Source organism: Caretta caretta, chromosome 6 (genome assembly GCF_965140235.1).
Source record: "Caretta caretta isolate rCarCar2 chromosome 6, rCarCar1.hap1, whole genome shotgun sequence".
NCBI lineage: Eukaryota > Metazoa > Chordata > Testudines > Cheloniidae > Caretta > Caretta caretta.
The window spans coordinates 149178-215242 of NC_134211.1; the positions used below are offsets into that span (position 1 = coordinate 149178).

The 66065-nt window shown below is 60.5% G+C and overlaps 6 protein-coding genes and 1 long non-coding RNA gene across 14 annotated transcripts in view; 5 read left to right on the plus strand and 2 right to left on the minus strand.

Annotated features, from left to right (window-relative positions):
* Positions 1-2536, minus strand: part of RABEP2 (rabaptin, RAB GTPase binding effector protein 2) — an 11608-nt gene extending 9072 nt beyond the window's left edge. For all 3 annotated transcript variants that reach the window (XM_075129093.1, XM_075129094.1, XM_048855436.2), the window contains exons 1-2: positions 2279-2536; positions 1078-1342 (exon numbers count right to left, since the gene is read on the minus strand). In XM_075129093.1, the coding sequence (XP_074985194.1) occupies positions 1078-1342; positions 2279-2521 (508 nt within the window). In that variant the 5' untranslated portion in view covers positions 2522-2536. The remainder of the gene's footprint in view (positions 1-1077; positions 1343-2278) is intronic.
* A 2269-nt stretch (positions 2537-4805) lies between these two features.
* Positions 4806-23899, plus strand: CD19 (CD19 molecule). Of its 3 annotated transcripts, XM_048853058.2 has the most exons (17): positions 4810-5040; positions 5439-5717; positions 11951-12202; positions 13059-13355; positions 14304-14396; positions 14914-14962; positions 15286-15356; positions 16579-16686; positions 18364-18414; positions 18607-18672; positions 19212-19271; positions 19655-19714; positions 20078-20149; positions 21916-21996; positions 22075-22161; positions 22887-22970; positions 23090-23899. In XM_048853058.2, exons 1-17 carry the CDS (start codon positions 4926-4928, stop codon positions 23167-23169), a joined length of 1905 nt encoding a protein of 634 aa, XP_048709015.1. In that variant the 5' UTR covers positions 4810-4925; the 3' UTR covers positions 23170-23899. The 3 variants fall into 3 exon arrangements, with proteins under 3 accessions (XP_048709017.1, XP_048709016.1, XP_048709015.1); XM_048853060.2 differs by lacking the exon at positions 16579-16686 and having other exon boundaries at positions 4806-5040; XM_048853059.2 differs by lacking the exon at positions 22887-22970 and having other exon boundaries at positions 4809-5040.
* Positions 23900-28593: 4694 nt separating this feature from the next.
* LOC142072432 (natural cytotoxicity triggering receptor 3-like) lies at positions 28594-30775 on the plus strand. Its single transcript, XM_075129095.1, has 2 exons — positions 28594-29014; positions 29247-30775. The coding sequence occupies exons 1-2, from the start codon at positions 28711-28713 to the stop codon at positions 29336-29338; spliced, it is 396 nt and encodes a 131-aa protein (XP_074985196.1). The 5' UTR covers positions 28594-28710; the 3' UTR covers positions 29339-30775.
* A 5226-nt stretch (positions 30776-36001) lies between these two features.
* On the plus strand, positions 36002-41542 carry LOC142072387 (uncharacterized). Its single transcript, XM_075129041.1, has 3 exons — positions 36002-36371; positions 36664-37017; positions 41025-41542. Exons 1-3 carry the CDS (start codon positions 36134-36136, stop codon positions 41540-41542), a joined length of 1110 nt encoding a protein of 369 aa, XP_074985142.1. The 5' UTR covers positions 36002-36133.
* A 1946-nt stretch (positions 41543-43488) lies between these two features.
* Positions 43489-49657, plus strand: LOC125637963 (tapasin-related protein). 2 transcript variants are annotated; one of them, XM_048853065.2, is made up of 6 exons: positions 43489-43857; positions 44642-44752; positions 46154-46492; positions 46899-47201; positions 48792-48922; positions 49187-49657. In XM_048853065.2, exons 1-6 carry the CDS (start codon positions 43815-43817, stop codon positions 49373-49375), a joined length of 1116 nt encoding a protein of 371 aa, XP_048709022.2. In that variant the 5' UTR covers positions 43489-43814; the 3' UTR covers positions 49376-49657. The 2 variants fall into 2 exon arrangements, with proteins under 2 accessions (XP_048709022.2, XP_048709023.2); XM_048853066.2 differs by having other exon boundaries at positions 43489-43738.
* A 1802-nt stretch (positions 49658-51459) lies between these two features.
* Positions 51460-65283, minus strand: LOC142072433 (uncharacterized). The gene is made up of 2 exons (XR_012668781.1): positions 65195-65283; positions 51460-51587 (listed from the first exon to the last, which is right to left on the minus strand). It is a non-coding gene; the product is annotated as an uncharacterized LOC142072433 (long non-coding RNA).
* The window catches only part of LOC125637968 (sulfotransferase 1C1), a 6403-nt gene continuing 5401 nt past the window's right edge, over positions 65064-66065 (plus strand). For 2 of the 3 annotated variants that reach the window (XM_048853078.2, XM_048853076.2), the window contains exons 1-2: positions 65064-65080; positions 65405-65810. In XM_048853078.2, the coding sequence (XP_048709035.2) occupies positions 65630-65810 (181 nt within the window). In that variant the 5' untranslated portion in view covers positions 65064-65080; positions 65405-65629. Of the gene's footprint in view, positions 65081-65285; positions 65376-65404; positions 65811-66065 lie in introns of those variants that run through there. The other variant, XM_048853079.2, reaches the window with a different exon arrangement.

Sequence of the window (66065 nt, forward strand, 5' to 3'; positions counted from 1 at the left end):
CATCTGAAGACAGCTGTAAGAGTATGGCGGGGTGTGGGGAGTGGCAGTAGGCTTGGCAGGGGGTTGTATGGAGGCAGTGGGGTAGCATAGGGGGCTGCGTGGGGCGGTGTGTATGGGAGCTATGGGGAAGTGGGGTAGCGTGGGGGGTGTATGGGGGCAGTGGGGAAGCACAGGGGACAGCGGGGGGTGTATGGAGGCAGTGGGGAAGCACGGGGGGCAGTGGGGAAGCAGGGGGGGCTGAGTGGGGCGATGTGTATGGGGGCTATGGGGAAGCATGGGAGGCAGCGGGGGGGAAGCACGGGGGGGCTGCGTGGGGCGGTGTGTATGGGGGCTATGGGGAAGTGGGGTAGCGTGGGGGGTGTATGGGGGCAGTGGGGAAGCACGGGGAGGCCGTGGGGAAACACGGGGGGGCTGGGCGGGGCGATGTCTATGGGGGCTATGGGGAAGTGGGGTAGCGTGGGGGGTGTATGGGGGCAGTGGGGAAGCACAGGGGGGCCATGGGGAAGCACGGGGGGCTGCGTGGGGCAGTGTGTATGGGGGCTATGGGGAAGTGGGGCAGCGGGGGGTGTATGGGGGCAGTGGGGAAGCACGGGGAGGCAGTGGGGAAGCACGGGGGGCTGCGTGGGGCGGTGTGTATGGGGGCTATGGGGAAGCACAGGGGGCAGTGGGGAAGCATGGGAGGCAGTGGGGGGGAAGCACGGGGGGGCTGCGTGGGGCGGTGTGTATGGGGGCTATGGGGAAGTGGGGTAGCGTGGGGGGTGTATGGGGCCTATGGGGAAGCACAGGGGGCAGCGGGAGGTGTATGGGGCAGTGGGGAAGCACGGGGGGGCAGCGGGGAAGCACGGGGGGGCAGCGGGGAAGCACGGGGGGGCAGCGGGGGGTGTATGGGGCAGCGGGGAAGCACGGGGGGGCAGCGGGGAAGCACGGGGGGGCAGCGGGGGGTGTATGGGGCAGCGGGGAAGCACGGGGGGGCAGCGGGGAAGCACGGGGGGGCAGCGGGGGGTGTATGGGGCAGTGGGGAAGCACGGGAGGCAGCGGGGGGGAAGCAGGGGGGGTTGCCGGGGGGGGGGGTCTCACCTTTGAGGATGGCCTGCAGCGAGGCCACCTCCTCCTGGCAGTGGCGGCGCACGGTGGCCACGGCCTCCTGCTTGGTGCCCTCGCTCACGGTGGCCACGGCTCGCAGCGTCTCCACCTCGGCCAGCGCGGCCGCCAGCTCCCCCCGCAGCGCCTGGATCCTTCCCCCGGGGTCGGGGCCCGGCTCCGCGCCCACCACTGCCACCGGCAGACCGGGCTCCTGCAGGGCTGCGGGGCCCCCCCCCCAGCCCATCCGCCCCACACGGCTCTGGGGGCAGAGATGGGGGGGTCACAGACCCAGCCTGCCGGGGTCACCCCCTAACCCCCCACCCGGGACACCAGAGCCCCTCCCTCAGGGGTCACTCCCCCCCCCCCCCGCACCCTGAGCCCCTCCCCCCGGGGGCACCCCCCACCAGAGCCCCTCCCCCCGGGGTCACTCCCCTCACCTCTGCGCCCCTCCCCCCGGGGTCACCCCCCCTCCGCCCCTCCCCCCAGGGTCACTCCCCCCCCCGTACCCTGAGCCCCTCCCCCCGGGGGCACCCTGAGCCCCTCCACCCAGGGTCACTCCCCTCACCTCTGCACCCTGCGCCCCTCCCCCCGGGGTCACCCCCCCTCCGCCCCTCCCCCCGGGGTCACTCCCCCCCCCGTACCCTGAGCCCCTCCCCCCGGGGGCACTCCCCCACCAGAGCCCCTCCCCCCGGGGGCACCCTGAGCCCCTCCACCCAGGGTCACTCCCCCTCCGCCCCTCCCCCCGGGGTCACTCCCCCCCCGTACCCTGAGACCCTCCCCCCGGGGTCACCCCCCCACCAGAGCCCCTCCGCACCCTGCGCCCCTCCCCCCGGGGTCACTCCCCCCCCCGTACCCTGAGACCCTCCCCCCGGGGTCACCCCCCCACCAGAGCCCCTCCCCCCGGGGGTCACTCCCCCCCCCGCACCCTGAGCCCCTCCCCCCGGGGGCACTCCCCCACCAGAGCCCCTCCCCCCGGGGGCACCCTGAGCCCCTCCACCCAGGGTCACTCCCCCTCCGCCCCTCCCCCCGGGGTCACCCCCCCCCGTACCCTGAGACCCTCCCCCCGGGGTCACCCCCCCACCAGAGCCCCTCCGCACCCTGCGCCCCTCCCCCCGGGGTCACTCCCCCCCCCGGGGGTCACTCCCCCCCCCCGCACCCTGAGCCCCTCCCCCCGGGGGCACCCCCCGCCTCGCACCCTCCATGCTCGGCTCGCGGCTCCCCCCGCCGCAGGCTCCGCACTTCCGCGTTCGGGGCCAGCGGGGGGCGGGGCCAGCCGGGTGGTTCCGGAAAGAGCCGAGCGGATCCGGAGGGAGCCGAAAGCCCGAGCCCGGCCGAGGGGTCTCGGGAGGCAGCGGAGAGGCCCGAAGGGGCGGGGCGGGGTCTGTCTGCGGGGCCGCCAGCCCAGGCCTACGGGCAACCCCGCCCCCCGCAACCGCATCGCCCCTGGCAACCGGTCCTGGCAACAGCCTCGCCCTGGCAACCACCTGGCAACCGCAGCCCCCTGGCAACCAGCACTTGCAACGGCCTCTCCCTGGCAACCCCCTCTCCATGGCACCCCCCCGCGACCACCCCTGGCTATCTCCTCTCCCTGGCAACCACCCCAACAACCACCTCTCCCTAGCTACCACCCTGGCAACCGCATCTCCCCTGGCAACCACCCTGGCAACTGCCTCTCCCTAGCTACCAACCCCAGCAACCACATACCCCTTTTCTTTTTGTAAATCTCTCTGGTAACCACCCCGGCATCTGCCCTTGGCAACTGCATCCCCCTGGCAACTGTGTACAGAGTCACTGGATCAGTGCTCTGGAACTACTTCGAATGAAGCCAGTCAGGAGTCACCAAGGCGAGAAGCCCACATGGCTTCTGCTTCCTGGGTCTGACCTCAGAGCATTCAGCATCCTCTTCCACACAGTGCGCTTCCCGCAGGGAGTCTGCCCAGGCCGGACCCCTGGGGTAGCCAGAGAGCCCTGCACTCCAACTCTGCAGCCAATCGGGACACTGAGCCAGCGTGTGACACAGACGGGTTATTAGTCGACAGGAACACAGCATAGGACAGAGCTTGTTAGCACAGACATCAGGAACATTCAGTAAAGTCCATTGTAGTGGGAAGGAAGCCCAGAGCCAGGGTCCTGACCCTCCCCCTGAGGCCCAAGCCAGCAGAGACTGACTGACTTCCATCTGCCTGGCCTCTGACACCCCCATTGCCCCTCCTCTGGTCTTTGTCTCGCTTCCTGGGCAAAGTGTGACCTGGTTGCATCCCCCTCCTGGGTCTCAGGTTATGAAGGGCACCGTCCATCACCTATGTTCAGGCAGCTGGAGCCACCTCACCTGCCCCAAGGGTCTCAGCAAAAGTCACACACCCTTATTCCCACCACCTAGGCACTGGTGCAGTACACAGAGAAACTGAGGCACACACAGTATTCATGCAAAACAGTGAGACTCACATAGGCTCACATATAACATAATAAGGAGGAAAAAACCCACTTTGTCACAACCGCTCTTTGGTGATGAGCTCCTCTTTCTACTCACTGCCAGCAACCACATCCTCTTGGCAACCGCCCCCACCCCCCACCCCCCCACAATCACCCCCAGCAACCAAGTTCCTCTGACAACCACTGCCTTAGGGACCCTGGCAACCACCTCCCCCGTCCGTCCATCCCCACACACACACACTAGCATCTCTCCCCTCTTCTGTGGGGTTGGGCCTGAAAATCACAGATCAGGCCTAGGAATCACAGGCTGTTCTTAAAAAGAAAAGGAGTACTTGTGGCACCTTAGAGACTAACCAATTTATTTGAGCATGAGCTTTCATGAGCTACAGCTCACTTCATCCGATAGTTAGTCTCTAAGGTACCACAAGTACTCCTTTTCTTTTTGCGAATACAGACTAAGACGGCTGTTACTCTAAAGGCTGTTCTTACTCCTTGCACCACACACACACACGAATGAACAATGTGGATTCGCTGCCTCACTGAACCTTCAGCGGCATCATTTCCAGCCCCCCACCACCACCACCTGCACACACACACACACGCCCTGTCTATGCCAGTGAGAGCTGGGATTCCCCTGCCAATCCCTGACTCTAGGAGCTGAGGATTTAGGGATAACTTGGGACATGGTGAGACCATCAGGCCTGACCCCCAGGCAGAAAGCAGCCCCCTCCCTGTCCCATCTCCCCCCCCCGCCCCCGTGCTCCTAGTGCACCTGCAAGGGTGTTTACACCACCCAGAGTCCCCCAGGGACATACCAGGAAATGTGGAGGCCGGGTAGAGAGAGACACTCGCAGACACAGGGCCTGCACTGGGGCGGACAGGGAGCATGGCGGGGATGCAGGGTGGGAAGGACACAGGTGGGGGTTCCATGGGGTGAAGGGGACACACTAGGGAAGATGGGGTGGAGCTACCCACGAGAAGGGACACAGGATGTGGGGCAGCAAGATAGGGTGGGTGGTCACAAGTTGGGGGATGTGTGTGGGGGGGAGATGGGGTCAGGGGATGTGGTCTGCCCCCATCTCCTTTCCCCTTCAGTCGATGCCTTGTCACAGGCAGAAAATCCCAGGGGCGTTCAGGCCTCGTCCCTCCAAGCAGAGAACTCACCCCCAATCTATGGGGTGCACCCCCTCTTGGCACCCTTCTGCTGTAGAGCCCCATGACCCTTCTCCACCAGCTGCAGGGCCCCTGGCTACCCCCTGGGACCCTCTGCTGAGAATGTCATGGTCCAGGGCCCCGCCCGCCACAACCACAAGGCCCTGCTGGAAATAGCAGCCCTAGCTCTGGGCCCGCCCACCCCCGGGGCCCTCCCCTCGCCAGGCGCCGCGGGGCCATTGCACTGGGCACAGGGGATGGCGCCTGAGCTGCACGGCCTCCTGCTGCTGACGCTGCTGGTCTGGGTGGTAGCGGCCAGGATCGGGGCCCCCCCGAGGCAGGGGGAAATGGCCAGACGGGTCAACACCACAGGTGGGAGGTTCTGGGGGAAGCAGTGGCCCAGGGAGACCCTGGGGGGAAGCCAGGGTGCATGTGGGGAAGGTTGGGCCCTGGGGACTGGCAGGAGGCTAAAGGGGGAGCAGGGGAGTGTCTGGGCCAGGGCTGGGCCCAGGTGATGTCTCAGGGCTGGGGGAGCCAGGGGGCGTGTGGGAGAGGCCGGCGAGCTGTGACAGGTGGAGGATGGGCCAGGCAGTGGCTGGACCGGGCTGGGATCGTAGGGTCGTGGTGCGGAGGCTGCTCTGCGGGATCAGGCCACGGCAGGGCTGGGGAAAGGCGGGGGGCTGTGACTGAGGGGGGAGGCTGGGAGGTCATGGCTGGGGAGGAGGCTGGTTCCCCATTTATGTGTCTCTTCTTCCACCCCTCCCCCCCAGAGTTGAAGGCTGCAGTCCTGCCCTGTGGGGGGTCCGGGGCTGTGTATGGGGACCCCCCCACTCAGTTGTCACTCTCCTGGCTGTGGAGGGGCCCGTGGGGCCAGGAGCTGCTGAGCCTGAACGCAAGCCTGGGGGAGCCGCCCCCCCGCACCAGGATGGGCATCGGGGTCTGGGGGTCACTGGTGCTGCCCAATGTCTCCACCTCAGACGCAGGCGTCTACAGCTGCGAGTGGGACGGGGACAGCGGGGGAAACGTGCTGCTCAATGTGCCAGGGAGCCGTGAGTCCGGGAGGATCAAAGGGCTGATGTGGGGGGCAGGGCCGTGGGGCAAGGTCTGGATGGAGGAGATGACTGGGGGGAAGGTGGTGGTTGGAGGGCGGGATGGGGAGTTGGGGGGCAGGCAGCAGTGGAGGGCAGGCACTGAAGGGGTGGGGCTGGCCTGGCCCAGGGGGCTAAGCAATGGCAGGCAGTGGGGTGGGAGGCAGAGTGCAGATGTGGGAGGCTGGTCCAGGAGGGTGATAGTGTTTTGGGGAATGTTAGGGGGCTGATCCAGTGAGGGGAGGGGGGCAGATCCAGGGGGGCAGTGTCAGGGATTCAAAGTTCTCAGCTCTGTACGGCCCTGGGAGGAACCCCCCTTCGGTGTGACAGCCCCCCATGAAGGTTGCACTCTCTCTCGGGGATAGGCCCTCTGCCCCCGCTGCCTCCTGGAACTGCATCTCTGAGCTTTAAGCACACCTGTCTCTGCCCTGGGCCCCTCGGGGAGTCCACTCGCTCGGGACCCCCCGGGGCCCCACCCCCAGAGGGAGCGATGCCCCCTGATCTCTAGCCTGCAGTGACTCAGCCAGTGTAACACAGGAGGTTTATTGAGCGTCCAAACCCAGCACAGGAAACTCTCCGGCCCCTCAGGCCTGGCCTCCCTCAGCACTGTACATCTAGGTCTCTGCTCCATCCAGGTGGGCTCTGACTGCTCTCCCTCTCCAGTACAGCTGCCCCCTCCTTCCAGCTGAGCCCCCAAGATCATCTCCCCCCTTGGCCCCTCCTCGACCTTTGTCTTCGGTCCCAGGTGTCACAGAGTGTGAGGGAGTCCGGGGCCTGCACCCCTCTTCCTGGGATTCACCGTAACTCTCAGCCAGCCAGTAAAACAGAAGGTTTATTGGACAATAGCAACACAGTCTAAAACAGCTTGTGGGTACACCCAGGACCCCTCAGTCAAGTCCTTCTGGGGGGCAGGGAGCTCAGACCCCAGCCCTGGGGTTCCCTGCATTCGACCACCCAGCCCCAGACTGAAACTCCGTCCAGCCCCTCCTCCTCTGCGCTTTGTCCATTTCCCGGGCCAGGAGGGCACCAGATTCCTTTGTTCTCCCACCCTTTAGCTCTCACCTTGCAGGGGGGAAGGGCCCAGGCCATCAGCTGCCAGGAAAGAGGGTGTCTGTGTCCAGACCCCTGCACACACCTGCCCTCTAGGGCTCTGCAACGATCATACGCCCTTATCCCACCCCCTAGATACTTAAGAACTGCCTAGGGGAAACTGAGGTACCCCCACAATATTCAGAGGAAACATTAAGAACAGCCCCACTTCATCACACCAGGTAAACAGGTTGCTGGGTCCCTCTCTCTTCTGTCCTTTGTTCCCTTCTGGCTGGAACCGGTTGGTCAGGTCACTGGGGTCCTCTCTTCGCAGCCCATTGTCCTCCCATGGCCAGAACCAGCTGCCTTCCAAGGTGGGCTGAGCATCTTGGTCACCAGTCTGCTAGGGTCCCACATTTCCAGGCCTCCCCCATCTCCAGGCTATTGTCCGGGGTCCTGGCAGGAAGGTAAGGTCACACTTGGTCCCCTGCAACAACAAACCCCATCCCACCGCCAGGTGCCATAGGACCCAGCACACTGTCGCACCAGCCCCACTGCTTCCCTTGGGCCCTGGCTAGATTCTCCCCGGCCAAATCCATGAGCTTCGTGAGCCTTCTGCAGAATTTTCCTTTCGTCTTCCCCTCCCAGTTGTCCCTCATCAAGCTCTGGGAACCCCTCACTATCTTTCCAGACACCAACTTGAAAGGGTGGACCCCTGTGCATTTCTTGGGTTGTAAAAGTTGTGCAGCAGCCTTCGCCCAGTGTGCTGGCCCCCCTGATCTCTAGAGAGAGGTACCTCACAGCCAGGTACAACCACCGGAGATACTGCTGGTGGACCACCAGCTGCCTCCTGATCCCCCAAAGTTTTGTTTTCCCTCTGGAAGCCCTTTCCCGGTACCGGGTCCCTTCTCTCACATGAATCTTTCTCTGCGATCCTCCCCCAGGATCTTGCAACACCGTTGCTCTCAGCTTCTTCTGGGCAGGACCCTTCTGCTGCTAGGTCTGGAATTCAGCTGGTGGGGTTGGGGCCCAGCCCCCGTTACTGTGTCTGTTTCCCCACCAGGGGACAAAGCCTTGGTCTCAGCCCTGTTAAGCCCTGTCCCTGGTAACTCACACCCCTGTTGGAGGTGTTACCTCCCCTGATAGGTAGTTTGCTGGTGTCAGACCAGGTCTCCGACCCATCCCCCCATCAGCACCGCCTCTGGAAGTGGATTGGGCACCCCAACCTCTTTGGGGCCCCCCATTTTAGATGTACCCTTGTTACAGGCACCTTAACCTGGAGGGTCCAACGACCCCCCTCAGGGTTAGGTTTGCACTGGGCACTACCTCATCCGGGCCCACCACATCGGCTGTGCCTGCATCACCTCAGCGCCTGGACCCCACTGCCCCCAGACCTCCCTCCCATCTACTTTGATGGGGACGAGGTGGCGACTGCCCACTGGGCTCTGCCCTGTGCTTCACTGCGGACTGAGCCCTCTCCTGGCCCCTGTCTGGAGGAGCGAGATCCGGGCTCTCTCGCTTTACTCTTCTGGGGTTACAGACACCTGGTCCAGATCCTGTCTCAGAGACACAGTCACTTCCCAAGAGTACATCAAAGCTGATGTGCTGAAGGACCCCAGCTACCAGTCCCCCCGACCCCCTCCAAGCCTTCCTGTGTCTGCACGGGATCTGAGCTATCGGCAGGTGAATGGCTTCAGCTGGGGAGCCTTCCCCCCAAATTACACAGCCCCTTGGCTGCCAGTGGAGTCTCTTGGTCCCAGAATCTCTCCATCCCATGAATGCTCCCCATTGACCCCCACCTTCCGCTCCCACTGGGGAGCCAAGATGTCTTCTTGTGCACCCCTGGGCTCAGGTATCTGCTGGGCTCGGAGTAGAAGCCCGTCTGCCTCCTCCCCTCCCCTGCCCCAGAAGCTGGCTGGTTGGGATAGACACAGCTGACTCTCTGAGCCTGCATTACAGGCTGTCCTCCCTTCACCACGTTAGCCCTTCGCGGGTCTCTTGGGCCAAGACTTTCTTTATCTTTGGGTATTGCACCACCTGGTGTCTTTTTGCAGCACAATAATTACAGCTCAGGTCTCTTGGGACCCATGGAGGGAGTCTGCCTTCTTCAGCATTAGTGGGCAGCCCTGCATTGGGGTGGACAAGCTTGGGGTGGAGTCCCACCTCTGAGAGGTCTCTGTGTGACTCCCCTTCCGAGTCACCAATGTGGGTTCCTTCCCCCCTCTGCTGCCCATACACTTATCTGCTAGAGTACCTGCACTTCTCAGGTCTTTGGGCTTTGAGGACAGACGTCCTACAGCTGCTCCAATCCCACCCGATTATACCCATCTTCTGCAGGGGTGGCCCTGCACCCTTTTCCCCCTTGCAGAGATATTCCCCCAGCAAGGTGGTGACCTCCTTGTATGAGACACCTGGAGTTTCTCGTACACCCTTGAATCTTTTCCTATCTGCCTCAGTGGTCCACTCAAACTTAAGCAGCAAAGCCTGTTTGAACCGTTCATCGTCCCCAGTCCCTACACCAGCCATTTGACTGAACGCTTCTATCGCCTTGAGGCCAAGCAAGGGGGTGTAACGGGGTCAGCACGCACCTCTTGCGAGCGCCCCCTCTGGTTGGGCATGCCTGCGTTCTTTAGTTCTGGTGACCCCTTTCGGTGGTTCTCAGATGATTTTTTCAGCGACTCAGCTCTCCGGCCGAGTCACACACTGTCTGCATGTGAATCAGAACAGACCCCTGCCGGTGTATAGGTCCCAGTGGACTGTATCTAGTGCCACTCTGGTGGTGACTCTGTAGCCCTCCCTGGGCTTTGGATTTTAAGTAGTCCAGCGCTGGTATGGGGCCACATCCCCAGGGCTTCTTCCCTGGAGATACTATCTTCCTGCAGCCCTCCCCAGGCTCAGTTCTTACTCAGTTCCCGCAGCCAGCCAGGAGCTTCTTCATTGCTCCCCTGGTCCCTGCTAGCAAACTGTTTTCAGCTCAGTCCTAGCCTCCAGCCAGGAGCCTCTCACTCCCCCCAGGTCCCTGCCAGCAGACTGTCTTTGGTCCTGCTGCTCGTCCAGCCAGGCACACAGTCCTTCTTCTCCAGCGCCACCCAGCAACTAATGACTGCACTGTTCTGCAGCTCCTTTTATAGGGCCCTCCTGGCCCTGGATTGGCCGTTCCAGCAGCCCCTCTGATTAATTGCGTCCTCACCGCGCTAAGCCTCTTGGAGGACCTCTCCACTGCGCCTTTCGTGGGATGGGTGAGGCAGAATCCTGAGGCCTCCAGCAGGGAGCTGTTGGGCCTTGTCCACCCCATCGCAGGGGGTTAGACAGCCGTGCCCACCCGCCTGGTCAGCCGGATTCAAATCACAAACGTCCTCACCGGCAGTGAGGGAGGAACCGATATCTCCCGCCCCCCCATTACACCGGGTCACACTTTGGAATCTAAGCTTCCTTACCCCCTGGCAGGTCCTCTTGGCCCGCCTCTCCTCCAACTCATGTTTTCACTGCTCCGAGCTGTCAGCTATAACCTCTGCTCCTCCAGCTCCAGCTCCTGCCCTCTCAGCTCCAGTTTCCATCTCTTCACATCCACTGGGGGGAACCCAGGTTGGGAAGCCCCCCTCCTGGCTGGGGAACTGGGTCTGGCCCCCTGCTGCTACTCCGACTGCCCCCTGCTACTCCCAGGCTCTCCGGGCATCCCGAAAGCCCGCTGGAACTGGAACTTGCTCCTCGAACCGCTCACTCTCTCCCAGCCAGGCAATCAGCTGCTTCTGGGTGAGCCTCCCCACGCTCAGCCCTCTCTCCCTCTCTCCCAGCCATGCCAGGTCCCTCGTACAGAGCTGGTTCTAGACCCTTTCCTCGCTGGTTCCTTCAACTCCCTAGTTTTATCGCTGGCAGCCACTCACTGCAAAGCACCTGCGCTCGCAGCCAATTGTCTGTAGGGTGCATCCGCCAACCATCCTCTGCTACCACGTTGTCACGGACTCACAGGTCGTGCCTACTCTTGGCCCCGTGCAGTCCCTGGGGAGAACCCCCTTCAGTGAGACAGCCCTCTTTGGGGGTCCACTCTCTCTCGGGGGTTAAGCCCCTCCGCCTCCTGGAACCACACCTCTCTGAGCCTTAGCATGCCTGTCTCTGCCGTGGGCCCCTCAGGGAGTCCCCTCGCTCTGGACCCCCAGGACCCACATGCCGAGAGGGAGCGATGCCCCCTGATCTGCAGCCTCCAGTGACTCTCAGCCAGCGTAACACAGGAGGGTTTATTGAGCATCTGAACCCAGCACAGGCAGGTCTCAGGGCCCTCGGGCCTGGCCAGTCTCAGCACCTTATGTCTAGGTCTGTCCTGCATCTAGGTGGGCTCTGGTTGTTCTCTCTCTCCTGAGTCCAGCAGCCCCCTCCTTCCAGCCCAGCGTCCTATATCCACTCCCCTCTCGGCCCCTCCTCTGTCCTTTGTGTTCGGTCTCAGGTAAACAGGTCACTGGGGCCCTCTCTTCTCCGTCCTCTGTTCCCCTCTGGCTGGAACTGGTTGTTCAGGTCACCAGGGTCCTCTCTCCTCAGCCCATTGTCCTCCCACTGGCCAGAACTGGCTGACTGCCAAGCTGGGGTGGGCCTCCTAGTCACCAGGTCATTGGTTGCTAGGGTCCCCCATCTCTAGGCTGCTGTCTGGGGTCCCAACTGCTAGGCAAGATCACACCTGGTCCTCTGTAACAACAAACCCTCTCCCACCACCTCATTAAACATGCAGCACACAGGGAAACTGAGGCACACACTGTTCATGCAAAACACTAAGAAACCCCCCCACTTCATCACAAGCAGGCAGTGGGGGTCCTGGGAGCTGATCCAGGGGGGAAGGTGGTGAGGGGAGAGGGGCTGATCCGGGGTTGAGGCGGTGTGGGGAGGGTGACTGACCCGTGGGAAAGGCAGCAGGGGGCTGACTTTGGAGACAACGGGAGGCCTGGGGGCTCACCCAGGGGGGCAGGTGGTGCGGGGAGGAGGCCTGATCTGGTGGACAGGTGTTTGGAGGTTATAAGGGGGAAGGCAGTGGGGGGCTGATTTGGGGGCAGGCAGTGGGGGTAGGAGGGCTGATTTGGGGGGCAGGTGGCAGGAGACCTGGGAGCTGATCCAGAGAGCAGAGACTGGGGTGGACAGGGGGCTGGGCTGTGGTCTGAGCCTGCTCTCATCCCTGCCAGGGGAGCTCTACATCTCTGGGACCCAGGGGGGGCAGGTCGTGCTCCCCTGCGCTGCGGGAAATGCCCGCGAGACCCCCGCTGTGGACTGGTTCAGGGATACAGACAACAGGACCCACCAGTTTGACCGCGCTGGCCCACGGCACTGGCCCAACGGCAACACCCTGCGCATCAAGGGGCTGGAATCAGGGGACGCTGGGCGGTACTGGTGCCGGGCCAGGAACCAGAGCTGGACCGTGCACCTGCACCTGGGAGGTGAGGGACCCTGCTGTGCCCCCTGCTAGAGTTACCAACTTTCTGATTGCAGAAAACTGAACACCCTTGTCCCGCCCCCTGCCCCTTCTCTGAGACTCACTCCTTCCCCCCTCCCTCGGTCGCTCGCTCTCCCCCATCCTCGCTCACTAGCTCATTTTCACTGGGCTGGGGCAGGGGGTTGGGGTGCGGGAGGGGGTGAGAGCTCCAGCTGGGGCTGGGGATGAGGGGTTTGGGCTGCAGGAGGGGGGCTTCGGTCTGGGGCTGAGGGGTTCAGAGTGCGGGAGGGGGTGTGGGGTGTGGGCTCTGGGAGGGAGTTTGGGTGCGGGAGGGGGCTCAGGGCTGGGGCAGGGGGTTAGAGCACAGGACGGGGGTCAGGGTGCAGGCTCGGGGTGGTGCTGACCTCAGCATGTTCCTCTGGCTCCTAGGCGTAGGGGACAGGGGGCCTGCGTGCTGCCCGCGCCCACAGGCACCGTCCCCACAGCTCCCATTGGCCGCAGTTCCTGGCCAATGGGAGCTGCAGAGCCGGCGCTCGGGGTGGAGGCAGTGCGCGGAGCCCCCTTGGCTATCCCTTCACCTAGGAGCCGAGGGACATGTTACCGCTTCCCGGGAGCTGCATGAAGCCGGGCACGGGGCCTGCCAGCCCCACGCCAACCGGACTGTTAATGGCCAGATCAGTGGTGCTGACCGGAGCTGCCGGGGTCCCTTTTTGTCCAGTCGAAAACTGGATGCCTGGCAACCCTAGTTCCTGCTGATACCCCGGCACCCCGATTGCCTCCTGCCCTCTGCTCCTGCCTCCCTGCCCTACAACTCCCCAGATCTTTCCCGTCCCACCCCTGACTGTCCCTGTCCCCCGCAGGGGAGCTGACATTCTCGGTGCTGGCTGGGGACACGGCCTGGCTCCCCTGCAATGGCTCCATGCCAGACGCCTGGGTCCAAGGCTCCTTGGCCTGGAAGCGGCTGGGCCCGGGGGTCTCGTGGAAGCAGCTGGTGGAGCTGGCGGCTCGGCGCTACGGAGCCTACATGTTTCAGCTCTCCCTGGGCACTGGCCCAGCCCTGGTGCTGCCGGCCGTGACGCTCGACCAGGCCGGGACCTACCGCTGTGTCCGGGGCAACCACAGCCACGCTGTGGAGCTGGAGGTCACGGCCCACACAGGTAGGGGGCAGAGTGATGTGGGGGTCATGGGCCACACAGGTAGGGGGCAGAGTGACCATGGGGAGTAGGGTGGGTTATGGGGCAGGAGGGTGATGATGGCTCTGCCCAAGGGGTGGGGGAACTAGTGGGCGTGGGTACAGGGGGGCAGTAGCGGGGGGTGTTACGGAGTCCCCGGGCGATGCTCTGGAACTGCTCCCCATGAAGCCAGGCAGGACTCTGGGGCAGTCGCCTTTCTGTGAGCAGCCTGTCTTCTGGACACACAGCTCACCCAGCTTCCACCTTCCTGGGTCTGACCTCGGAGCATTCAGCCTCCTCTGCCCCTCCGTGCACTTCCCCCAGCGAGTCCGCCCAGGCGGGGTCCTGGGGAAGCCAGAGGGTTCTGCCCCCCAACTTCGCAGTCAGACGGGACTCTCAGCCAGCCAGTAAAACAGAGGTTTATTAGACGACAGGAACATGGTCTAAAACAGAGCTTGTAGGTGCAGAGAACAGGACCCCTCAGCCGGGTCCATTTTGGGGGGCAGTGAGCCAGACAACCATGTCTGCCCTTCACTCCATGTCCCAGCCAGCCCCAAACTGAAACTCCCTCCAGCCCCTCCTCCTCTGGGCTTTGTTCCTTTCCCGGGCCAGGAGGTCACCGGATTCCTTTGTTCTCCAGCCCTTTAGCTCTCACCTTGCAGGGGGGGAAGGCCCAGGCCATCCGTGGCCAGGAAACAGGGTGTCGGCCATTCTCTGTGTCCAGACCCCTGCACACACCTGCCCTCTAGGGCTCTGCAATGATCATACACCCTTACCCCACCCCCTAGAGACTTAAGAACTGCCTAGTGGAAACTGAGGCACCCCCACACTATTCAGAGGAAACATTAAGAACAGTCCCACTTCGTCACAGGGGGACATGGGGGGCACATGCAGGGGGGGTGAGGCCAGGCCCGTCACAATGTCTCTGTCCAGGAGGGTGGCAGCCCTGGATCGTGGGGGCTGCGGGACTTGGATACGTTGCTGTTGGCCTGGCCTCCCTGTTTGGATACTACCAGATCCGCCGAGGTGAGTTGGGATCCGGGACGCCCCCAGTCCCTGCCCCACATCTCAGGCCCCCCTTGTAGCCCTGCCCCTCAGCCCGCCAATCGGCCCCGGGCTTTGCTTTGTGCTGTGGGGTGGGTGGGTGCGACTGGGCTCAGTCCTCAGGGCTCCGGTGAGAGGGGTCCACACTGTGGGGGGCACGTCTCCCCCAAAACGGCACCTTCAGTCCTGGGGTGATGACCCTGGCCATAGGGAGCAGAGGTCAGGGGGGTGGGGGGAGAGCGGAACAGGTGCTGAGTGGGGTGGGAAGTGCTGGGTGGGGGAAGGGGTGCTGGGTGCTGGAGGGGGGCTGGCTGGGTGCAGGAGGGTGCTGCGTGGGGTGTGGAGGTTTTGGCGAGTGGCTGGTCGGGGGGAGGGGTGCTGAGTGAGGTGGCTGGGTGGGGGAGGGGCACTGGGTGCTGGGAGCATTGGGGGAGGTCTGGGGGCCAGGGGGGCTGGCTCCCCTGTGCCCCCCTTACAGCCCTGTGCTGTCTGGTTCCAGCCCTGCAGACCAGGAGGAGGAAGAAATGCCTGATGGATCCTGCCAGGAGGTGACCTGGGCTGGGGGAGAACCTGCTACCCCAGGGTGGGAAGGAAGGGTCTGTGCCCCGGGCAGGATGAGGGCGTCTCTGGGATCCGGAAGAGGGGTCTGTGTGGGCTGTGGGAAGGGGGCTGCTGGAAGCAGGAGGGTCTCTGGGTGTGGGGGATGCCCTGGGGTGTCTGGCAGACGGGCGCAGGATGTCTCTGACCCACGCGGTGCCTGTGGGGTGTCTCTGGGAGGGGCGGGGGGGCGGAGTTTCTGCCTGGCGGTGGCGGGGGTGCGTGTGTGGAGTTTGTGATTCTGATTTCCCGGTCATGATTCCTCCATTTCCAGGTTTTTCAAGGTGACTGGGAACGGGGCTCACACGCCTTATGGGAATGTCCTGCCCCTTGCAGACACTGCTGGTGAGTGCCCCCTGCCCCCCAACACCTTCTACCCAGAACCCCCAGCCCCTGCCCCCCAACAGCTACTGCCCCCCAACACCTTCTACCCAGCACCCCCAGCCCCTGCCCCCCACAGGAACGTCCTGCCCCCTGTAGGCACCGCCAGAGTGTCCCCACCCCCCAACTCCCCTACTGCTTCCCTTCTCCCCAGCACCCCCTACCCTACTCCCCCTATGAGAATGTCCTGCTCCCTGCAGATACGCCCAGTGAGTGGCCCCTGCCTCTGCTGGGTCCCCCAACATCCCCACTACTCCTTTTGCCCCCCAACACACACCCTGCCTCCCACAAAAACAGTCAGCCCCTACAAACACAGCTGGTGAATGCCCCCCACACCCCATTTCCTCTCTGCTCCTCCACCCTCTACAGGAACACCCTGCCCCGCAGGTGAGTGCCCCCCCCATATTTTCAAAGCGATCAAGCCCCAAAGCGGCTTTTGGATCAGCCTGACCCCCTGCGTATGACAGCCCATTGTAACCCCCCCCCCCCATATGTACCAGTTGCACTGAAGTGGTTTAGTCCCAAGGCGGCTGAGCTGTTGTGGCCCCAGGCAGGGAATGTGGGAGCCTGGGGTGCCCCCAATGCCTGCAGCACCCCACGGGTCCCCCTCTGTCCCAGCCAGTCTGACCTGGGGAAAGAATCCTTCCTGACTCTGCAAAGGGCCACAAGCTTGGCTCTGCACATGGGAGCCAGCTCCACCGGCCAAGTGTGTCGGGAGGGTTCTCTGACCCACCTCAGAGCCTGCCCGCCCAGTGTCCCCTCCCCAGTGGGGCTGTCCCTGGTGCTTCAGAGGAAGGGGAAAATAAAACTGAGAATCCAGCCAGCCAAAGGGGGGCAAGTTCCTTCCTGACCCTGCAGGTGACAGGCCACAGCCCTGAAGCATGCGATTGGATCATAGGCATTGTCTTAATGCAGAGCCCCCCTCGCTTTGTGTACCCTCCCTCCAGTCACCCAGGGGGCTGCGTCCCCACAGCCGGCCTAGGGAGGGGCGTACTGGTGCCTCTTTCCAGCTCCAGGGCTTGTGGGGCTTGACCCCCAGGGATGGCCAGTTGCCACATCTGGCTGCATTGACCCCCTTGTCCCCGTTCCCACCCAGGCCAGCTGGTGTGACTCCCCCTACCCATGCCGCCCTTCCCTCACTGTGCATCTTCTGGGGCCCTGCTCTGACCCTGCCCCCTGTTCCCAGGTGTGGGGCAGACGGATGCAGTGCCCTATGAGATCGTGGCACTGGGTGCAAGAGGGCAGGGGAGGCCACTGCCTGCAGAGGGGCCCATCAGTGCTGCTGTGTCAGAGGGTGAGTGACACCCCCCCCGAGGTGACCCCAACCCAGCCCCCCTCCATGGCTTTCCAAGCACCGCAGGAGTAGGGTGCAGAAAGGGGGCCGGGGCACAGACTGGGAGGATGGGAGTGATGGGGGGCACATATTGGGGTGGGATGTGTGACGGGATCCCCGGGGTGCAGCCTGGGACCATGGGACCGCTGTGCCCCCTGAACTCTCTCCAGCCTGGGCTGTCTCTCACAATGCCCTGCTAGTGACCAGCAGCAAACCCCTCCAGGCTGTGATCACTCAGCACAACCGCATGTGGAATCCCAACGCCCAGCTGGATTGCGTGAAAGCTCCCAGGGCCACTCGTGACTCACGCAGAGAAAGTCAAGTCCCCCCAGCTCACAGCACTGTACCTCAGGAATATGCCGTCTTGCACTGCTCAGGATGAGCAATGCAGATTTATTAATTGGTTCACCACTTCAGCAATGGAAAGCGGATCTACACCAGCCTTTGCAAACCTGAGCAATTTGCCACACGCTTCATACAAACTCCCTGGTGAAGATAAACAGTAAAACAAACGTATTGACTATAAAAGACAGATTTTAGGTGATATTATGTGAAAGATAAAAAGCCAGAGTTAGTTACCAAAAGAAATAAAATATCAGCATGCAGTCTAAACTCTCAAACCTATTAGACGGGGCAACATCTAGATTAAGCAGTTTTTCTCACCCCACTGGATATTGCGGTTCCTAGTATACAGATTTCACCCTTGAAATCTGGGCCAGTCCCCTCAGTTGGAGTCTTCATAGTGTCCTTGTTGGTTGCAGCGTAGGTGGGGGAAGGAGGAAGGCCCAGCATGGGGCCCCTGTGTCTGTTTTATACCCTCAGTCCATGTGCTTGGGAAACACAAGTCCAGGCATGTCTGGGGGCATTGCTGAGTCTCCAGGCCAGGTTGAGCAATCCCCCTGGTGTGGCCTCATGTAGGCGAGTCACTGCATCCCAGCTCCCTGGCTGGACAATGGCTGTTGGTGGTTGTTTGACACCCCACCAGGGCGCTGGTTACCTTCCTTGTTGTTACCTCAGGGGGAGCTAATATCTGGCTGATTCCCCAACTTACAGCATATTTCAGTGACAACCGTACCACACAATCTCATAACTGCATTAATGACACACATCTATGGATAGAGAAATGACTTTCAGCAGATCATAACCTTTCCCCTGATCTGGGAACAGGGGGCAGGGTCAGAGCAGGGCCCCAGAAGATGCACAGTGAGGGAAGGGCGGCATGAGTAGGGGGAGTCACACCAGCTGGCCTGGGTGGGAACGGGGACAAGGGGGTCAATGCAGCCAGATGTGGCAACTGATACCTTACCAGGCCTGCCTTCTATGTAGGATCACAATTATATAAAAATGAGGAGTATGGGGGTTACAGGATGCTCCCCCAAGGTATAGAATGTCACAGGGTGTGAGAGGGATACAGCCAGATGAGGGATGGGGTGAGGGGTACAGAGGGGGCAGGGGCACACAGTGGGAGAAAGGGGGCGGTGATGGGAGCCCAGCCACAAGCAGGAAGATGGGGGAGGGGTATCCTTGCCTCCCCAGGGGGCCCTATGGAGCAAGAGATGGCAGCTCAGCACAGGGAGGGGCCAGAGTAAAGGGGACTGGGGGCCGCAAGACCCACATTGACACCCCCTCTCCCCCCAGACGAGGAGGAGTACGAGCACCCGGACAGTGAGGAAGAACCAGCAGCCGAGGGTGAGTGGGGGGCAGAGAAGGCGGGGAGCTGGAGTTAGAGAGGGGGTTGGGGCATGACAGGACAGTGATGGGGTGGGGAGGGGCTCTGGGAGGGGACAGGATGGGGGGCATGGGGAGGGGGTGATGGAAGGGGCTGGGCTGCCAGGCAACTGGTTTGGGGTCACCTGCTCTGCTTTTCTCTCCCGGCTCCAGATGGTGATGGCTATGAAAACACCAACGGGGACATGAAACTGTGCATGGGGGACAAGGGGTCCAGCGGTAACAGCCCCCGCAAAACCACCCCCGGCCCCCTCACCCTACACCACCCACTGCCCTGGGGTGAGACGGGACTGACTCCCCGGAGCCAGCCAGTCCCTGCCCGGGGGCCAGATGGGAGCCGGCGCCCCTAAAGGGGAATGACCCTGTGTCCCATGCCCTGCGATGGGGCTGGATGGGAGCCAGCGCCCCTAAAGGGGAATGACCCGTGTCCCATGCCCTGCCATGGGGCTGGATGGGAGCTGGCGCCCCCTAGAGGGGAATGACCCTGTGTCCCATGCCCCGCGCCCCTGCAATGGGGCTGGATGGGAGCCAGCGCCCCCTAGAGAGGAAAGGCCCCATATCCCATGCCCCGCCCCCCCGCCCTGGGGCTGGATGGGAGCCAGTGCCCCCTAGAAGAGAAAGGCCCTGGGTCCCATTCCCCGCTTCCTCAGCCTTTCTGGCCCTAGTCTACACTGGGGGCTGCGGTCTCCAAAGGGGGCGAAGCCCAGGGCCTGTTTAGGGACATCCGCTCCCCTGACGCCCTCCCGTCCTTCCCCCAGACGGTGCCTGCTACGAGAACAGTCTGGAGCAGAACAGAGCAGGAGGCAACTGGGCTTCAGGTAACGGGGGCACTTGGATGGGGGGTAGGGCTGAGAGCAGGGTCCTGGCTGGGGAATGGGGGGTGGGCAGATCTGAGAGTGGGGTCCTGGGTGGGGAATGAGGGGGCAGGGCTGAGAGCGGGGTCCTGGCTGGGGAATGGGGGGGGCAGAGCTGAGAGCGGAGTGCTGGGTGGGGAATGGGGGGGCAGGGCTGAGAGCGGGGTCATGGGTGGGGAAAGGGGTGGGGGCAGGGAGGTGGGGCTGTGGTGTGGCAGGGAGCAGGGCTGAGTGTGGAGTTTCTGGGGGTCTCCCCTGGGCTGACAGAGCACCCTGCCCTGCACCCCCAGCCCCACAGCTTCCCCCCCCGTATCTCTCATTTATTGCCCCCCCCTCCCTGTCCCCAGATGCTTCCCACTACACGAATGCTCGCCAGGGCCCCGGGGCCGAAGACCAGGTCTCTGAAGGTAACAGTGTGGGGTGCTGGCGGGGGGCTACCAGGAGGACACATCCCCACTCCCAGGCATGCCCCAGGGCAGGAGGGGCCCCTCACCCTGGGGATTGGGAGTGGGCGGGGATCTGCACACCTAGGGCAATGGTTTCCCAGGGTCCAGAGTATCACCCTGGTAACAACACCCCTGGCAACCTGTTCATCACCCTGGTAACGGCTCCCCTGGTGACACTGGCCGATGGCCTTAGGTAACAGGATCCCTGGTAACTCCAGGCCATCCAGAGGCTTGCCCCCGGTAGGGTGTCCCAGCCCCAGAAGCCCATCAGAGGGCAGCAGGCAGGGGCTGCTGCTGACAGGGACCTGCCCCCTGTGTTGGCAGGCAGCGAGTGTTATGAGAACACGGAGGAGGACAGCGCCCCGCTGAGCCCTGGAGCTGCACGGCTCGTAACAGGTGATGGGCTCAGGGAGTGTGGGGTCCTGGGGTGGGGGGCTCAGGGTCAGTCCTCCCCTGCCAGGGTCTGTGTGTGTGTGGGGTCCTGGGGTGCCTATAGGGGGCACTGTGAGTATGTGAATACCATGGAGCCTGCAGGGGGTGCTGTGTGGGGGGGGCAGATCCTGGGGTGCCTATAGGGGGTGCTGTGTGGGGGTGTGTGAATCCCGGGGTGCCTGTAGGGGGCACTGTCTGTGTTTGGCGGGGGATCCTGGGGTGCCCGTAGGGGGCGCTGTGTGTATGTGGGGGGGTGAATTCCGGGGGTGCCTTAGGGGGCGCTGTGTGTGTGTGGGGGGGGTGAATTCCGGGGGTGCCTATTGTCACGGAGTCCCTGGGCGATGCTCTGGAACTGCTCCCCATGAAGCCAGGCAGGACTCTGGGGCAGTCGCCTTTCTGTGAGCAGCCTGTCTTCAGGACACGCAGCTCACACAGCTTCCACCTTCCTGGGTCTGACCTCGGAGCATTCAGCATCCTCTGCCTCTCCGTGCGCTTCCCCCAGCGAGTCCGCTCAGGCGGGGCTCCTGGGGAAGCCAGAGGGTCCTGCCCCCCAACTTCGCAGTCAGACGTGACTCTCAGCCAGCCAGTAAAACAGAAGGTTTATTAGACGACAGGAACATGGTCTAAAACAGAGCTTGTAGGTGCAGAGAACGAGACCCCTCAGCTGGGTCCATTTTGGGGGGCAGTGAGCCAGACAACCACGTCTGCACTTCACTCCATGTCCCAGCCAGCCCCAAACTGAAAACCCCCTCCAGCCCCTCCTCCTCTGGGCTTTGTTCCTTTCCCGGGTCAGGTGGTCACCTGATTCCTTTGTTCTCCAACCCTTTAGCTCTCACCTTGCAGGGGGGGAAGGGCCCAGGCCATCAGTTGCCAGGAAACAGGGTGTCGGCCATTCTCTGTGTCCAGACTCCTGCACACACCTGCCCTCTAGGGCTCTGCAATGATCATACACCCTTACCCCACCCCCTAGATACTTAAGAACTGCCTAGGGGAAACTGAGGCACCCCCACACTATTCAGAGGAAACATTAAGAACAGTCCCACCTCGTCACACCTATATGGGGTGCTGTGTGTGTGTCTTTGTGTGTGAATCCCAGAGTGCCTATAGGGGGCACTGTGTGGGGGGGTATATTCTGGGGTGCCTGTAGGGGGCACTGTGTTTGTGTGTGGGGACCCCGGGGTGCCTGTAAGGGGCGCTGGGTGTGTGTGTGGACCCCAGGGTGCCTGTACGGGGCGCTGTGTATGTGTGGGGACCCCAGAGTACCTCTAGGGAGTGCTGTGAGGGGGGAATCCGGGGTGCCTGTAGGGGACACTGTGGGGGGGGGAGAATCCAGAGTGCCTGTAGGGGGCTCTGTGTGGGGGAGGGAACCCAAGGTGCCTGTAGGGGGTGCTGTGGGGGGGGAACCTGGGATGCCTGTAGGGGGCACTGTGTGTGTGTGGGGGGAACCCAGGGTGCCTGTAGGGGGTGCTGTGGGGGGGATCCTGGGGTGCCTGTAGGGGGCGCTGGGGGTGTGTGTGGACCCCAGGGTGCCTGTAGGGGGTGCTGTGGGGGGGATCCTGGGGTGCCTGTAGGGGGCGCTGGGGGTGTGTGTGGACCCCAGGGTGCCTGTAGGGGGTGCTATGGGGGGGATCCTGGGGTGCCTGTAGGGGGCGCTGGGGGTGTGTGTGGACCCCAGGGTGCCTGTAGGGGGCGCTGGGTGGCCTCACCCAGTGGCTGGTCTCTCCCCCCAGACCTGCGGATGTTGTTGCTGCTGGGTGCGTGTGAGGAGCCGGAGCGGGATCGGCAGGATGGACACAGCGAGGACTCTGCTGGTGAGAGGGGCTGGGAGCTCCCCTGGGAGGGCGAGAGGGCCCCCCGACCTTTCCCTGATGCCCCCTTGTTCCCCACAGGCTCCCAGGCCTATGAGGAGATGGCCGGGGCTCTGTATGCAGCCCCTGCCTGGCATCTCCGCCTACGGGACCGCAGCCAGGAGGAAGGTGAGCTCCAGGAATGGGGCTGGGACCCCAATATCCCACTCTGGGTCCCCCCATATCCCAGCACCCTGAGCCCCCTCCATGGGATCACCTCCATATCTCAGCACCCCAAGCCCCCTTTCCTGGGGTCACCCCATATCCCAGCCCCCTGAGTTCCCCTCCCTGGAGTCACCCCATATCTTAGCACCCCAAGCCCCCTCCCTGGGGTCACCCCCATATCCTAGTGCCCTGAGCCCCCCTCCCAGGGGTCACCACTATAGTCAGCACCCTGAGCCCCCTCCCTGGGGTCACCCCCATATCCCAGCCCCCTGAGTCCCTCTCCCTGGAGTCACCCCATATCCTAGTGCCCTGACCCCCATCCCAGGGGTCATCCTCCTGAGCCTCCCTCCCTGGGTCACTCCCATACCCCCATCCTGACACCCCTGGGGTCATCCCATCTCCCAGCCCCCCTCCCTGGGGTGACCCCAATATCCCAGCATGCAGGGACCATCCTTGGCCTTGGGGCCCCCACACCAGGCCCTCTCCCTGAAACACCCAAGATGTTTCTGCCCCCACCATGCCAGCTGCCCCTCCCCAGGCCCAGAGGTGCAAGGGGAGGCTCCCCAGGAGAAGGGCTGGGAGGGGCTCAGCCCTCTACCTCCTCCACCGGAGATGAGGTGTGTATGGGGGGTGGAGTGGGGGCAACAGCCCCCCCAGGCCCTGGCTCTGACCCCGGCTCCCGTCCGCAGACGCCGATTCCTATGAGAACATGGAGGGGGGGCCGGGCTGTGTCCTGCCCCCCCGGGAGGGGAGCGTGGAGCTGCGTGGAGACGGTGAGTGATGGGTGGGTGGTGGTGAGACTGGGCACGGGGGGTCCCCGGGGTGGGACCTGGGGGTAGAGGTCAGTGGCGGGGGCGCCCCTGGGCTCTCACCTGTTTTGCTGTCATTGCAGCTGCTGGGCTGAGGGCCCCAGGGCCCGTCGGAGCTGAACCCGCCAGGCGAGCGGTGCCCCGGAGCCTCACTCGGGACTAGGACACGCCGCCCCCGGGCCAAGACAGGCAGCGAGAGTATCTGAGCCCGTGAGGACAGGGCTCTCAGGGAGGGCCCCGCGCCCCCATGGCTCCGATCCCCATCCCGGCTCCACGTCCTGGGCCCCACTGCTGGGGACGGCCCCAAAGCTGCGGAGGGCCCGTGGGCTCCAGACGCTGTTCCCATGGCTCTGCAATGGCCAGCTGCTAACACCGTGCCCCCAGGTGCCTCTGGCCTGCCCCACCCTGGGCTCGGCTGCCCCACAAGGACAGCTCCATCCAGCTGGGCTGGATCGCAGCCCTCGGCGTCTGACATGTGCATGTCCAGGCTGGGGACAGGGCCCCCCCAGTGCCTGTACCCCCCCCGATGACATGCTGGGGAAAGGGCCCCCCCAGTGCCGGTACCCCCCCAATGACATGCTGGGGACAGGGCCCCTCAGTGTCTGTACCCCCCCGATGACATGCTGGGGAAAGGGCCCCCCCAGTGTCTGTACCCCCCCCCGATGACATGCTGGGGACAGGGCCCCTCAGTGTCTGTACCCCCCCGATGACATGCTGGGGACAGGGCCCCTCAGTGTCTGTACCCCCCCCGATGACGTGCTGGGGAAAGGGCCCCCCCAGTGCCGGTACCCCCCCAATGACATGCTGGGGACAGGGCCCCTCAGTGTCTGTACCCCCCCGATGACATGCTGGGGAAAGGGCCCCCCCAGTGTCTGTACCCCCCCCCGATGACATGCTGGGGACAGGGTGTCACGGAGTCCCTGGGCGATGCTCTGGAACTGCTCCCCATGAAGCCAGTCAGGACTCTGGGGCAGTCGCCTTTCTGTGAGCAGCCTGTCTTCAGGACACGCAGCTCACACAGGTTCCACCTTCCTGGGTCTGACCTCGGAGCATTCAGCATCCTCTGCCCCTCCGTGCGCTTCCCACAGCGAGTCCGCTCAGGCGGGGCTCCTGGGGAAGCCAGAGGGTCCTGCACCCCAACTTCGCAGTCAGACGTGACTCTCAGCCAGCCAGTAAAACAGAAGGTTTATTAGACGACAGGAACATGGTCTAAAACAGAGCTTGCAGGTGCAGAGAACGGGACCCCTCAGCTGGGTCCATTCTGGGGGGCAGTGAGCCAGACAACCACGTCTGCACTTCACTCCATGTCCCAGCCAGCCCCAAACTGAAAACCCCTCCAGCCCCTCCTCCTCTGGGCTTTGTTCCTTTCCCGGGCCAGGAGGTCACCTGATTCCTTTGTTCTCCAACCCTTCAGCTCTCACCTTGCAGGGGGGGAAGGGCCCAGGCCATTAGTTGCCAGGAAACAGGGTGTTGGCCATTCTCTGTGTCCAGACTCCTGCATACACCTGCCCTCTAGGGCTCTGCAATGATCATACACCCTTACCCCACCCCCTAGATACTTAAGAACTGCCTAGGGGAAACTGAGGCACCCCCACACTATTCAGAGGAAACATTAAGAACAGTCCCACTTCGTCACATCTCTCCCCCCTTCGAGATCGAACTGAGCAGGGTCACTTTAGCCGGTGACCTGGGGAAGTTCGAAGCCACCAACGTTCCCATGGATGCCCCAGCATCTCTCCCATTCCTTGGTAGGAGTTACACCAGGCCCTTCCAGTTTCACGCCCTCCCTTAGGTCAGGGTGGTCGATAGCACTCGCAGGCCGCATGTGGGAAGGTTTATGCAGCCCATGCCCTTTGGCCACCCCAAGAATGTCTCCCCATTGACCATCACCTTCTGCTCCCACTGGAGGTCCGGGGGGCCTGGCCCCAGGAAACTCCACACAGACATATAGGTTGGGGTCAGGAGTGGGAGCCTGTCCACATCCCCAACCACCTGGCTGACGGAGTCTGTGGCCTTGGGACCCAGCAAGGGAGCTAGACACCGGGGCTTTTCCGCAGGGCCCCCTTGGTTCAAATCGCCAGCCTGCTCAAAGGCAGTGAGGTGGGCATCCACACCCCCCCCCCTCCTTAACCAGGGGCAGCAATTTAGTCTCGAGGTTCCCTGCGGAACTGGCCCCCCGGGATCTATCCCCACTCACCCCGGGGAGGTCCCCTAGGCCTCTCCACCCCACCACCGCCAGTTCATGCTGCTGCTGCTGCTTCTGCAGGTCTTTCTCAGGCTCTCGCTGTCTCTCACAGTCCTCTTGCTCTCTCGGACTCAGCTCCACTCCCGTCTGTCTTGATCCCCCGATGGGGAACCCGATCGTGAAGACCCCCGTCTGGTCGGGGACAGGAGTCTTGGCGATGCCTGGCTCCCGCTTCAGCTGCTCCCAGATCCTGCTATAGCCCCAGTTGGGGTCAGGAATCTGTTCCTTAGAGCGGTCATCCTCCTCCAGCTGCACGATTAACTCTGCTTTGGTGAACTTTCCAATGCTCAACCCTCTCTTTTTGCACAGGGTGACAATGTCCTTCTTAAGGAGACGGTGACAGGCCATCACTCCGCTCCTCCCAAGTTGTTGTGGACTCACAGGCTCCCCACGGTTTCCAGGGAGAACCCCTAGTGTGCCAGCCCTTCTCCAGGTCACCACCTCTTTGCCAGGGTCGAGCTGCAGACTCCTCCGCCCCTTGGACTGCTCGCTGCAATCCCCAGGGGAACCCTGTTACTGCACAGTCCTTCTAGCTGTTCACACACTCCCAGGGGTTAACCGCCCCCCGAAACCGCTCCTCTCTGAGCCTTCAGCAGGCCTGGTCCTCGGCAATCCCCCTTCGTGTTACTGCTCCCCAGTCACTTACTGCAGGAAGCGCCATCCACGGGGTGCAGTACATCCCACCGCTGCCACCAGTTGTCACGGAGTCCCTGGGCGATGCTCTGGAACTGCTCCCCATGAAGCCAGTCAGGACTCTGGGGCAGTCGCCTTTCTGTGAGCAGCCTGTCTTCAGGACACGCAGCTCACACAGGTTCCACCTTCCTGGGTCTGACCTCGGAGCATTCAGCATCCTCTGCCCCTCCGTGCGCTTCCCACAGCGAGTCCGCTCAGGCGGGGCTCCTGGGGAAGCCAGAGGGTCCTGCACCCCAACTTCGCAGTCAGACGTGACTCTCAGCCAGCCAGTAAAACAGAAGGTTTATTAGACGACAGGAACATGGTCTAAAACAGAGCTTGCAGGTGCAGAGAACGGGACCCCTCAGCTGGGTCCATTCTGGGGGGCAGTGAGCCAGACAACCACGTCTGCACTTCACTCCATGTCCCAGCCAGCCCCAAACTGAAAACCCCTCCAGCCCCTCCTCCTCTGGGCTTTGTTCCTTTCCCGGGCCAGGAGGTCACCTGATTCCTTTGTTCTCCAACCCTTCAGCTCTCACCTTGCAGGGGGGGAAGGGCCCAGGCCATTAGTTGCCAGGAAACAGGGTGTTGGCCATTCTCTGTGTCCAGACTCCTGCATACACCTGCCCTCTAGGGCTCTGCAATGATCATACACCCTTACCCCACCACCTAGATACTTAAGAACTGCATGGGGAAACTGAGGCACCCCCACACTATTCAGAGGAAACATTAAGAACAGTCCCACTTCGTCACACAGGGACCCTCAGTGTCTGTACCCCACCCGATGACATGCTGGGGACAGGGCCCCTCAGTGCCTGTACCCCCCCCCCGATGACATGCTGGGGACAGGGCCCCCCCAGTGCCTGTACCCCCCCCCCGATGACGTGCTGGGGACAGGGCCCCTCAGTGCCTGGGCCCCCCCCCATGACATGCTGGGGACAGGGTCGGCACCAGTACACACCCTCCCTAGCAGCAATCTCTCCTCCACACATCTCCACTGCCCCTTGGCCTGAAGTGTCCGAAGAGCAGGGGCCACAGCAGGCAACCCCCACCCACCCCAGTGTGCCTCCATCCAAAATAAATAATATTGTCCTTGGCCTGCGTTTGTGTCACTGGGGTCACAGTCAGAAGTGGAAAGGACATGGGGTTGGGGGTGGGGCTGGGAGCCAGGACTCCTGAGTTCCATCCCTGGCTCGGGGAGGGGGGGGTCTAGTGGTTAGAGTGGGCGGCTGGGAGCCAGGACTCCTGGGGCCTGAGAACAATGGAAAATCTTGTCCCTCCCGCCCCACTGAGAATAATGGAAGCTGAGTTCTTTGACCACTGGCCTTGTATGGCCCCCCCTCAAAGAGAGGGGGTCTCTGTGGGACACTGGCTCCAGGTGGGTGTGGGGGGGACCCTGCTGTGTGTGCCACCCCGGGCCCAGGGGTGGCTCTGTGTCTCCGCTCTCCCCGTGGCCTCTGGGCCAGGCTGTGAGCGTGCTGGGCAGCCCCGATCCCGGACTGGTTTCACTTCCAGCTCTCACTCGCTGACAGTGAGAAACCCACTCCTCGGGGGCGGGTGGGAAATGACGCGTTCTGCGCTCTGCCTGAGGGGCCCGTCCCGCACCAGACGCCGCGGAACGAGGCTCTCGGTCAGGTTGGCTCAGAGCCGCAACTCCCGGGGGCTCGGCCCGGGGGAGGCAACAGGATTTGGCGTCGTCCTGGTGAGCTGACTGGAGCCCCCACGTGCGAAAGCCTGGGGCGCTGTCAGGGGCTGATGGAGAATCTGCGCCGGCTCTAGGTGAGCGACTCTGTTGGCTCATTCCCCTCCTGGCCAAACACTCTGCCCTGCTCTGCTGGCCGCCGAGGGCTCTGCTCTCAGGAATCCCCTCCCCGGGCCGGTGCCCCCCACCGCTTCGTGCGGCTCCAACTCCCCCAGGCTCTGTCAGGCCGCCCTTTGCTGCCCCCAGGTCACGGCTGTCGCCCTTTGCCAACCCCTTCCCGGCGTGTCCCCATCTGTGAGCTGCAGAGCGCAGCCCGGGACGCAGCGCCCAGAGATGGTCGCACCAGGCTCTCCCCAGCTGGGGACTTGGCTCTGTAGGGCAGCTGCAGGACATCTCTGTTCCCTGGTGCCCTTGGCACAGTGGGCAGGCCCTGCACCCAGGGTGGGCACCACAGGCTGGTCTCTCTGAGGCCTGTCCAAGGCTACAGCTCTCGCTGCTGGAACCAACCAGGTGTGAGCACAAAATCTGCCGGGGCCTCTCCCTGCCCTGCGAGAGCCTGGAGCCCTCGGAGACCCGGTGGCGGCCGCCCCAAAGATTCGCCGTCCCAGGGTTTGTTACCAGCCCAGGATGTGTCGCAAGCTGCCCATCTGGCTGGTCCTCCAACGTTGCCTCCTGCTGCAAGGGTCAGGTACCATGAGGGGGCTGATTTCAGGGGATCCTGAGGGGGAGGTGGGTGGTGTGGGGAGAGCAGGCCAGGGATGGGGAGTGGGGGAGGTTCCTGGGGAGGGGGGCAGCCTGGGGAACATGCCACGTGAGAAGGGGAGGGGTGCTCCTGGCAGCAGGGGGAGGGATGGGAGGTTGGGGAGAGACCCTGGCAGCAGAGTTGGGGGAACTGGGGAAGGGCAGGGTCAGGGAAGGTCTCCAGCAGCAGGGAGCCTGGGAAGGGGGGAGGGTTCCCAGCAGTGGGGGTCCAGAAATTGCGGGAGGGTCGCAGCCTCTCCTGCTCCGCTCTATGTCTCTCTCCTCCCGGCCAAGAGGTCTGGGTGTACCAGCCACCAGAGCAGAGGGCCTCACCGGGGGGCTCCATGCTCCTGAACTGCACCTTCTCCGCCACCCCAAAGGCCTCCAAGCTGGTGGTGACCTGGGTGCGGAGAGCACCCGGCGGCAGTGGGGAGGTGCAGATCTACCCCCCGTCCAGCCAGGTGACTGAGCTGCACGGCCGCATTGCCCTGGACTCGGGTCGCTTTCGGCACCAGCGGGACGTGTCCCTGCGCCTGGCCAACCTCACCCGGCACGACGCCGGGCTCTACCGCTGCTTCATCTGGACCTCGGCCACCAGCAGCCACGCCGGCAACGGGACCGAACTCAGCATCCTGGGGGAGGGGCCAGGTACCCCCCCATCCATGTGACCCCTGGGGGACAGGGGAGCCAGGACATGGAGGGAAGGGGGAAGGGCAGGGAGAGCAGGGGGAGGATGGAGGGAAGGAGAAAGGGGAGAGGGAGCATGGAGGAAAGGAGGGGGAGGAACGAAGGAGGGGAATGGATGATGGGGGACCTCTAGCAGCCCATTGTTGCCCCCTCTGCAGGAACCCACACATGCTCCCTTCTGTTCCCTCTCCAGGATCCGGGGTGCGGCACTGGGCAGCCTGTGGCCCCCTGGGTGTCGTGGCGGCCATCCTGCTGATCCTGCATGCCAGGGTGTGCCGGGAGTGACAGAGCCTGCGGCACCGTCGGAGGGACGTGAGGTCTGGGTCCCAGAGACAGGATGTGGCTGGGGACCCGTGCTCACGGTGAACCCTTGGGCTGGCAGGGAAGGACGGAGCCCCCTGACCCCTTTGATGGCTGGTCGGCCGCAGGGCACCATCCCCTCCGCTCTGGGGCCCTCTTGTCCTCAGGGTCCCCTGCCTTGTCCCCTTGCAGAGTTGGCTGGGGGACGGAGAGCAGTGGCCGTGGAGAGAACCCCCAGACAGTCCGCCGGCAGCCTGTGCCCTGGAAAGGAGAGGGGGCGCCCGAAGCTCCCAGCTCTGCGGCTGTGAGATGAAGGGCCCGGGACGTGCGGAGGCTCTTTGGGAGCCCAGGGGGCCCAGCAGCTCTCGCTCCCCCAGACGGGCACCACCTGAGCCATATTGAGCAGACAGTGCACAGGATCCACGGGGCGATGCCAGCCCCGGCGCAGCGATCCAGCCCCACCGCATGGTGCAGGGCCTGCAGCCAGCAGCTCTCGCCCCCACAAACCCCAGCCCCAGAGTGCAGCCTGGCCGCCCCATGTGGTCTGCAGCCTGCGGCTGAGCCTCTCTCTGCCGGGGGAACTGAAACACCAGCTGCCTCTGTAGGAATCGCTGCTCTGACCAGGCCCAGCTCAGGGCTGAAGTCGCTGCTGAGGGTGGCTGCAGAGAGCTGCTCTGCCCCTGCAGCCGGGGGACACGGCACGCCACAGCCGCAGCTCCCGCACTAGGGGGTGGACGGGAACTCTTTGTACCCTGGGCAGGGCTGGATTTCCAGTGAGGCCCAGGAGGCACGGGCCTAGGGGCGCGGGCGAACGTTGCCACGTCTGTGCTTTGCTAGCCCAGCTGGGCCATATTCCGCCGTCCGTTGCTGGGGGGTGTGACGAAGTGGGACTGTTCTTAATGTTTCCTCTGAATAGTGTGGGGTGCCTCAGTTTCCCCTAGGCAGTTCCTAAGTCTCTAGGGGGTGGGGTAAGGGTGTATGATCATTGCAGAGCCCTAGAGGGCAGGTGTGTGCAGGAGTCTGGACACTGAGAATGGCCGACACCCTGTTTCCTGGCAACTGATGGCCTGGGCCCTTCCCCCCTGCAAGGTGAGAGCTAAAGGGTTGGAGAACAAAGGAATCTGGTGACCTCCTGGCCCGGGAAAGGAACAAAGCCCAGAGGAGGGGGGCCTGGAGGGAGTTTCAGTTGGGGGCTGGCTGGGACAAGGAGTGAAGGGCAGACGTGGTTGTCTGGCTCCCTGCCCCCCAAAATGGACCCAGCTGAGGGGTCCTGTACTCTGCACCTGCAAGCTCTATTTTAGACCATGTTCCTGTCATCTAATAAACCTCTGTTTTACTGGCTGGCTGAGACTCATGTCTGACTGCGAAGTTGGGGTGCAGGACCCTCTGGCTTCCCCAGGAGCCCTGTCTGAGTGGACTCGCTGGGGGAAGCGCATGGAGGGGCAGAGGAGGCTGAATGCTCCAAGGTCAGACCCAGGAAGGTGGAAGCCGTGTGAGCTTTGTGTCCTGAAGATAGGCTGCTCACAGAAAGGAGACTTCCCCAGAGTCCTGACTGGCTTCATAGGGAGCAGTTCCAGAGCATCGCCCAGGGACCCCATGACAGGGGGACCAAAACTGGATGCAATACTCCAGATGTGGCCTCACCAGTGGCGAATAGAGGGGAATAATCATTTCCCTTGATCTGCTGGCAATGCTCCTTCTAATGTAGCCCGATATGCCATTAGCCTTCTTGGCAATGAGGGCACCCTGCTGACTCATATCCAGCTTCGCGTACACTGTAATCCCCAGGTCCTTTTCTGCAGAACTGCTGCCTAGCCAGTAAGTCCCCGGCCTGTAGCAGTGCATGGGATTCTTTCTTCCTAAGGGCAGGACTCTGCACTTGTCCTTGTTGAACCTCATCAGATTTCTTTTGGCCCAATCCTCCAATTTGTCTAGGTCACTCTGGACCCTATCCCTACCCCCCAGCGTATCTAACTCTCCCTGCAACTTAGTGTCATCTGTGAACTTGCTGAGGGTGCAATCCATCCCATCATACAGCTCATTGATGAAGATATTGAAAAAAACCAGCCCCAGGACTGACCCCTGGGGCACTCCGCTTGATACCAGCTGCCAACTAGACATGGAGCCGTTGATCACTATGTGATGAAGTGGGAATGTTCTGAATGTTTTCTCTGAATACTGTGTGTACCTTACTTTCCCTGTGTACTGCACCAATACTTAGGTGGTGGGAATTGGGTGTGTGATTTTGCTGAGGCCCTCAGGGCAGGTGAGACTGCCCAGCTATTTGCAGCTGTGTAACCTGAGACCCCGGAGGTGACACCTTTGTCCTGGGAAAAGAGCCAAAGGTCAGAGGAGGGGCTGGAGGGAGTTTCAGTTTAGAGCTGGCTGGGGACGTGGAGGGAGGCCCAGGCTGGGATCTGGGCTCCCTACCCCCCAAGATGGATCTGACTGAGGGGTCCTGTTCTCTGTACCTACAAGCTCTGTTTTAGACCGTGTTCCTGTCGTCTAATAAACCTTCTGTTCTACTGGCTGGCTGAGAGTCACGTCTGACTGCAGAGTTGGGGTGCAGGGCCCTTGGGCTTCCCCAGGACCCGCCTGGGCAGACTCACTGTGGGAAGTTGTGACGAAGTGGGACTGTTCTTAATGTTTCCTCTGAATAGTGTGGGGGTGCCTCAGTTTCCCCTAGGCAGTTCTTAAGTATCTAGGGGGTGGGGTAAGGGTGTATGATCATTGCAGAGCCCTAGAGGGCAGGTGTATGCAGGAGTCTGGACACAGAGAATGGCCGACACCCTGTTTCCTGGCAACTAATGGCCTGGGCCCTTCCCCCCCTGCAAGGTGAGAGCTGAAGGGTTGGAGAACAAAGGAATCAGGTGACCTCCTGGCCCGGGAAAGGAACAAAGCCCAGAGGAGGAGGGGCTGGAGGGGTTTTCAGTTTGGGGCTGGCTGGGACATGGAGTGAAGTGCAGACGTGGTTGTCTGGCTCACTACCCCCCAGAATGGACCCAGCTGAGGGGTCCCGTTCTCTGCACCTGCAAGCTCTGTTTTAGACCATGTTCCTGTCGTCTAATAAACCTTCTGTTTTACTGGCTGGCTGAGAGTCACGTCTGACTGCGAAGTTGGGGGGCAGGACCCTCTGGCTTCCCCAGGAGCCCCGCCTGAGCGGACTCGCTGGGGGAAAGCGCACGGAGGGGCAGAGGATGCTGAATGCTCTGAGGTCAGACCCAGGAAGGTGGAAGCTGTGTGAGCTGTGTGTCCTGAAGACAGGCTGCTCACAGAAAGGCGACTACCCCAGAGTCCTGACTGGCTTCATGGGGAGCAGTTCCAGAGCATCGCCCAGGGACTCCGTGACAACTGGTGGCAGCGGTGGGATGTACTGCACCCCGTGGATGGCGCTTCCTGCAGTAAGTGACTGGGGAGCAGTAACACGAAGGGGGATTGCCGAGGACCAGGCCTGCTGAAGGCTCAGAGAGGAGCGGTTTCGGGGGGCGGTTAACCCCTGGGAGTGTGTGACCAGCTAGAAGGACTGTGCAGTAACAGGGTTCCCCTGGGGATTGCAGCGAGCAGTCCAAGGGGCGGAGGAGTCTGCAGCTCGACCCTGGCAAAGAGGTGGTGACCTCGAGAAGGGCTGGCACACTAGGGGTTCTCCCTGGAAACCGTGGGGAGCCTGTGAGTCCACAACAACTTGGGAGGAGCGGAGTGATGGCCTGTCACCGTCTCCTTAAGAAGGACATTGTAAGCCTGTGCAAAAAGAGAGGGTTGAGCATTGGAAAGTTCACCAAAGCAGAGTTAATCGTGCAGCTGGAGGAGGATGACCGCTCTAAGGAACAGATTCCTGACCCCAACTGGGGCTATAGCAGGATCTGGGAGCAGCTGAAGCGGGAGCCAGGCATCGCCAAGACTCCTGTCCCCGACCAGACGGGGGTCTTCACGATCGGGTTCCCCATCGGGGGATCAAGACGGACGGGAGTGGAGCTGAGTCCGAGAGAGCAAGAGGACTGTGAGAGACAGCGAGAGCCTGAGAAAGACCTGCAGAAGCAGCAGCAGCATGAACTGGCGGTGGTGGGGTGGAGAGGCCTAGGGGACCTCCCCGGGGTGAGTGGGGATAGATCCCGGGGGGCCAGTTCCGCAGGGAACCTCGAGAGTAAATTGCTGCCCCTGGTTAAGGAGGGGGGGGGTGTGGATGCCCACCTCACTGCCTTTGAGCAGGCTGGCGATTTGAACCAAGGGGGCCCTGCGGAAAAGCCCCGGTGTCTAGCTCCCTTGCTGGGTCCCAAGGCCACAGACTCCGTCAGCCAGGTGGTTGGGGATGTGGACAGGCTCCCACTCCTGACCCCAACCTATATGTCTGTGTGGAGTTTCCTGGGGCCAGGCCCCCCGGACCTCCAGTGGGAGCAGAAGGTGATGGTCAATGGGGAGACATTCTTGGGGTGGCCAAAGGGCATGGGCTGCATAAACCTTCCCACATGCGGCCTGCGAGTGCTATCGACCACCCTGACCTAAGGGAGGGCGTGAAACTGGAAGGGCCTGGTGTAACTCCTACCAAGGAATGGGAGAGATGCTGGGGCATCCATGGGAACGTTGGTGGCTTCGAACTTCCCCAGGTCACCGGCTAAAGTGACCCCGCTCAGTTCGATCTCGAAGGGGGGAGAGATGTGACGAAGTGGGACTGTTCTTAATGTTTCCTCTGAATAGTGTGGGGGTGCCTCAGTTTCCCCTAGGCAGTTCTTAAGTATCTAGGGGGTGGGGTAAGGGTGTATGATCATTGCAGAGCCCTAGAGGGCAGGTGTATGCAGGAGTCTGGACACAGAGAATGGCCGACACCCTGTTTCCTGGCAACTAATGGCCTGGGCCCTTCCCCCCCTGCAAGGTGAGAGCTGAAGGGTTGGAGAACAAAGGAATCAGGTGACCTCCTGGCCCGGGAAAGGAACAAAGCCCAGAGGAGGAGGGGCTGGAGGGGTTTTCAGTTTGGGGCTGGCTGGGACATGGAGTGAAGTGCAGACGTGGTTGTCTGGCTCACTACCCCCCAGAATGGACCCAGCTGAGGGGTCCCGTTCTCTGCACCTGCAAGCTCTGTTTTAGACCATGTTCCTGTCGTCTAATAAACCTTCTGTTTTACTGGCTGGCTGAGAGTCACGTCTGACTGCGAAGTTGGGGGGCAGGACCCTCTGGCTTCCCCAGGAGCCCCGCCTGAGCGGACTCGCTGGGGGAAGCGCCTGGAGGGGCAGAGGATGCTGAATGCTCTGAGGTCAGACCCAGGAAGGTGGAAGCTGTGTGAGCTGTGTGTCCTGAAGACAGGCTGCTCACAGAAAGGCGACTACCCCAGAGTCCTGACTGGCTTCATGGGGAGCAGTTCCAGAGCATCGCCCAGGGACTCCGTGACAGAAGTGCACAGAGGGGCAGAGGATGCTGAATGCTCTGGGGTCAGACCCAGGAAGGTGGAAGCCATGTGAGCTTCTTGCCCTGGAGACTGTCTGCTCAGAGAGAGGAGGCTCCCCAAGAGTCCTGACTGGCTTTGTATGGAGTAGTTTCAGAGCATCGCCCGGGGACTCCATGACACACTACCCGTTGAGCCCGACAATCTAGCCAGCTTTCTGTCCACTTTATAGTCCATTCATCCAGCCCATACTTCTTTAACTTGCTGGCAAGAATTCTGTGGAAGATCGTATCTAAAGCTTTGCTAAGGTCAAGATATATCACATCCACTGCTGTCCCCTCATCCACAGGGCCAGTTATCTCCTCATAGAAGGCAATTACATTAGTCGGGCATGATTTGCCCTTGGTGAATCCATGTTGACTGTTCCTGATCCCCTTCCTTTCCCTCAAGTGCTTCAAAATGGGTTCCTTGAGGACCTGCTCCATGATTTTGCTGGCTTCTGCCCGGCCTCAGCCACTGAGTCTTCCCTGAGCCCGTGTGAACGACCCAGAGTGAGACAGGAGCTGAGGGAAATGTGGGAGAATCCCAGCGAGCATGGGGGAGGATGGGGCCTGAGAGCCCAGACACAGGTGGGGGGGGCTGCACCCGGCATTTAACCTGACATTTATTCAGTGCCCATCATTGGAGCTGTCACCTCCCACAGCCAGCCCCCGTCTCCCTGCCTAACTCTCTCCCCACCTCCTCTCCAGATTCCCAGCTGGTCCTGTCCGTTGGCCCCTCCCCGGTGAGGGCTGTGCTGGGCTCCGACATCCAGCTGCCCTGCACCTTCACCATCAGGGCCCAGGCCATCAGTTGCCAGGAAACAGGGCGTTGGCCATTCTCTGTGTCCAGACTCCTGCACACACATGCCCTCTAGGGCTCTGCAATGATCATACACCCTTACTCCACCCCCTAGATACTTAAGAACTGCCTAAGGGAAACTGAGGCACCTCCACACTATTCAGAGGAAACATTAAGAACAGTCCCACTTCATCACAGGGGGCTGCTGATGGGTGCTCAACATCCACCATTTTTTTCCGTGAGGGCTGCAGCCCCAGAGCCCCCTCGGAGTTGGCGCCTATGTGCCCAGCACGTGGCCTGGCAGCCTGAGAGCTCTCTGCCCCGAGGCATAACACAGGCCTTGCTGACTCATGAGGTGTAGTCCCCGGCTCCGGTCTGTCCCCATCCGCCCCTTCCCCATCGGGGCCTGACTCAGTTCTCTGGGGAGACACGTTCCAGGTCTCCCCCTTACCAGCCCCTGCTCTCACTGACGCTCCTGCTGTCTCCCTGCAGCCCAGCCACAGGTGTCCGAGATCCAGGTGTTACCGCACTGGGAGCCCCGGGAGGAGGTGCCGTTTTCTGTCCAGATGCAGAACTTTTACCCCAGGGAGATTCACCGGATCCAGTGGAGCTGGGACGGGGCAGGGAGCGGGAGAGACGAGACCCCAGAAGTCAGCCAGAACCCGGATCTCACATTCAGCGCTACCAGCGTCTGGAGAATCCCCAGCCGGGGACTGAACCGTCCGGAGCTCAGAGTCCGAGTGTCCATTCAGCAAAGCCCCCGAGAGCCCCCGATCGAGAGAGAGATCAGAGCCGGGGACACAGGTGATGGGGGCTCCTTGGGGTCGGACGGGGAATGAGCAGGAATTGCTGCCCCCACAGGGTCCCTGAGGCATGAATGAGGTTTGGGAGCTAATATTCCTCGTCCCCCTTTCCGGCTGGAGACGCCGATGGGTCGGGGTGTAACAGAGTCACACCCGGGGGTGATTTTATGGGGTAACAGCCCCACGGAGGGGTCAGATCTCTCCTGCCTGAAGGGAGGGGGAAGCAGCCCTCACCAGGCCCCCCTCTCCCCCTTGCGGGGCCTGTAACTGTCTCTGGATGTTTCATTCCCCAGGTTTCCTGCGGCCCCCGGAGGTGTCGGAAATCTCCCAACCCGAGTCAGTGACGGCGGGGGAGGAAATCACCCTGAGCTGCCGCATGGCGGGGCATTTCCCTGGGGTGCTGTGTGTGACCTGGCTCAGGAGGAACAGGGGGGCTGGGGCGGCTGTTCGTATACTGAACTCAGCTGAGTACAGAATCGAGCCCGGAGCTCCCCACACACAGGACGGGAAAAGCTTCCAGCAGGAGACGAGACTCCGCTTCACCCCCTCGGTGCAGAGAGACCAGGGGGCAGAGTACGTCTGCCGGGTGGGACACGTCATCCTACGGACCCCAGTGGAGAGACGCAGCAGGGAACTGCAGGTCACAGGTCTGATCTTTCGTCTTGAAAAGCCTGCAACTCGTACAGGATGTTAGGAATTTCCCAACTGGAGCAGGCCAGGGCCCCTCTAGCGCAGCACCTCCCCCTTGACAGCGGCCAGGGCAGCTGCCCCAGAGGACAGGACAAACCCCTGCCGTCGGGGGCTACAGCCTAACGCAGGTGGTTACCCCAGCTGGTGGGGACTCAACATGGTGTGTTGCACACACGCACCCCTTGTGAGAGCGCTTCCTGGCTGCACCTTTCCTGGCTGTTGTGTGGGTGACCCACTTCCCTGGGCCCCGTGTGCTTTAAGCCTCCAGAGTCTGACCAGAGTCCAGCCACAGCCCAGGGCTTGGGCTCTCTTTGCCTACTTGTGGGGTGCAGATCCTCTGCCTTGCACCCCCCCCCCCGAGAGCTCTGACCCTGTGCTCTCGCCGCCTAGCCCCAGGATCAGTGATGCCCCCCCAAACCCCACTTCCTCCCCCTGTATCTCAAACACACCGTCGCCAGAACTCCCGCTGGGTGGGCGCTCTGGGGTTACAGTTTCCCTCTTAAGCAGCATAACAGGGCGACTTGCCTTGGGCTGGGGGGGAAGCTCTCCAGGCAGGGAGCCTGGCAGAGACCCTGGCCAAGAAGCAGGGCAGAGTCTGACAGACACACCCTTGGGGAGGAGGGGGCTGGGCCCAGCTGAGAGGGGTATAAAGACTGTAGGAGTTTGTGCTTTGTTTTTCAAATACTTTGGGCTGCTGGGGGAGAGACTGACCTGGGGTTGGGGCTGAGGGGCCTGGAAGACTAAATAAATGGGATCCCTTGTGGGGTTTGTTTGAACTTCTATTTGAACTGGGTGAGTTCTTAAAGGGGCCCCGAACAGGGGGAAACTGAGGCAGGAGATGCAGCGTGACTCCTGGCCACGCGGGGACACCCAGGAGACAGCTGTCCCCACTCCAAGGGACAAGCGATAGTGAAAGCCAGGGCACACAGATTTGCACACTCCATATTTAGCAGCGTGAGAAACACAGATCTAGACCAAAGCAATAAACCGTACATGTGTTTCCCTGCCTCAGTTTCCTCACCACTCTGGAGCATTCCTTGGGCTGGAGTCAGAGTCCTCTGGGGGCATGTGGGATGGTTTTTCTTCTGAATCCTGGAGTCTTCTCTAGCCCCACAAGCCGTCTCTGGCCCTAGCTGGTCTATGCCCATCCTCTTTCCTGCTCAAAGCTGCCTCTTCCTGTCCCAGTGAGTCTCCTGAGTTTTTACATCCCATCAAAAACCCCTGGTTCCTTTGTTTTCCTGCTGGTGATTTCCCACTCTCTCCACTTCCCCAGCCCCCTGAAGAGAGGTAGGATGAAAGTGGCTCTTCTAGGCTTGAGCGTACCTTAGGGAAGGGCTGGAAGGACTGACGCAGACCAGAGCCCTTGGGGAGGTGGGGAGGAGGGGTGATGCCTGGTAAGTTGATTAGCCCGGGTGTAGATACTTTGGTTGTTTTAATGTGTTTTCTCTCGAATGCTTTTACCTCCAGAATAAAGGGGCCGGCGTAGAAGGGCTGGGTGGTACCTGGCCTGCACCGGTTACCGTCTCTGAGGAGAAAAGCAAAGCAGAGCCGCTGGTGGCCAGGCGGTCCGACTCTCCTGGGGAGCTCACGGCGTAGGCAGGGTGCTGGGCAGCCTGGAAATACGCCGGTCAGGAGGGAGAGCCATGCAGATCCCCACCCAAGAGAGGTGACGGCTGAGAGCGGGTGCTGTTGCTGGACCACGATGCGGGACACAGGTGAACTGGGACGTACATGGTGGCTGGGCAGCCCACCTGGAGAAAAGTATAAACTCAGGGACACTGGCATCACCACGGCACCTCTCCTCCCCCGCCCGCTCACTGAAGGCAACAGGGTCGTTTGAAAGACAAAGAATCATTTGAACTGGGGGGGGGGGGGGGTCCTAACGGGAAAAGCTTTCCAGTTAGCACCGGCTGCTGTCGGTTTTTGGGGAAGAGAAACCTTATTGCTCCAAATTTGACTCAGCTGGATAAAGTTTAAAGAAATTAGACTGTGGTTTTATCTTTTATTTCTTTTTGTAACCAACTCTGAACTTCTATGCTTATACCACTTACAAGCCCTTAACATCTCTCTTTCTGCAGTTAATATTGTTATTTTAATGTTTTATCTCAGCCAGTGTGGTTTCCACTGAAGTTTGGGGAATTATTCTGGTTACAAACGCTGGTGGTGTGTATTCGTACCCTTTGATGGTATGATGAACTAATTAACGAGCTTACGCTGATCCAGGGGGGTCTGGAGCTGTGCAAGGGGCACATTCCTGGGGGGCCAGGCTGGGGCTGGGGGATGTGCGGGTGTCTCCCTCTACACCGTGCAGGAGGGGCCGGCAGAGCCTGTGTGTAACTGTCACGGAGTCCCTGGGCGATGCTCTGGAACTGCTCCCCATGAAGTCAGTCAGGACTCTGGGGCAGTCGCCTTTCTGTGAGCAGCCTGTCTTCAGGACACGCAGCTCACACAGCTTCCACCTTCCTGGGTCTGACCTCGGAGCATTCAGCATCCTCTGCCCCTCCGTGCGCTTCCCCCAGCGAGTCCGCTCAGGCGGGGCTCCTGGGGAAGCCAGAGGGTCCTGCACCCCAACTTCGCAGTCAGACGTGACTCTCAGCCAGCCAGTAAAACAGAAGGTTTATTAGACGACAGGAACATGGTCTAAAACAGAGCTTGCAGGTGCAGAGAACGGGACCCCTCAGCTGGGTCCATTTTGGGGGGCAGTGAGCCAGACAACCACGTCTGCACGTCACTCCATGTCCCAGCCAGCCCCAAACTGAAAACCCCCTCCAGCCCCTCCTCCTCTGGGCTTTGTTCCTTTCCCGGGCCAGGTGGTCACCTGATTCCTTTGTTCTCCAACCCTTCAGCTCTCACCTTGCAGGGGGGGAAGGTCCCAGGCCATCAGTTGCCAGGAAACAGGGTGTCGGCCATTCTCTGTGTCCAGACTCCTGCACACACCTGCCCTCTAGGGCTCTGCAATGATCATACACCCTTACTCCACCCCCTAGATACTTAAGAACTGCCTTGGGGAAACTGAGGCACCCCCACACTATTCAGAGGAAACATTAAGAACAGTCCCACTTCGTCACAGTAACTGTGCGGGTTGTATGGACACAGGCTAATGGCTGGGGGAGAGCCAGGGCTGGAGGGACTGCTGGTCACTGGCAGAGTCGTGGGAGAGGTGCCCTGGGCTAGAGAGTTAAGGGGGTACAGCAATTGCAAGTCCAGGTTGTACCCCAGGCCATATCACACCCCCTCTACCTCCATTTCCCCCTCTCAGTCCCACTTTAACCCCCTCCCCTCAGCCCTCACCCCAAAATACTTTCACCCCCCTTCTCATACAAGCCCACAGTCCTGTCTCCCCATGGCCCATCCCCTGCAAACCACCCACCCTGCCCCCTGGCCTGGCCTGGCCTGTTGTCCCCCAACGATCAACTCAGTTCCCATTTTTCCTCTGCCCCCACAACTCCCCCACCCCGAGCCCCGAACTGTCCGTGGACCCCGGGTGGGGCCTGGGCTGTAACATCCGCTCTGGCCTCACGCATCCTGCAGAGCTCTTCAGCGTCCCGTGCTCGGGGCCACCCCCGGCACTGAGCCCAGCGCTGTCCCCACGACAGGGGTGGTCCTGGCTTCTCCGGGCAGGATCCCCCTGAGGTCCCGGGGCGGGGCCTGGCTCCCATGGGCAGTGCGGGGTGACTGGCAACATGCTGGGAAGGGGCGTCTGTGAGGGGCCAGCTCTGGGGGACCCTCTCCAGCTGGGGCAGCATGTGGAGCGGGGCTGGGGGGACGCAGGCCTGTCCCTGGGAAGCAGGTCTGCTCTCCGTGGGGTGCATCGACCGGCCTTACACCGTGTTTCAACCCTGCAGCATCCGCACCCTGGCTCAGGGCCTCTCATCCCCCCTGGGGCGCTGGGCATGGGCTGGGCACACAGGGTAACTGGGCAGAGGCTTGTGGGGCTGGGGCCTGATCTAACTCTTCATCCCAGGCAGGGCTGGGGGCAGCCTGTGGCCCTGCCAGGCCCAGGGTGACCCCGCAGGCTCCGGTTCTGCCAAGGAACTGACCCAGCACAGCCAGAGCCCCGCCAGCCAGCACCACCCGCTGTGTGAAACGCGGGCAGCCGCCAGCGCCCGGCTCGGGGCCAGGCCCTATGGCTGCGCTGCCAACGGCTGGCCTGGGCCCACGCACCCACCACAGCTCAGACCACGCCGCCTTCTGCCACAGACACGGCCCAGCCAGCAGGCTCCAGCCAGGGCCAGGTCCTCCAGCCCTGACCGCACCACAACTGAGACGGCCCCTCCTGCCACGGGCCCAGCACCTCGGCCGCCCCGCCGGCCCCGGGCCAGTGCCCCAGCCACGGACACCCCAGCAGGCGCTGCCCTGCGACGGGTGATGCAGATGGTGCTGAGCTGCTGGAAACGGGACGGGACAGGCAGTTCAGAGGAAAGGCCAGAGCCAGCGCTGGACCAGCTGGCCAGCCAAGGGAGGCCGTGTGGCCACCGCTAGCTTGCTGGGGCAGCTGGGGAGAGCCGCATGTGACTGGAGAGAGGGAGCCATCACTCACACACCCTGATCTCCCTATGTCTGACGCAGGTCCCTGCCCCAGGCTGGAGCTGGCCACTGTAACTGAGGCTCCCTGGACTTGCTGGTCTGGGGGCTGCTCGCTCAGGGGCTAGGCAGGGGGAGGCCAGGGCTCTGGGCCGCCCTTCCTGGCAGCTGGCCCCATCACACTGCCCCAGTCTGGCCCCGGGGCTCGTGCTCAGGTGAATAAATCAGGCGCTCAGCGAGTCCCCGTGTCCTGTCAGTCGGTGTTCCCTGGGCCGGGTGTGATGCACCCGCCCGTCCCGCAGGCAATGGGAGCCGTGGCTGAGCTGCAGGGTCAGGAGAAGTTCTTCGTCTGGCCTTTGAGGAGACTCTGGTCTCTGCCACAGGGGCCCTGCTCTGTCTGGGCTTAGCGGTGCTGAGGGACCGGAGCTGGTCTCTGCCCCAGGGGATCCATACAACACCCTCCCAGCAGGAGATGGGCAAGGACGGCTTCCTGACACATCGGCGTGTCCCGGCAGAGAGGGATAGAAGGGAGCTGGGACCCACCTCCCAGGGTCTCTGGAGAAATCCCTTGTGCCTAGAAGAAAGGTGACAAATGAGAGGGGGATTTTCAATCCGTCTGATCAAAAGGCCACTGAGGCTCTCGGCCCATATGCAGCCAGGCTGCCCCAGGCTGTGAACTCCCCACAGACCATCTGGCATTAGGCAGCACCCCAGCTGCACCGCGACAAGCAAAGGAAGACGGGGCTTGCTGCAATGCCAACGCTCAGCCATTCAGCTGTCACACCGACAGCGGTGCTGTCTGCCACAGGAGTGTGGTTAGATGTTTGGCTGCGTGTGTGTGTTCTCCCTGTGTAGTGCCCCAGCTCTGCGCAGACAGTCAGCACAGCAGACCTCGAGCGAACCGCCCAATGACCACAAGATCCGTTAAGGGACGAAGGTGCCAGGCCAGGTTCATTGTCGACAAAACACGGTAATAGCACTTGGCAGACTCTACGAGGATACTAAGACGTATGCCCGTGACAATGGACGCAGCTCAGTGAATGGCAGGACTTTCCATTCCCCCCTTCAGCTGGACAAAGATACTCTCTCTGGGGTACATCTTTATACCCTGATACAAACAAGTTAGTACTGCCCCTGACATAGTTAGTTACTGCCCCCTGACGTGGCTAGTTATCACCCATCTCCTTGTACATGTTGGTTCGATCAAAACATCTTTATTACGTACTGTCATCCTGACCTTATCTTTTAGAAGGGGTCACTGTGTTCCTGTTATCCTTGGAGAATGTGTCTGTACCATCCTTTATATGGGGATGTTCTGGTACCACTTGGTACTGGGACATGCTGGTAACACACTTCTGGAAAGTCTTTGTGTGAGAACTCTGTGCCGAGCACTTCTCAGGAATGTTTCTGCAATATCAGCCCCGACGTTTGCTCACAGCCTCACTTTCGCCAACTTTGCTTTATGTCGGCAAAGCTTGGCCACTACTTTAGCTCAGGCCTCCTGCCAGGCCTCTAATACAAAGGCTTATATCTCAGGCTCTCTTCCTACCACAAGGAGCTCTGCAAAACTGCATAGGGGAAATCCCCCAAAGTGCCGGACAAAAGCGCCCGGCCGATGTCCTGCAAGGGCTGCCTCGGTGCCGTGATTTCCATCGGCTCTGAACAGGCTGCCCCGGGGGCAGATCCCCTCGCAGAGCGATTGTCGCAGGCTTGCTGAAGACTCGGGCAGTGTCGCAGACGAGGTATGTTCCGGCTGCGTGTTAAGGTTTCCTACAGCCCCAGGAGCTCGCGGCATTTGTGCTGATGACAGCTCAGACCCTGCAGCCCAGAGGCCAGGCGTGGTTGCGATAGCAAATCTCCCAGCCACAGACCCTACAGGGCCCTTGAATACTCACTGCAATGTTATTTCAGGGCACGGTGTTGCTGTCCACGAACTGCACACAGGAGCCCAGACCAAGAGCCTCGTCCGCACGCCACTGCCCGCCTCGCAGCCAAGCAGAAGCAGCCGCTAATTCAGGCCCCTGGCCGGGGAGGAACTGAAATAGCCGGTCAGAGGCAGCTCTGGGCTGCTCCCAGCTCTGTGGCTGCTTTCAGCTCCCAGCAGAGACAGGCCCAGCCAGACGCTCACCCTGCACCGCCTGTTACACCTCCGAGGTATGATGTGAAACTGACACGGCACCCCTGGGCTCCCCCCCGCCTCCCCCCGGGCGATGAACGGCTCAGTGCAGCCATGGCCCTGCGGATCGTACTGCTCCTGTGGCTGGGGAGCGCCGGTGAGTACAGAGCCCCCGGCTGCCCCACGCCCTGGGGTCTGGCCGCTCAGACACGTCTCTGGCCCCAGCACCGGGCCAACCCGCACGGCAGCCGGGACCTGAGTCTACAAGCTGGGACCCACCTGGCTCCCTGGGCGACCGCGGGGCAGGGGGATGAAATGACACCCCCCCATCCGCACCTGCTTGCCCTGTGCGGCCGGGGCTGAACCAGTGACTGGACTGGGAGTAGCCCTGACCCGTGGGGGGTAGCTGGGACCCAGGAAGGGGCTGGGGTTTGATGGGAGGGGCTGACTCTGGCAGCAGAGACCGCCCAGGGGAACTGCAGGCGCTGCCCAAACCCAGAGAGCCGCACGGGTCTGGGCTGGCGGGAACACGAGAAGCAGCCATTCGGGGGGGAGGGGGCATGGAGCAGTGGGGCAGGGCCAGGAACAGGGGGATGGGGGTGAGTAGAGGAGGCAGTGAGTGGGGGGCCGGGGAACAGGGGGTAGGGGAGGCAGTGAGGGGGTAGCGAGAGGGGGCAGTAAGTGGGGGTCAGGGAACAGGGGATTGTGGGGGCCATGGGGGGCAGTAAGGGGGTAGCGAGAAATGAATGGGGGGCAGAGAATAGGGGATTGTGAGGGCAGGGGAGGCAGTGTGTGGGGAGCAGGGAGGCAGTGGGGGGCCTGGGGCAGTGTTTGGGGAGCAGGGGGGCAGTGGGGGGAAGGGAGGCAGTCAGGGGGCCCGCAGTCGAGGGTTTCTCAGCCTAAGCTGTGCTCTGATCTGCCCTTCTTTGGGGGCTTTTCAGGCTCCCCAATGACAACCAGTTCCCGCGCCCCGAATGCAGCGTCTCCGAGCGTCAAGGCTCCCACAGAGACCAACAGGAGCCTGGAGCTGCCCCCTGGGGGCATCAGGGCAGGTAGGGGCGGTGTGTGATGTTTCTGTGTAGTACGAGCCCCTCCCCTCCAGCCCCTCTCCTCCTGCCCCTACACTAGGGCAGCCCAGGGCTGGGCAGCCACAGACCAGCCCATGGTCTCGCTCCAGAGCCGCAGGCTGGTGCCTGGATCCGCATTGAGTTTTAGCTGGGGTGTAACTGGGGGGTCCCAATTTGACAGGGCTCAGTGTGGGGCTGTTGTAGCCTCTCCCCCCCGGCACCGCCTCCCGACACCCCGTAGCTGTTTCCCCCTCCTGCCCACAGGCCTAGAGGGGAACTGACATAACCCTCTCCGGGGCATGAACCGACCAGCTATGGGGGGGGCACCGGGTTGCAGGGACATGGGCTCTTTCCCTCTAGGGGGCACCAGCTCTGATCCAGCCCCATGGTGGGGACTGGTGGGCCGGGGGTGGGGTTGGGGGGGAAATGGGATACGAGAACTCTCCCCATCCCCTCTAGGTAAGGTTGCCAGGCGTCCGGTTTTCCTCTCGGCAGCACAGAGGGGCTGGCAGGCTCCCTACCTGGCTCCGTGCGGTTCCCGGAAGCAGCCAGCATGGTCCTCCAGCTCCCAGGTGCAGGCCGCAGGGGCTCCCATGGGGGCCCACACACTGCCCCACCCCAAGCACCGGCTCCGCAGCTCCCATTAGTCAGGAACTGCGGCCAATGGGAGCTGCAGGGGTGGCACCTGTGGGCTGGGGCAGCACATGGAGCCTCCTGGCTGCATCTCTGCCTAGGAGCCGGTGGGTCGTGACAATGCTTGCCAGGAACTGCCTCAGGTCAGCGCTGCCTGAAGCCCAAACCCCAAACCCCTGCCCCAGCCCAGAGCTCCCTCCAACACCCCAACCCCCTACCCCAGGCCAGAGATGCCTCCCGCACCCCATTCCCCTGCCCCAGCCCAGCGCCCCCTCCCACACCCCGACCCCCTGGGACCCATCCCCTAGCCTGGAGCTCCCTCCCACATCCCAACCCCCTGCCCCAGCCCAGTGACAGTGAATGAGGGTGCGGGAGAGCGGACAGAGGAAACGGGATGAAGTGAGCGGGGGTGGGGGCCTCAGAGAAGGGGTGGGGCGGGACCTCGGTGAAGGGGTGGGGCAGGGGCAGGGCCTCAGAGAAGGGGCAGGGCAGGGGCATTCAGTTTTCTGTGATTAGAAAAATGGCAATCCTACCCCTGGGGGGTACCAGCTCTGATCCAGCCCCAGGGCACGGACTGGCTGGCTCGGGAAGGGGAGAGGGTGGGGGTGGCAATAGCACATGGGGCCTTTCCATTCTTGGGGAAGCCAGCTCCCACCCAGCTCCAGGGCAGGGGGCTGGTGGGCTGTGGAGGGAATGGGAAACGGGCCCTTTCCCCCCCCAGGACCCTGGATCTGTGTCCTGCTTCCCCCACAGCCGGCGCTTTCCCTGTCTCCACCGACCCCTCCCCGGTGACGGCGCTCCTGGGCTCCGACGTGCTCCTGACATGCAGCTTCCCTGTGGCCCTGCGCGGGGCGGGCGAAGGGGACGGGCAGCTGCGGGTAACCTGGTACTTCCAGGGCCAGGCGCTGATGGAGCTGGACGGCATCGCGGTCACCACGAGGAAGGGGGCAGAGCTCTTTGCCCCGGAGCTGCCCAGGGGCAACGCTTCGCTCCTCCTGCCCCACATCACGCTGGCCGAGCAGGGCCCCTACCGCTGCTCCGTACGCTACGGGGGGCAGCGCGGAGAGGGCACCGTCCGCTTACGGGTGGCAGGTAGAGTCACGGCCTGGCCTCGCCCCGTGCTCCCGGCCAGGCAGGGCTGCGGCACTGGGCCCCTGACGAGCTCCGCCCCGGCCCGGCTTCGGAGCCGCATTCTCTGGGGGGGGGGCGAGTGAGGCGCTCGGGGGGGCGGATGAGCCGGGGGGCTTTTGCAGAAGGGACGGGGCGGGTTTGGGGCTGCCAGTGCTGGCTGGCGGGAAAGCCTGTGACGGAGCCGACACCCCAGGCTGCCCTGGACGGGGAGCAGGGACGGGCACCGCGGGGGGCACTGGGCACCTGGAGAGCTGTTCCCAGCTGGTGCAGCTGGGACCTTCCACCCCAGCCGCTTCCCCTGCGACCCCCTCTCCCTGCAGAGCTTCCCCTGCCCGGCTCTCTGGATCCCCGTCTCTGTCTCCCCCAGCGCTGCCGCGGGTCGAGGTGCCCAGCCCCGTGGTGCAGAGGGAGGAGGACAGCGCCCTGGTGTGCTGCGTGCGGGGGTTTTACCCCCAGGACATCGCAGTGTCCTGGCTCCGGGACGGGCAGGAGCTAAACGCCTCCTTCGTCTCTGCCGCGCACCGGGGGCACCGGGACGAGACCTTCAGCCTGGTGAGCGTCTACAGCTTCACACCCACGGAGCAGGATCTGGGGGCGCTCTTCTCCTGCCGGGCACGGCACCCCGCGCTGAACCAGTCCCGCCAGGCCGACTTCCGGATCACCTTCAGGGGTGAGGCCTCAGCCCGTCTGCGCCGTCCAGGGCGGGAGGATCCCCACGATCTGTCCCCCAGCCCTGGGGCTCCCGGACTTTCCTTTGGGCTCACAAACCCCCCAGCTCTGGGGCTCCTGGCCCTTACCACGGAAAGGGGATCCCCCTGGCTCAAGAGACCCCCCCCAGCACCGGGGTTAATTCTATGCTCCAACCAGAACCCCGTATCATTTCACCCTGTATCATTTCATTTGTATCATTTCACCCCGTTATTCCTGGATCTCCCCTGCACTATCTTTCCCTCCCCGCCCCCATCAGGAGCACCCCACGTCAGAACCACCCTTCCCCCCGCCCATGCCCATGTGCAGAGTTAGAGTCACTGACCCCCGTGATTTCCCCCTGCCGGATCCTGTCGGGGTCTCTGTGCTCCCCTGTAAATAATCGACTCACGGCTGGGGCGTCCCAGCGTGGCTGGATGTGGTGTATCGGGCTCGCCTCGGCCAGTGCCCCCTGCCAGCTGTCGCTCTGGCTCTGCCGCGGTCTCTCTTCTCCTGACCCCGTTCTCCGGAAAATTCACGTTTTACTGCTGCCCCTGCTAGGGTAACCAAAGGCCAACGAGTAACAGCCCAATGTCCTGACAACAGGGCTCAGGCTGACTCGGGGGCCCTGGACCTCACACCCTGCTCTGCAGGCACTCGCTCCTCTTCATCCCCTGCTCAGGGCCCCACGCCACCCTACAGGGGCTGGCCGGGGAACCCCGGCCCGCTCAGGGCCCCACGCCACCCTATAGGGGCTGGCCGGGGAACCCAGGCCTGCTCAGGGCCCCACAGTGCCCAGTAACCCCCCAAAACACAAACCAACCTCTGCCCTCCTGGAGCTGGACCTTCCCCCACAGCCTGTTCCTCCATTGGACCCTCCCTCCCCGGAGGGCCAGATCCTGCCTTTACCTCTCCACTGGGGCTTATTCCCCCGGCGGCTGCTCCGTGGGCCTCCTGGTCTCTTATTGACTTTGCTTCTTGGGAGAGGAGCCCAGAGCCACCCCCAAACTCTCGAATCCCGGGTTCCTCCCGCAGCCCCTTCTGCTCCACACTTCCTGCCTCCATAGGACCCGGCCCCTCTCCCCTCAAACTCAGCTTCAGCTGGGCCAGCCCTCCGCCAGGTGCAGCCAGGTGGGTAACGGGCCTCTCCAGCCACATTAACCCTTTCAGAGCCAGGATGGGGCATGTACCCCATCATGACCCCCTCCGGCCCCCATTCTGGTGCCGGGGGTAACACCCACTGGGCTCCCGTTAGCAGGCACGTCCCCGGTGAATCTCCCGTAATGTCCACGGGCTGGGCGGGGGAACCCCCAGGCATTTCGGCGGTGAGTTCAATCCTTGAGGGGGCCATTTAGGAATCTGGGGCAAAAATTGGGGATTGGTCCTGCTTTGAGCAGGGGGTTGGACTAGATGACCTCCCGAGGTCCCTTCCAGCCCTGATATTCTATGATTCTATGATTTCCCCAGGGGCTGGGCTCAGCTCCCTGGCTAGGCAGCAGGTCACAGGGACCATGGCAGGAGCAGGGAGGGGCAGAGGTGAGGGCGTCTCTCTCTCACCTGCTCCCTTTGCCAGGGCCGGAGGAGCAGCGCGGCCTCCTGGAGCCGGGCCTGAGGATCCTGCTGTGGACGCTGCGAGGGGCTCTCCTGCTGGCCATGGCGCTGGGGGGCTGGAGCTGTTACTGCTCTGGGAGGAGGCATGGGCAGGTAAGGGCTAAGGGCAGAGGCCCCGACCAGCAAGCACAGCATCGGTACTGGCATGGCCCTGCTGGGACGCCAGCCCTTAGTCTGGTGACATGAGCTCTAGGCAGGAAGCCAGGTCCTTGGGGAGGGAGACGCTTCCCCGCGGCTGCATCTCCCCTGTGGGGTAACTGGTCCGAGGGACCTGCCAGAGCTCTGCCCACCCAGCGCTGCCGGTGACCGTGTCCCCCTCTGCCCCGAGCTCTAAGTCTCTCCTTGTTGCCGGCACAGGTGCGGGAGTGGATCTGGACCCCCCGACGCTGGAGATCACCGTGGGGCGCAGCCAGAGGAAGCGGCAGAGGGACAGGCGGGGCCGTCCCTGCTGAGCGGCTAGAGAAGGGGATCCCAGTGAGCACGGCCCATGGGGCTGCCTGTGCATCGCGCCTCGTTCTCACCGGGGGCCCCCGGCTGAACTGCTGATGGGTCCATCCCTGCGTCTGTCAGTCCTGTCTCCCCAGCGAGGTCTCAGCAGCATCCCCGCTCCCCAAGATCTGGGTGTCAATAAAAGCTGCCCATCCCCCTTCCTGTGCGGCAGACACAAGACACCCCTGTATCTCCCTCTGGCGCTTTCATGCAAACCCTCAGATTCAGCCCCACAGGGCCTTGCTCCGACCCCTCACTCCTGAGTGTGGCTGGAATGTGGTTCCCCCCTCACTCTGGCCCCACACAAATGGCTGGCCAGTGCCCAGACCAGAGCAATAAACTGTCTCTCTGGACTCCGTGGAGGTGTCTTACTGGGTCGTGCTGTGGTAGTTAAATTCCCAGCAGGTTGTGAGGGGCCCTTACCCTGCACCGCATGAAGAGGGTCAGCGATCCCGACACCTCGAATGGGGGGGTGCTGGGTTACAAGGCAGGAAATGCTGCCTGTGGGAGGAGTCCCTTTAATACGCAGAAGGAAGGTTCCATGGCCATATGGGGTGATGGAACGTTGGGGACCTGAGGGTTCCATGGCCATATGGGGTGATGGAACGTTGGGGACCTGAGGGTTCCATGGCCATAAGGGGTGATGGAACGTTGGGGACCTGAGGGTTCCATGGCCCTTGGGGTGATGGTACATTGGGGGTGGGAAGGTTCCATGGCTGCTGGAAGTGACAGCTGTCAGACAGACGCAATGGGGGCAGCGGGGCAGCTGGAAAGAGGGGGGCACCTCCTGTTGGTATGTGGGGTCACAAACCTGTGAACAGGGCCAATGCCCCAGGAGAACCCAAGGGGTCTGCTGCCATGGGAGTACCCGAGTGCCCAGCCACAGGGAAGTGTGACTGGGGCAGCACCAGGACATGCCAGTGAGGAACAGGACCATGGCACAGCTAACTAGCCAAACTTCCTCCCTGCCATCCCTGTCCCCTGCGCACGTCTGCCACCTGAACCATGGCATGGCTAACTAGCCAAACTCTTCTATTTGCCGTCCCGTCCCCCCTGCCTATCTACCGGTGTCATGCACTCCCAGGCCCTGTGCTCTCTCTCAGATCCGTCCGGTCCGCAGGAGGACCCCCCTTCAGTGTGACAGCTCTTCTCGGGGGTTCACTCTCTCTCCGGGGTTAAGCCCTGGGCTCCAGCGCCTCCTGGAACCGCACCTCTCTGAGCCTCCAGCACGCCCGTCTCTGCCGTGGGCCCCCTCAGGGAGTCCCCTCGCTCTGGCCCCCCGGGCCTCCACCCCCAGAGGGAGCAATGCCCCCCGATCTCCAGCCTGCAGTGACTCTCAGCCAGGGGAACTCAGGTGGGTTATTAGTCATCGGGAACACAGCGTAGAACAGAGCTTGTTAGCACAGACATTAGGAATCTTCATTAAGGTTCCATGGCCCTTGGGGTGATCAAAGAATCATAGGACTGGAAGGGACCCCAAGAGGCCAGCAAGTCCAGCTACCTGCACTGCGGCAGGACCAGGTAAACCTAGACCAGCCCGGACAGGTGTTTGTCCAACCTGTTCTTAGTAGCCTCCAATGACGGGGATTTCACCACCACCCTTGGACGCCTATTAAACAGCCTTAGAGTTAGAAAGTGTTTCCTAATATCTAACCTTAGTCTTCCTGGCTGCAGATTGATTCAGCCCATTTCTTCTTGTCCTACCTTCAGTGGACGGAGAGAACAATTGATCACCATCCTCTTTCTAACAGCCCTTAACTAGCTGAAGAGTGTCCATTCCCCCCCCCCCCCCGCCCCCCTCTGGTCTTCTCTTCCCTGGACTAAACACACCCAGTTCTTTTTGTCAGGTCAGGGTTTCGGACCCGTGGATCAGTTTTGTTGCTCTCCTCTGGACTCTCCACTTCGTCCCCAGCTTGGCTAACGCCAGCTGCCCCGAGCTGCACCCAGCACTCCAGCTGGAGCCTGCCCATTGCGCGTGGGACAGCTACCGCCCGCTGCGAGCACACCCCAGCCGGAGAGCCGCCTGTCCCACAACGGCATCACGTTGTCGTCTACTGTTCCACTCTAACCCGCAGATCCTCTTCAGCAGTATCACCGCCGGCCAGGGATTCCTGCGTTTGATTTTTCTTTCCTGAGAGAAGCACTTTGCAGTTGTCTTTATTGAATTTCATCTTGTTGATTTCAGACCAGTTCTCTCATTTGGCAAGGTCAGTTTGAATTCTAAACCTGTCCTCCAGAGTGTTTGCAACTCCTCCCACCTCGATGTCACCTGCAAATTTTATAAGCATAATTATCCAAATCATTAATTAAAATATCAATTAGTACCAGACCCAGGACTTATACCTGAAGGAACTCACTAGATGCGCCCTCCCCATCTGACAGCGGGCAATTGATAATCACCCTTTGAGTACAGTCTTTCAACCAGCTGTGCACCGACTGTGACGGGATCCCCCTGGGGTGCAGCCTGGGACCGTGGGACCACTGCACTCCCTGATCTCTCTCCAGTCTGAGCTGTCTCTCACAGTGCCCTGCTAGTGACCAGCAGCAACCCCTCCAGGTGCTGTGATCACTCAGCACAACCGCATGGGGAGCCCCACAGCCAGCATGAATGCTCCCAGAGCCACTCATCAATCACACCAAGAAAGGCACCAGCCAAATCCCCCCAGCTCCCAGCCTCGTACCTCAGGAATATATTGTTGTCACGGAGTCCCTGGGCGATGCTCTGGAACTGCTCCCCATGAAGCCAGTCAGGACTCTGGGGCAGTCGCCTTTCTGTGAGCAGCCTGTCTTCAGGACACACAGCTCCCCCGGCTTCCACCTTCCTGGGTCTGACCTCGGAGCATTCAGCATCCTCTGCCCCTCCGTGCGCTTCCCCCAGCGAGTCCGCTCAGGCGGGGCTCCTGGGGAAGCCAGAGGGTCCTGCACCCCAACTTCGCAGTCAGACGTGACTCTCACCCAGCCAGTAAAACAGAAGGTTTATTAGATGACAGGAACATGGTCTAAAATAGAGCTTGCAGGTGCAGAGAACGGGACCCCTCAGCTGGGTCCATTTTGGGGGGCAGTGAGCCAGACAACCACGTCTGCACTTCACTCCATGTCCCAGCCAGCCCCAAACTGAAACTCCCCTCCAGCCCCTCCTCCTCTGGGCTTTGTTCCTTTCCCGGGCCAGGTGGTCACCTGATTCCTTTGTTCTCCAACCCTTTAGCTCTCACCTTGCAGGGGGGAAGGGCCCAGGCCATCAGTTGCCAGGAAACAGGGTGTCAGCCATTCTCTGTGTCCAGACTCCTGCACACACATGCCCTCTAGGGCTCTGCAATGATCATACACCCTTACCCCACCCCCTAGATACTTAAGAACTGCCTAGGGGAAACTGAGGCACCCCCACACTATTCAGAGGAAACATTAAGAATAGTCCCACTTCGTCACAATTGTCTACTTTATTAATTAGTTCACAACTTCAACAATGGAAAGTGGACATACACCAGCCTTTGCAAAACCTGAGCAGATTCACCAGACACTTCATACAAAGTCACTGGTAAAGTTAATTGACTACAAAAGATAGATTTTAAGAGGTATTAAGTGACAAAAAGTCAGAGTTAGTTACCAAAAGAAATAAAATATCAGCACGCAGTCTAAACACCTCAACCCTATTAGACGGGGCAGCATCTAGATTAAGCAGTTTTTCTCACCCCACTGGATATTGCAGTTCCTAGTACACAGATTTCACCCTTGAAATCTGGGACAGTCCCCTTAGTCTTCAGAGTGTCCTTGTTGCTTGCAGCATAGGTGGGTGAAGGAGGAAGGCCCAGCATGGGGCTCCTGTGTCTGTTTTATATCCTCAGTCCATGTGCTTGGGGAGCACAAGTCCAGGCATGTCTGGGGGCATTGCTGAGTCTCCAGGCCAGGTTGATCAATTCCCCTGGTGTGGCCTCATTGATTGTAGCTCCCTTGCTGTTTCACACCCTGCCCGGGCATTGGTTACTTTCCTTGCTGTTGCCTCTGGGGAGCTCATATCTGGTTAATTCCCCAATTTACAGCATGGTTGAGTGACAACCGTACCACACAATTCTCATAACTTCACATGCATTAATGATACACACATATGGATAGAGAAATGACTTTCAGCAGGTCATAACCTTTCCCCTGATACCTTATAAGGCCTGTTTTCTGTGTAAGATCATGAGTATATAAAAATGAGGAATATGGGGGTTCCAGGATGCTCCCCCAAGGTATAGAATGTCACATCCACCTTATAATAATTTCATCTAGACCACATTTCTCTGGTTTGTTTATGAGAATGTCCTTTGGGACTGTGTCAAAAGTCTTACCAAATATCAAGATATATCTTGGCTAATGCTTCCCGGCTAATTACTAGACCAACAACTCTGTCAAAAAAGCAACTTATGGGCTGTTATAGAGAATAAGAACATAAAAGTGGCCATACTGGGTCAGACCAAAGGTCATTCTAGCCCAGAAACCTGTCTTCTGACAGTGGCCAATGCCAGATGCCACAGAGGGAATGAATAGAACAGGTAATCGTCAGGTGATCCATCCCCTGTGCCCATTGCCAGCTTCTGGCAAACAGAGGCTACAGACACCATCCCTGCCCATCCTGGCTAATAGCCACTGATGGACCTATCCTGCATGAACTTATCTAGTTCTTTTTTGAAACCTTGGCCTTCACAACATCCCCTGGCAAGGAGTTCCACAGGTTGACTGAGCATTGTGTGAAGAAGTACTTCCTTTTGTTTGTTTTAAACCTGCTGCCTATTAATTTCATTGGGTGACCCCTAGTTCTTGTGTTACGAGAAGGAGTAAATAACACTTCTTTATTTACTTTCTCATACCAGTCATGATTTTATAGACCTCTATCAGATCACCCGTAGTCGTCTCTTTTCCAAGCTGAAAAGTCCCAGTCTTATTAATCTCTTCTCATATGGCAGACACTCCATACCCCTAATCGTTATTGTTGCCCTTTTCTGTACCTTTTTCAATTCCAATAGATCTGTTTTGAGATGGGGCAACCACATCTGCAGGCAGTATTCAAGACATGGGCGTACCATGGATTTATATAGAGGCAGCGTGATATTTTCTGTCTTATTATCTCTCCCTTTCCTAATTGTGACGAGGTTGGGGATTTTTGTAGTGCTTTACATGAATAGTGTGTGCCTCAGTTTCCATGTGTGCTGCATGTTTAACAAGGTGATGGGAGAGAGTTTGTTGTTGCAGAGGACCAGGTGTGACCTCGCCTGGCAGCCGGGACCCCCAGACAACGGCCTGGAGATGGGGAACCCTAACAACTGGTGACCTGGTCTAAGAGGCCTCCAATGACACCTCAATCTGGGACAGTTCCTCAGACTTTTCACCTAAAAAGAATGGCTCAGCTTTGGGAATCTCCCTCACATTCTCTGCAGTGAAGACGGATGCAAAGAATTCATTTAATGTCTCTGCAATGGCCTTGCCATCCCTGAGTGCTCCTTTAGCACCTCGATCGTCCAGTGGCCCCACTGGTTGTTTAGCAGGGGGAGTGTTGACCTGGGAATGTGCCCTGGGGATGGGAGACCTGAGAGCCTGTCACCTGAGCCAGGAGGGGGAGGGGGAGGAAACACCTTTGCCAGGAACCTGAAGACAGGCTGGAGGAGAGAGCCTGCTGGGGGGGGGGGGGTTAGTTTCAGTTTGGGGCTGGGTAGAGGAACGCAGGGAACCCCAGGGCAGGGGTCTAAGCTCCCTGCTCCCCCAGAAGGACTTGACTGAGGGGTCCTAGTTGTACCCACAACCTCTGTTTTGGACTGTGTTCCTGTTGTCCAAAAAACCTTCTGTTTTACTGGCTGGCTAAGAGTCATGGTGAATCCCGGGAAGAGGGGTGCAGGGCCTGGACTCCCCCACACTCCGTGACAACTGGTGGCAGGGGTGGGATGGACTGCACCCCGTGGACAGCGCTTCCTGCAGTAAGTGACTGGGGAGCAGTAAAACGAAGGGGAATTGATGGGGACCAGGCGTGCTGAAGAGTCAGAGAGAGACGATTCCAGGGGGCGGTTAACCCCTGGGAGTGTGTGACCAGAGAGGACTTTTGCAGTAACAGGGTCCCCCGGGGGATTGCAGCGAGCTGTCCCAGGGGTGGAGGAGTCTGCAGCTCGACCCTGGCAAAGAGGTGGTGACCTCAAGAAGGACTGGCACATGAGGGGTTTTTCCTGGAAACCGTGGGAAGCTGCCCGGCCTGCGAGTGGCCAGCAGGGAGATGTACGCTAAATGCCTGAAGAGCGACCTGGTGGAGCTGTGCAGGCAGAGGGGGCTGCGCATTGGGAGGTCCACCAAGGAACAGCTGATTGCCCAGTTGGAGGAGAGGGATCGCTTGGATGACCCGATCCCTGCCCCTGAGGGAAGCCGCCCGGCGGACGCAGCGTGGGCCCTGGGGCCTGACAGGGCTGGGAGGGGTCGGACTGCTGCCCAGGACATCCCGAGACCCTTCCTACCTAGGCCTGGGGGAGGGGAGGGGTTGGGGGAAGCCTGGTGAATACCGAGGGCACCCTGACCCCGGCACCCAGCATGGGATCCTCCCGGCGGAGCTCCCCATCCCTGGAGCGGATGCGACTGGAATGGGAGAGGGAGATGAAAATGAGGGAGCTGGAGGATCATGAAAAGCAGCGTCAGTATGAGCAGGAGGAGAAGGAGCGGGAATGTCAGGAGAAGGAGAGGGAGCGTCAGGAGAAGGAGCGGGAGCGTCAGGAGAAGGAGAGGCAACGTAGGCATGAGCAGGAGGAGAAGGAGAAACAAAGACAGCATGAACTGGAGCTGGCCAGGCTGAGGAGCAGTGGGGCCCCGGCTGCAGTGAGTGAGGGGGGACCCAAGACTGCAAGAAGCTTTGATAAGTGGTTCCTGGCCCACCGGAAGGAGGGGGAGGACATAGATAGCTTCCTGACGGCCTTTGAGAATGCCTGCGAGATGCACAGGGTTGACCCTGCAGACAGGCTCCAGTTTCTCACCCCCTTACTGGACCCTAAAGCCGTGGAGGTGTACAGCCAAATGACAGGGGCGGAGGCAGGGGACTATGAACTGTTCAAACAGGCCCTGCTCCATGAGTTTGGGCTGACCCTCGAGATGTACCGGAGAAGGTTCTGGAGTCAGTGTAAAACGCCTGAGGTCACCTACCTACAACTGGTCAACCGGATGCAGGGATATGCCCGCAAGTGGACAGCTGGGGCCCAAGCTAAAGAGGACCTGCTTGACCTAATCGTACTGGAGCAACTGTATGAACAGTGCCCTTCTGACCTGAGGCTGTGGTTGGTGGACAAAAAGCTAGAGAAGGCAGTTGGCCGACGAGTTTGTGAACAGTTGGTCAGGGGGTAGCAGGGAGAAGTCCCAAAAGAACAGGCCCCCACCGATGCAGAGAGAGAGTCACCATGGGACCTCCCATCCCTACCGACAGCTGTTTTCCAACCGGCCTGGACGCACTAATCTGATTGTCTACAGGGTGCAGACAGGGTCGCACCCGCCGATAAGATGCTCTCCCTTCCGAGTCACAGGGAAAACTGCTCAGGACCTGGAAAGAGAGGTCTGGGACACGCTGGCTTTGGTGGTGATCCAGCCATCGGCCAGCCCTTGGGCCTCGCCGGTGGTGCTGGTCCCCAAAAAGGATGGGTCGGTCCAGTTCTGTGTGGACTATCGGAAGCTCAATGCCATCACTGTATCTGATGCCTACCCCATGCCCAGGCCTGAGGAGCTCCTAGACAAGCTGGGAGGAGTTCGGTACCTTACCACCATGGACCTTACAAAGGGCTACTGGCAAGTGCCGCTGGATGCAGATGCCCGGCTGAAATCGGCCTTTATCACCCCTCTGGGGCTCTGAGTTCCTGACCCTGCCTTTCGGCCTCAAGGGAGCTCCGGCCACCTTCCAGAGCCTAGTGGACCAGCTACTGAGGGAGATGGAGAGTTTTGCCGTGGCGTATATTGATGACATCTGTGTCTTTAGCCAGACCTGGGAGGACCACGTGTCCCAGGTTAGACAAGTGCTGGACCGACTCCAGGGGGCTGGGCTGACTGTAAAAGCAGAGAAGTGCAAGGTGGGGATGGCGGAAGTATCTTACCTGGGCCATCGGGTGGGGAGCGGCCGCCTAAAGCCGGAACCAGCCAAGGTGGAGGTGATCAGAGACTGGCCCGCTCCCCACACCAAAAAGCAGGTCCAAGCCTTTATTGGGATGGCAGGATACTACCGAAGATTTGTGCCCCACTTTAGCGCCATAGCCACCCCCATCACTGAGCTATGCAAGAAGGGGAAGCCGGACAAGGTGGTCTGGACCGAGCAGTGCCAGGAGGCTTTCCGGGCGCTGAAGGAGGCTCTGGTCCATGGCCCAGTTCTGGCAAACCCAGACTTTGACAAGCCCTTTGTGGTGTTCACCGACGCCTCCGACACGGGACTGGGGGTGGTGTTAATGCAGGTGGATGAAAAGGGGGAGAGACACCCCATCGTGTACCTGAGCAAGAAGTTGCTACCCCGGGAGCAACACTACGCGGCCATTGAGAAGGAGTGCCTGGCCATGGTGTGGGCCCTCAAGAAACTAGAGCCCTATCTCTTCGGGCGGCACTTCACCGTGTACACCGACCACTCGCCCCTGACCTGGCTGCTCCAGATGAAAGGAGCCAACGCCAAGCTCCTGAGATGGAGCCTGCTCCTGCAGGATTACAACATGGACGTGGTCCATGTGAAGGGAAGGGCCAACCTGATAGCGGATGCGCTGTCCCGGAGAGGGGGCCCCGAACTTCCCCAGGTCACTGGTCACAGTGACCCTGCTCAGTTCAGTCTCGAAGGGGGGAGAGATGTGAAGATGTGATGCAGCAGGGAGTGGGGAGTGTTGACCTGGGACTGTGCCCTGGGGAGGGGAGACCTGAGAGCCTGTCCCCTGAGCCGGGAGGGGGAGGGGGAGGTAACACCTCTGCCTGGGAATGTGGACAGAGGCTGCAGGAGGGGGCCTGCTGGGGGGGTTTAGTTTCAGTTTGGGGCTGGGTGGAGGAACGCAGGGAACCCCAGGGCTGGGGTCTAAGCTCCTGGAGCTCACCTGGAGCTGCAGCTAGCGAGAGATGTCAAGAGTAACAAGAACAGGTTTCAGAGGAACAGCCGTGTTAGTCTGTATTCGCAAAAAGAAAAGGAGTACTTGTGGCACCTTAGAGACTAACCAATTTATTTGAGCATGAGCTTTTGTGAGCTACAGCTCACTTCATCGGATGTTTACTGTGGAAACTGCAGCAGACTTTATATACACACAGAGAATATGAAACAATACCTCCTCCCACCCCACTGTCCTGCTGGTAATAGCTTATCTAAAGTGATCAACAGGTGGGCCATTTCCAGCACAAATTTGTGGAATATGCTGGAAATGGCCCACCTGTTGATCACTTTAGATAAGCTAAAAGAAAAGGAGTACTTGTGGCACCTTAGAGACTAACCAATTTATTTGAGCATGAGCTTTCGTGAGCTACAGCTCACTTCATCAGATGTTTACCGTGGAAACTGCAGCAGACTTTATATACACACAGAGAATATGAAACAATACCTCCTCCCACCCCACTGTCCTGCTGGTAATAGCTTATCTAAAGTGATCAACAGGTGGGCCATTTTCAGCACAAATCCAGGTTTTCTCACCCTCCACCAGAGGCTCGTTCACCTGCACATCCACCAATGTGATATATGCCATCATGTGCCAGCAATGCCCCTCTGCCATGTACATTGGTCAAACTGGACAGTCTCTACGTAAAAGAATAAATGGACACAAATCAGATGTCAAGAATTATAACATTCATAAACCAGTCGGAGAACACTTCAATCTCTCTGGTCACGGAATCACAGACATGAAGGTCGCTATCTTAAAACAAAAAAACTTCAAATCCAGACTCCAGCGAGAAACTGCTGAATTGGAATTCATTTGCAAATTGGATACTATTAATTTAGGCTTAAATAGAGACTGGGAGTGGCTAAGTCATTATGCAAGGTAGCCTGTTTCTTCTTGTTTTTTCCTACCCCCCCCCCCCCAGATGTTCTGGTTTAACTTGGATTTAAACTTGGAGAGTGGTCAGTTTAGATGAGCTATTACCAGCAGGAGAGTGAGTTTGTGTGTGTATGGGGGTGGGGGGGATGTGAGAAAACCTTGATCTATGCAGGAAATAGCCCTACTTGATTATGTAAAGAGTTGTCACTTTGGATGGGCTAGCACCAGCAGGAGAGTGAATTTGTGTGGGGGGTGGAGGGTGAGAAAACCTGGATTTGTGCTGGAAATGGCCCACCTGTTGATCACTTTAGATAAGCTATTACCAGCAGGACAGTGGGGTGGGAGGAGGTATTGTTTCATATTCTCTGTGTGTATATAAAGTCTGCTGCAGTTTCCACGGTAAACATCTGATGAAGTGAGCTGTAGCTCACGAAAGCTCATGCTCAAATAAATTGGTTAGTCTCTAAGGTGCCACAAGTACTCCTTTTCTTTTTAAGAGTAACAAGAAGAGTTTCTTCAGGTATGTTGGCAACAAGAAGAAAGCCAAGGAAAGTGTGGGCCCCTTACTGAATGAGGGAGGCAACCTAGTGACAGAGGATGTGGAAAAAGCTAATGTACTCAATGCTTTTTTTGCCTCTGTCTTCACTAACAAGGTCAGCTCCCAGACTGCTGCGCTGGGCATCACAAAATGGGGAAGAGATGGCCAGCCCTCTGTGGAGATAGAGGTGGTTAGGGACTATTTAGAAAAGCTGGATGTGCACAAGTCCATGGGGCCGGATGAGTTGCATCCGAGAGTGCTGAAGGAATTGGCGGCTGTGATTGCAGAGCCATTGGCCATTATCTTTGAAAACTCGTGGCGAACCGGGGAAGTCCCGGATGACTGGAAAAAGGCTAATGTAGTGCCAATCTTTAAAAAAGGGAAGAAGGAGGATCCTGGGAACTACAGGCCAGTCAGCCTCACCTCAGTCCCTGGAAAAATCATGGAGCAGGTCCTCAAAGAATCAATCCTGAAGCACTTGCATGAGAGGAAGATGATCAGGAACAGCCAGCATGGATTCACCAAGGGAAGGTCATGCCTGACTAATCTAATCGCCTTTTATGATGAGATTACTGGTTCTGTGGATGAAGGGAAAGCAGTGGATGTATTGTTTCTTGACTTTAGCAAAGCTTTTGACACGGTCTCCCACAGTATTCTTGTCAGCAAGTTAAGGAAGTATGGGCTGGATGAATGCACTATAAGGTGGGTAGAAAGCTGGCTAGATTGTCGGGCTCAACGGGTAGTGATCAATGGCTCCATGTCTAGTTGGCAGCCGGTATCAAGTGGAGTGCCCCAAGGGTCGGTCCTGGGGCCGGTTTTGTTCAATATCTTCATAAATGATCTGGAGGATGGTGTGGATTGCACTCTCAGCAAATTTGTGGATGATACTAAACTGGGAGGAGTGGTAGATACGCTGGAGGGGAGGGATAGGATACAGAAGGACCTAGACAAATTGGAGGATTGGGCCAAAAGAAATCTGATGAGGTTCAATAAGGATAAGTGCAGGGTCCTGCACTTAGGACGGAAGAACCCAATGCACAGCTACAGACTAGGGACCGAATGGCTCGGCAGCAGTTCTGCGGAAAAGGACCTAGGGGTGACAGTGGACGAGAAGCTGGATATGAGTCAGCAGTGTGCCCTTGTTGCCAAGAAGGCCAATGGCATTTTGGGATGTATAAGTAGGGGCATAGCGAGCAGATCGAGGGACGTGATCGTTCCCCTCTATTCGACATTGGTGAGGCCTCATCTGGAGTACTGTGTCCAGTTTTGGGCCCCACACTTCAAGAAGGATGTGGATAAATTGGAGAGAGTCCAGCGAAGGGCAACAAAAATGATTAGGGGTCTAGAACACATGACTTACGAGGAGAGGCTGAGGGAGCTGGGATTGTTTAGCCTGCAGAAGAGAAGAATGAGGGGGGATTTGATAGCTGCTTTCAACTACCTGAAAGGGGATTCCAAAGAGGATGGCTCTAGACTGTTCTCAATGGTAGCAGATGACAGAACGAGGAGTAATGGTCTCAAGCTGCAGTGGGGGAGGTTTAGATTGGATATTAGGAAAAACTTTTTCACTAGGAGGGTGGTGAAACACTGGAATGCGTTGCCTAGGGAGGTGGTAGAATCTTCTTCCTTAGAGTAACAGCCGTGTTAGTCTGTATTCGCAAAAAGAAAAGGAGTACTTGTGGCACCTTAGAGACTAACCAATTTATCTGAGCTCAAATAAATTGGTTAGTCTCTAAGGTGCCACAAGTACTCCTTTTCTTCCTTCCTTAGAGGTTTTTAAGGTCAGGCTTGACAAAGCCCTGGCTGGGATGATTTAACTGGGAATTGGTCCTGCTTCGAGCAGGGGGTTGGACTAGATGACCTTCAGGGGTCCCTTCCAACCCTGATATTCTATGATTCTATGATTCTATGATTCCCTGCTCCCCCAGAAGGACTTGACTGAGGGGTCCTGGGTGTACCCACAAGCTCTGTTTTGGACTGTGTTCCTGTTTCCCAATAAACCTTCTGTTTTACTGGCTGGCTGAGAGTCTCAGTGAATCCCAGGAAGAGGGGTGCAGGGCCTGGACTCCCCCACACTCTGTGACGCCTCTATCATGGTGTCTTTAAAAAGTTTCCATGCAGCTTGCAAAGGTTTCACTTTTTGCGCTGTACCTTTTAATTTCTGTTTAATAAACTTCCTCATTTTTGTGTAGTCCCCCTGTCATGGACTCACAGATCGTGCCCACTCTTGGCCCTGTGTGGTCTGTGGGGGGTGCCCCTTTCAGTGAGACAGCCCTTCTCAGGGGTCCACTCTCTCTCGGGGTTCAGCCCCTCACCTCCTGGAGCCGCACCTCTCTGAGCCTTAGCATGCCTGTTTCTCGCTGTGGGCCCCCTCAGGGAGTCCCCTTGCTCTGGATCCCTGGGGCCTCCACCCCCCGCCCTCCCGAAAGGGGATGATGCCACCCTGTTCTCTAGACCAGAGCGACTCTCCGCCAGCGTAAAACAGGAGGGTTATTGAGCATCTGAACCCAGCACAGGAAACTCTCCGGGCCTCAGGCCTGGCCTCCCTCAGCCTAGCACATCCTAGTCTCCCCTGCATCCAGGGGGGCTCTGCCTGAACCCTCTCTCCAGCCCTGACCCCCCCGGTTCCCCGCTGGGCATCCAATATCACTGGCCCCAAGCCCCACCTCTGTCCATTGTCTCCTCTCCAGGTAAACAGGGTCGTAAACAGCGTCACCTGGGCCCCCTCCCCTTTCTCCACAGCCCATTGTCCCCCCACTGGCCAGACCCAGCTGGGACTCCCGAGCTGGGCCTCCGGTTCCCCAGGTCACCCGTTGCTGGGGTCTCCATTCTCCAGGCCACTGGCCGGGGTCCCAAGTTCCCTCGCTGGTCCTGGGTAACCACAAACTCCCTCTCCCATCCCCTCATTAAACCTGTAGCACCCAGGGAAACTGAGTCCCACCCCCTCTGCATGCAAACCATAGGAAAACCAAGAAAATCCCCCATAGGAAACAAGGAAAAACAAGTTTCAGAGTAGCAGCCGTGTTAGTCTGTATCCGCAAAAAGAACAGGAGGACTTGTGGCACCTTAGAGACTAACACATTTATTTGAGCATGAGCTTTCGTGAGCTACAGCATCCGATGAAGTGAGCGTAGCTCAGGAAAGTTTATGCTCAAATACATTTGTTAGTCTCTAAGGTGCCACAAGTCCTCCTGTTCTTTTTAAGGAAAAACAAGAAAGTCCCCCACGTCATCACACCCCCTTAGTGAAATGAAATGCTACAGGGATCTGCTCTAGGAATTGTTTCGGGAGAAGCTCTATGGCCTGTGTTACAGACATGCTAGAGCCCTGTGAAAGTAAGAGGGGTGGGGACAGGCGTCCCAGCCAGGAGGTGTGGACCCTGCCTAGGGGTCCCCAGACTGGTTTAGCCTGTTCCTCCCATTGTTCAATCACAGAGCTAAATAGGTTTTATTAGGAGCCTTTTGTTACGTTAAAGTGCTCAAATGAGAGCTGAAATCCCTTGTGGTGGGTGTCATGGAGTCCCTGGGCGATGCTCTGGAACTGCTCCCTACGAAGCCAGGCAGGACTCTGGGGAAGTCTCCTCTCGGGGAGCAGCCTGTCTGCAGGACACACAGCTCCCCCGGCTCCACCTTCCTGGGTCTGAGCTCGGAGCATTCAGCCTCCTCTGCCCCTCCGTGCGCTTCCCACAGTGAGTCCGCTCAGGCGGGGCTCCTGGGGAAGCCAGAGAATCCTGCCTCCCAACTCCACAGTCAGACGGGACTCTCAGCCAGCCAGTAAAACAGAAGGTTTATTAGACAACAGGAACATGGTCTAACACAGAGCTTGTAGGTGCAGAGAACAGGACCCCTCAGCTGGGTCCATTTTGGGGGGCAGTGAGCCAGACAACCGTGGCTGGCTGCGTGACCAGGAGAGAGGAGCCGTGGCTGGCTGGGGACTAGCAGAGAGGAGCCGTGGCTGGCTGGGGACTAGCAGAGAGGAGCCGTGGCTGGCCGGGGGACTAGCAGAGAGGAGCCGTGGCTGGCTGGGGGCTAGCAGAGAGGCACTGTGGCTGGCAAGGGGACTAGCAGAGAGGCGCCGTGGCTGGCCAGGGGACTAGCAGAGAGGAGCCGTGGCTGGCCGGGGGCTAGCAGAGAGGAGCTGTGGCTGGCCAGGGGACTAGCAGAGAGGAGCCGTGGCTGGCCAGGGGACTAGCAGAGAGGAGCCGTGGCTGGCTGGGGACTAGCAGAGAGGAGCTGTGGCTGGCCAGGGGCTAGCAGAGAGGCACCGTGGCTGGCCAGGGGCTAGCAGAGAGGAGCCGTGGCTGGCCGGGAACTAGCAGAGAGGAGCCTTGGTTGGCCGGGGGCTAGCAGAGAGGAGCCGTGGCTGGCCGGGGACTAGCAGAGAGGAGCCGTGGCTGGCCGGGGACTAGCAGAGAGCAGCTGTGGCTGGCCAGGGGCTAGCAGAGAGGAGCCTTGGCTGGCCGGGGGCTAGCAGAGAGGAGCCGTGGCTGGCCGGGGACTAGCAGAGAGGAGCCGTGGCTGGCCGGGGACTAGCAGAGAGGCACCGTGGCTGGCCAGGGGCCAGCAGAGCGGAATGAGCAGCTGTGGGGGGGGGGGCGGGCAGCTAAAGCAAGTTCTCAGAGGGGGGAACAAGCCAGGTGCCTTCTCCCCCGGGCGGGAGGGGAGCTCCCACAGACGCGCCTCTGAGCCCTGGGTTCTCACTGACCAGGGACTCCCCCTGTGAGTGGGGTGGGGTGGAGGGTGTCACGGAGTGTGGGGGAGTCCAGGCCCTGCACCCCTCTTCCTGGGATTCCCTGAGACTCTCAGCCAGCCAGTAAAACGGAAGGTTTATTGCACCACAGGAACACAGTCCAAAACAGAGCTTGTGCGTACCCCCAGGACCCCTCAGTCAAGTCCTTCTGGGGGAGCAGGGAGCTCAGACCCCAGCCCTGGGGTTCCCTGCGTTCCTCCACCCAGCCCCAAACTGAAACTAAACCCCCCCAGCAGGCCCCCTCCTGCAGCCTCTGTTCACATTCCCGGGCAGAGGTGTCACCTCCCCCTCCCGGCTCAGGTGACAGGCTCTCAGGTCTCCCCTCCCCAGGGCACAGTCCCAGGTCAACACTCCCCCCTTCCTGCTGCCTCACATCCTCACAGAGGGAAACTGGGGGGCACAGACAAGGAACTGGTGGTTGTAGGTCTCAGGAACAGGAAGCGGACGTTCTGCCCCCCACACCCTGGTGTGGGCGTCCCGCTCACAGCGTTACGTGTATGAATCCAGCTTGTGGCATTTTCCCTAATTAATGCCGGGCGACTTCCCTCCTCTCGTTAAGAGTCTCTTTTCTACACTCAGACTCTGTGCGTGCGAGGGGGGGGGGTTTACCTCTCAGCGGTGCCCGGGGTGGGCGGTAATTGTCCCAGGTCACTGCGTGGGGGCTGGAGCCGGTTCTGGGTTGTGTCGGTGCAGAGGACCCCCTAGATATTGAACCCGGCCCTGGTGGCTGCCAGCTCCACCTGGCAGGAGGGTTACAAGTTCAGCCCCTTCGTGGCCAGCTGGACTGAAGGTAAAGGTTATTTCCTGATCTTTGTGCAGGGAAAAATCTCAGCTGCAAAGGACACGGCCAGCAGCTCCGACAGGATCAGGAGGGACCCAGCCTGCGCCTTCAGCCAGGGAGCCCTGAGGCAGCACCCCCCCGAATCCCACCTGCTCCCCTCGGCTAGGTCCCCCAGAAACCAGTCTTCTTCCCCTGCTAGGAATCCCCCAAGGGGTCTCTACCCCTGAGCAGGGCTCCCCACCCCGCCCCTTGAAGCAGGTGCCATGGCAGCGCCAAAGACCTACACTAGGGTCTTGCAAGAATCCCAGGACGTCTTCCACCGCTTCCCCCTCCAGCTTGTCCACGGGATCCCGCTCATGGAGCCCATCGCCCAGCAGTGGGGCCCCATTGAGAACTTCCAGGCCTGGCCTGACGACCTCCTCATCTCCACCTACCCCAAGGCAGGTAAGAGAGCAGACCCAGCCTCCCCCAGCAGGGGGCGCCGTAGGGAGTGGGGCAGAAGCACTTGCAGCGTGGGGAGCTGCCATATACTCCAGCCCAGCCTGTCCCAGCAGGGGGTGCTGTGGGGAGGGGGAGGGGCTCTGGCTGTGCCGGGAGCTTCTGGCTACTCCCGCCATGGCCTGTAGGAAGGGGGCGGGGCGCTGGTTGGGGGGCGGCTCCTGGCTACTCTAGACCTGGCCTGGCCCAGCAGAGGGCGCT

What these genes read in the sequence shown, in the direction of transcription:
- CD19 (XM_048853058.2), top strand. Translation starts at nt 4,926, where the DNA reads ATGGCGCCTGAGCTGCACGGCCTCCTGCTGCTGACGCTGCTGGTCTGG. An exon ending in GCTCAATGTGCCAGGGAGCC is followed by an intron (nt 5,718 to 11,950) that starts GTGAGTCCGGGA and finishes CATCCCTGCCAG; the next exon opens with GGGAGCTCTACATCTCTGGG. An exon ending in CTGATGGATCCTGCCAGGAG is followed by an intron (nt 14,963 to 15,285) that starts GTGACCTGGGCT and finishes CTCCATTTCCAG; the next exon opens with GTTTTTCAAGGTGACTGGGA.
- LOC142072432 (XM_075129095.1), top strand. Translation starts at nt 28,711, where the DNA reads ATGCTCCTGAACTGCACCTTCTCCGCCACCCCAAAGGCCTCCAAGCTG. An exon ending in CATCCTGGGGGAGGGGCCAG is followed by an intron (nt 29,015 to 29,246) that starts GTACCCCCCCAT and finishes TTCCCTCTCCAG; the next exon opens with GATCCGGGGTGCGGCACTGG.
- LOC142072387 (XM_075129041.1), top strand. Translation starts at nt 36,134, where the DNA reads ATGCAGAACTTTTACCCCAGGGAGATTCACCGGATCCAGTGGAGCTGG. An exon ending in GATCAGAGCCGGGGACACAG is followed by an intron (nt 36,372 to 36,663) that starts GTGATGGGGGCT and finishes TTCATTCCCCAG; the next exon opens with GTTTCCTGCGGCCCCCGGAG. An exon ending in CAGGGAACTGCAGGTCACAG is followed by an intron (nt 37,018 to 41,024) that starts GTCTGATCTTTC and finishes TCTTCATCCCAG; the next exon opens with GCAGGGCTGGGGGCAGCCTG.
- LOC125637963 (XM_048853065.2), top strand. Translation starts at nt 43,815, where the DNA reads ATGGCCCTGCGGATCGTACTGCTCCTGTGGCTGGGGAGCGCCG. An exon ending in CCTGTGGCTGGGGAGCGCCG is followed by an intron (nt 43,858 to 44,641) that starts GTGAGTACAGAG and finishes GGGGCTTTTCAG; the next exon opens with GCTCCCCAATGACAACCAGT. An exon ending in CCCTGGGGGCATCAGGGCAG is followed by an intron (nt 44,753 to 46,153) that starts GTAGGGGCGGTG and finishes CTTCCCCCACAG; the next exon opens with CCGGCGCTTTCCCTGTCTCC.